The sequence below is a fragment of the Danio aesculapii genome, chromosome 6 (assembly GCF_903798145.1).
Source record: "Danio aesculapii chromosome 6, fDanAes4.1, whole genome shotgun sequence".
Taxonomy (NCBI): Eukaryota; Metazoa; Chordata; class Actinopteri; order Cypriniformes; family Danionidae; genus Danio; species Danio aesculapii.
The window spans coordinates 43,506,989-43,567,936 of NC_079440.1; the positions used below are offsets into that span (position 1 = coordinate 43,506,989).

At 33.9% G+C, this 60,948-nt stretch overlaps 3 protein-coding genes and 1 long non-coding RNA gene across 9 annotated transcripts; 2 read left to right on the top strand and 2 right to left on the bottom strand.

Moving 5' to 3' along the window:
* Positions 1-1,954: 1,954 nt before the first annotated feature.
* On the bottom strand, positions 1,955-12,917 carry srsf3a (serine and arginine rich splicing factor 3a). 5 transcript variants are annotated; one of them, XM_056460311.1, is made up of 8 exons: positions 12,686-12,840; positions 8,761-8,826; positions 6,709-6,751; positions 6,355-6,565; positions 4,894-5,046; positions 3,703-3,738; positions 2,422-2,508; positions 1,955-2,336 (listed from the first exon to the last, which is right to left on the bottom strand). In XM_056460311.1, the coding sequence occupies exons 1-8, from the start codon at positions 12,740-12,742 to the stop codon at positions 2,309-2,311; spliced, it is 681 nt and encodes a 226-aa protein (XP_056316286.1). In that variant the 5' UTR covers positions 12,743-12,840; the 3' UTR covers positions 1,955-2,308. The 5 variants fall into 5 exon arrangements, 4 of the variants coding, with proteins under 4 accessions (XP_056316286.1, XP_056316289.1, XP_056316287.1 ...); XR_008837991.1 differs by lacking the exon at positions 1,955-2,336 and adding an exon at positions 4,130-4,525 and having other exon boundaries at positions 2,454-2,508; positions 12,686-12,843; XM_056460314.1 differs by lacking the exons at positions 8,761-8,826; positions 12,686-12,840 and adding an exon at positions 12,858-12,917.
* A 6-nt stretch (positions 12,918-12,923) lies between these two features.
* On the top strand, positions 12,924-40,542 carry fkbp5 (FKBP prolyl isomerase 5). 2 transcript variants are annotated; one of them, XM_056460310.1, is made up of 11 exons: positions 12,924-13,014; positions 23,563-23,695; positions 25,302-25,446; positions 28,546-28,688; positions 31,094-31,208; positions 31,337-31,493; positions 32,219-32,309; positions 33,007-33,090; positions 34,761-34,946; positions 35,051-35,290; positions 39,444-40,542. In XM_056460310.1, exons 2-11 carry the CDS (start codon positions 23,579-23,581, stop codon positions 39,537-39,539), a joined length of 1,374 nt encoding a protein of 457 aa, XP_056316285.1. In that variant the 5' UTR covers positions 12,924-13,014; positions 23,563-23,578; the 3' UTR covers positions 39,540-40,542. The 2 variants fall into 2 exon arrangements, with proteins under 2 accessions (XP_056316285.1, XP_056316284.1); XM_056460309.1 differs by lacking the exon at positions 12,924-13,014 and adding an exon at positions 19,799-20,019.
* LOC130230974 (uncharacterized) lies at positions 20,026-22,981 on the top strand. The gene is made up of 2 exons (XR_008837992.1): positions 20,026-21,075; positions 21,161-22,981. It is a non-coding gene; the product is annotated as an uncharacterized LOC130230974 (long non-coding RNA).
* Positions 40,543-43,741: 3,199 nt separating the features above from the next.
* slc6a22.1 (solute carrier family 6 member 22, tandem duplicate 1) lies at positions 43,742-60,066 on the bottom strand. Its single transcript, XM_056460316.1, has 16 exons — positions 59,870-60,066; positions 59,632-59,738; positions 56,564-56,763; positions 56,348-56,482; positions 53,710-53,850; positions 53,541-53,628; positions 52,996-53,128; positions 52,702-52,836; positions 50,431-50,534; positions 50,051-50,175; positions 48,276-48,388; positions 47,637-47,774; positions 47,361-47,463; positions 46,898-46,998; positions 44,733-44,903; positions 43,742-44,636 (listed from the first exon to the last, which is right to left on the bottom strand). Exons 3-16 carry the CDS (start codon positions 56,757-56,759, stop codon positions 44,565-44,567), a joined length of 1,755 nt encoding a protein of 584 aa, XP_056316291.1. The 5' UTR covers positions 56,760-56,763; positions 59,632-59,738; positions 59,870-60,066; the 3' UTR covers positions 43,742-44,564.
* Positions 60,067-60,948: the final 882 nt, after the last annotated feature.

The following is a 60,948-nucleotide window of genomic DNA, read 5'->3' on the forward strand; positions in this document are numbered from 1 at the left end:
GGTTCTTCTTGGGTTTTCTGCCTGACATGGCTGTCCATATCATGAGACAAACATTTGGGATGTCATTTTTAAGCATGTTTGACATGTTTTACAAGAACATGATTAAAAAAGAAACCAGAGAGCATTAGTTATAAACCCCATGTATATGACTCATACCAAATGTCATGCATGTGCTCTCGAATCAGTCATTTGCTTGTGGTTTTCCATAATGAAAACCAGAGCACACTAACAAGAAGTTTTATATGCTAACATATTACACTGTAATAAGTTTGTGTATTATTTGTAATCTAAAAAATGCCACACACGTTTAGTCACATTTTTCATCGTCATCAATTCTCTAACCATCATTTTACTATTGTTTTTGTCACACAAACTGTTCTGGTATCCACTTATTACAATACAGCTCACAACCTAAATGAATAATTAAACACTTTTTTGTCTGTCTTCTACAGTAAAACATTGCTGCATGACTTGTAATGTTAATATTAGCAATAGGAAGACTAAAATACTATAATTGCATATCTTTGGCAAATCAGAGGGTGTAAATGTAAGACATCCCTCTTAAATGTGTTGATGCTACAAAAGTACCAGTAACTGACATTACCTTCTGCTGACCTTCTCAAGAATCCATCCAAGTTGGCAGTCTCATGGGTTTTAGCAAAGTACGGGACACGCTTCAATGCTTTTGTTTCTCTTTTGAAGGAGGCTGAGCTCATGAAGCTTCCTTTATGCTGCTACCCTCAACTTCCTGTACTGTTGACATAAATTGCATCGTAAGGCAAGTGTGAACTTTTGAGTATATATTTCTGACAACTTGCTGATCGTTCTTCCGGTGTAAACGGATCACACACAATTTTTGTAGTGTAATATTTAGACTGCAGTTTAAGTGCATGTTTTGATCATAGTTAATACTTTTAAGTACTGCTTTTATTTAAAAGCGCACAAGCATGTTGGAAATAAAGGACTGCACAGCTAGGTATTTAATGCATATTTTACAACTTCACAATCAAAAACTTATACAATTTAATGCAAAATGTGTATTTTACAATGCCCTGATCGGTTCAAGAACACAAATGAAGATTAGTTGCCATTATTAATTCATTGAAACCAATTTCTTTGTATAACTAGCACTTCTTGTGTCTTACCTCTTCTTGCTCAATGCCTCCTCAACTGTAAGCTGCTTTGGACAAAAGTGTCTGCTAAAGGACTAGCCTAAATGTAAATGTCAATCACTTTAATTTTTAAATTCATATTTGTTATTGAAGTGGAAATTATAACGTACTGGCACCAAAGACTGAATGCAACACGCAAAAAATTATGACCTGCTTAAACATGCTGCAATTCTATTATAAATAATACAACTATTATAATAATGAAGTAAACAAATTGTTCCCAAATTTTAGGTCGGTGGAAGATGAAAATGTGAGGGGCGGGCGGTCACTTGGTGATTCCCAAAAGTCAAATTCATTTTTAAACTATTAGATTTTCAATATTTTATTCATAACCTACAAAAAAAAGTTACATAAAAAAACAACATGCAAACAAAAAGCCACCAGCCTTCTGATTTTTTTTGTGACCCCTGGGGTGATTATGTTATATTAAAGATACAGCACATTGATTTTATGGCACCAGGTTAAACTTTGACATCTTTATAGCACTAACATACTTTAATAATAAATACAGGCAACTGAAAATGAAGGATGGTCTTTAAGTGGTGTTCTTCCCAATTAAATGATGAATATACTTGGCCTATTGGTATGTGTGCGCCATTATTTATTTATAACCACCTTAGAGGATAATGGGTGTTGCGAGTCACTGGCATTTATTTTGGTGGTCATGGGCTGAAAAGTTTGGAAGCCCTGAATTAAACCATAAGGTAAAGGGGAATCAAACTTTAATGCAATAACACCCAAACAGTGTGAAGTGTAGAGGAAAGAGTAACCACACAGTGAAGTCGTAAGGAACGTTTTAATGGAAGTACAAACAAAAAAGCATACAAAATCATCTTCAAATGATCACCTAGGTCAGACCATTCAAAACACTTCTCTGCCCAAAGAGCATAAAATTACATTCCAAGCATTTAGGCAGGATGAAACCATTACTACCCATTAAGCACAGATATCTTAAGTAAAAAAGGATACTCAGAACACTATGAGGGGGCATTTTAAAAAGACTTTGGGGGGCCAAAAAAAAAACAAACAAAAAAAAAAAAAAAACACCTCCATCGTTGTTTCCCATCATCCTTCCTAGTCTGTTAAAGAGCGGGCACAAACACATTTTTTCTGACAACGCTGGGCTTGAACACTTCTCACTTCCGACCATTGGATCGTGAACGACTGAAAAGAGACGAGAAAATGTTCTGTGAACAGATCTGTAAATAATTCAGCTATGCCATTACACTACTCACAAGTGGAAACCAACCTGCGTGATCCTGAGAAAGACCTTGAAGGTTTATAGTTTCTATCTCGAGACAAAGACCTCTCTCTTCTCCTCTCTCTGGAAAGGGACCTATAAAAGCCAAGTAAATACAAGTGAAAGTGTGTTAGTCATAAGATGAAACAAGAGGGCAAATTAAGAACCATAAATAAAAATAGTCAGAGAAACTGCTTATGGTGTTGACAAAACCTGTGAAGCCCAAAGTATACTTTGTTTTATTTTTAATGCATATGCAAAGGTCTGCAACGTGGTGGACAAATTTCCCCAAAATAATGTGGATAACCTGGTTTTTGCAATTGCAAATAGTTTAGTCTTGTAAATACACACAATTCTTTTCAAGTCATGTTGACCCAATCCCAATTATATTTTGTACTTCTTTCTATTGGCCCTTGAAACAGATTGTGAAGAAATCTACCCCCAAGAAATGGGACGGCACTACAACACATCATCATTAGTCATCGCGATCTCCTGCTTCATATGAGAACGACGGTGGTGACTGCTGTAGTTATTCCAGTTGCATTATTTTTTTTGGTATTTATCTTCAGGAAATCAACAACATGTTATCATAATGATAAAATGTGGCAATACGATCATAACGGTACTGTGCATTTACACAGTGGCCATATTCATCAACGTAAACTCAAGAAAACAATATTAACATATTACCAGACACTGTGAAAAGGTCATTCACAGCCACTTTTCTGACAGGGCATTCAAGTGTCAGATGTGAAAGTATGTTGCAGAACTACTATACAGGAGCTATCATTATCGATTATAGATAGCGAAATTGCGGTTTTTACTGTAGCGTTTTTTTTTTTAAACACTATTGTGGTTATGAAATGTATTAAAACATTCAGATAATTCAAAATAAAAACATAAAAATTCAGAATAATGACAAACAGTAATTTGTGCATCTCACTTCTGTGTGCAGCCATGCTGCCATAATCTGGGAAATTTTCTTACCCATTTGTTTGGAGTGTAGTCCTGAAAAATCTCAGTTTCAAGGGCTATCTAGCCCTTCCCCTTAGCCCTACGCCTTCAAGCTAAAAGAATTGGGACACCTACCCCTTCACGAGGGGTAAGAGCTAAGTGGTAGAATTGGGCCGTTAACATCCTGTATGTGTGTGAATTAATTACATTTTCAAAGGCAGTGCGTTTTTCTGTGCGTGTATGCTGACATGTCTTAAAAAAAAATAAAAAATAAAAATAATAACAAACTATATTTGGGCTCTACAAAAAAAATAAAAAAATAGACAAGCAACTCACCTGCTCCGACTACGGCTAAAGCTCCTCCTGGGAGACCTAGATGTACATTTAAGAAATACTGACAAATCAGGGGTCAATATTGTCAAATACTTTTGTCACATGCAGCGCCACGCAATGACAGAACCCATTTTCTGAACAAAAACTCGTTATTCAATCACGGTCATTAAGCCCAATATGGGCACAGCAATTTTTAAATCTATCCGAGCTGGCTCTTCTCAATCAGCCATTTATTTGCCAAGCCTTTGATCAAAAACGTTCAGTATGAATACTACTGAAACGCAGAGGGCTGTTAAAAAATTATTAATAAAGAAAAAATTCCTCTTTGAATACTGTAATACATACTACATCTCGATAAAAAGTTGTACCTCAAAACCACCAAATAAATTAAATTCAATGTCATTAAGCGGAGGAAAAGGCGTTAACTTACTAACAAGCTAGTTATGATGCAGTGAAGCTGAGTGCTGGTCAGGAGGGCGAAATTTGCGGGGAGATTTTGCCAGATGGTTGCTAGATGTTAACAGCTATACAGTAGGTGGCTGAAGATGTCAGTTAGATGAGGACTGCTGAGGGTATGTTGTCATGTAGACATTTGGGGAGGGGGCATAAGACCCGTCGATTGGTTGTAAATGTGGCGTGGTTGGTTTTGCCGATCAGGTTAACGTTGGAGGAGGTGAAGGAGCCTGAGAGAGGCATGCTCAGGAACCAATGGGCTGGTGGCCATGCTTGGATCATGTGAGCTGATTGGTGTACGCTGGTCACATGATGGTGAAAGAGGGCTAGTTGACTGACTCAGAGGTAGATGAGTAGAGGCTTGGTGATGTCTCTGAAAGGGGGGGTGGGGTGGTCAGCTTCATTATTATAAATAGAAAAATTACAGAAAAGCCAAACAATGAGAAGACTCTTTGGAAACCTGTGACTACAACTCAACTTAATGAATATTCCTGACCAAAAACTTAATGCGCTCATTAGAAGAGAACATCAGTGAGGGGAAATGAAGCATTGATTTACCAATACAAATGCTGATAACTGATTAGGGCAAATACAAATTTAGTATTTTTTTTGGAAAATTTGGCCAATTTTATGAACAAAAATTAGGGCTGTCAGGATCATTCTGCCCATAACTGAGCTTGTGGTGGAAGGGTATAATGACCAAGACATCTAGACTAATCTGAAAAAAAGAAGAAACTGTACCGGCGTCTTGCAGTTGGGCTGCGGCGTCTATAATCTTCACCACGTCTATATTCGTCACGTGGCCGGCGACTCCAAGAAGGAGGTGGTCCTCGAAACCTTGAACGTTTCTCACCATTGGACATTTCAACTCGCACCCGACAACCGCAAAGTGTTCTGAAATCAGATAAACACAGGATTATAAAAACACTTTGCATGCAGTCCAACCACTCAGTAAACAAACAAACAAGCTACACTATTGTGATGCATATAAACTGCCAATTTGGTTATTTTTGTATTTTATTTGTTAGATTTTAATACTTTACAGCGTTCCTCTTTCCAATTAAATAAAAATTATATATATATATATATATATATATATATATATATATATATATATATATATATATATATATATATATATATATATATATATATATTTTTTTTTTTTTTTTTTTTTTTTTTTTTTAAGAATTTAAATTTGTTTTGCTCAAGGGCTGTCATTTCAAAAGCCACATAACAGAAAAACATTTTAGTTAATTTATTATTGTACGGTTCTAATTTATTTTTTCAAATTTAGGTTTCATTTTTATTTTGAAGTCTAATATTATGGTTAAAAGAAATTTCAAAAAGAATGTTGAACAATTTAAATCACGAAACTTCCATTTATTAAGCATTCAATAAAAATTTTGTAAAGTCTATCAAAAATGCTAGAGGTCTTTTAAAGGGACAGTTCACCCAAAAATGTAGGTTTACTCACCCTCTGATGGATCCAAACTATGAGTTTCTATATTCTGTTGAACACTAAATAAGATATTTTTAAAAAGCTGAAAACCTGTATCCATTGACTTCCATAGTAGGAAAAACAAATAATATGCGAGTCAATTAGGCATGGGCCGATATAAAATTATGATGGTATGATAAACTTATAAAAAAATTAAAAATAAATAAATTAAAAAAAAAACACGGTATTGTGGTTACTGCTCTGAAACATATGCTCTCTTCAAATGTTTATGTAAAAAAACTTTTCCCCGTTTGAACAATTTATATTTTTTCCGAGAAACATTTTAAAATGTTTGGAGCAGTAAACATGTCAGGATAAATAATTCAAATAAATCTTTGACTTCAGCTGTTTTCACTAAATTCAAAAACACTGATCTCTTTACAATTTAAAAGAAAACTAATGTATCTTTTCTGCTAGAGAAGTTGTCCTAAATAAAGAACTAAAACAAAGAAATTTTGCATATACTGCCGGAACGATATAGCAGAAAATTTTGGAGTCAATAGTTACAGGTTTTCAGCTTCCATATTTTGTGTTCAACAGAGGAAACTCAAACAGGTTTGAAATCAGCAAAGAGTAAGTCAACAACAAAATTTCCATTTTTGTGTGAATTATCTCTTTTAGCCTCTGATTAATCAGGAAAATTTAATCAGCATGACAATGAAATTTGAAACTTTCTTGCTGAATTTAGATAAATTATATACCTTCCATCCAGCTCCCTCACAGCATCAGTTGCATCTCTGGGGTCTTCAAACTCCACAAAAGCAAAGCCGGGAGGATTTCTGGCCACCCATACGCTTCTCAGTGGACCATAATAGCCAAACGCTCTCTCTAGTTCAGTCTTATTACCACTGTTGCCCAAATTTCCAACATAGACCTTACAGTCCAGTGGGCAGTCTCGGCTTAGGGAAGGATCTATAGAAGGGGAAAACGGATCAGATCTAAAATTATTTACAATATCCTGTATTAAAGTCTTTTTATGTCCACCAACTTATCTAAAAATTATAAAATAATCACATTTAGGGTGGATGCTAAAAGAAAATGGGATAAAGCCTTACCCCCCATGTCTTCAATTCCAAACTCAACTGAACACCTAAACAGCTGCAAGGAATAAAAACATATACAATAAACACGCAATTTAAACGAAGGGTCATAGCTGTGTTACTTTTAAAACATTCATTTCGTGGAACAAATAAACATACTAAAGAGAAAGAAATTATTTCTTGAAACAATGAGAACACTAACACTAGCGTTAGCATGCAACGCTGAATTACCCAATTGAGTTATGCGAATTAAAACACTTTAGACGAACAATATGAACATTAATCGATAGTAAAAGAGTTTGAAGTACGCAAATAATTTACATTTTTTATGTTTAAATGCTCTGAATACTGGTAATGTATTACTACTGCGTGCACTACCAAGCTAACAGGCTAATTTTAGCATTTGTAGGCCTGAACGCAACAGACACGCAAAAACATCGCATCAAACCGATTTAAATGAACAAATCAGACTACATTATTATTTGTTCGTACATTATACAGCTATTCGACGTGAGTAAATAATAAGGTTTATTCAACTTACCGGTATATGATTTGTGTGTGTTAGCTAAATGCAAAACGCACCTAACGCCTCGTTGCTTTCGCGCTAATAGAGGCCACGGGTTCTCGCGAGCAAATGTAAATGCAAAGCACTTCCGGTTATCTTCGAGCAAAGCTCCGAAATACATCGGAAGTACGCCAAAATGTCTGCTTTAAAGTGTTCATACACGCCAAACAGAGCAACATGTAAAGATAACAGATAGGTTAATTGATCAAATTACAGCGTCGACGTATTATGAAAGATGAATGAGATGACGACATTACCCTACATTTTATCTGTTGAACATGTCCAGGTCCTCTCAACATTGTTTTTACGAATTTAAATATATTTATACGTATATAAAGATACATATAGCATCCAGTGATATATGCATGCAGAAATATTTCATTAATGTATGTATAAATCACTTAAAATCACCCAACGTTTTAAGTAACTCTTAAAAATAAATGAAATATACATTTACATACATACATACATACACAAATATACATACGTTTAGGTTTAGACAAAAATAGATTTTTGATTAAATTAAACTGATTCATTTAATTTATATATATGTTTTAAATCACAAATGCTATTTTCTTAATCTGTAATATATGTGTAACTTTTTGGATTAGCAAAATGGGGTCATGGGAGTGTCAGATCCATTTAAGCTAAATCTTGGGGGCAATAGTTCAGTCTTGTTTTGAATTAAGCAAACACAGGTGGAGTTATGTAACAGCCTTGTATTCAAATAAAGAGCATTACGCTGGCTGGCTTTATTTTTGTCTCACTGGGAAGGTTGGTGAGTATGCATGTATGTTCTCACGCATCTATCTGCACTCCTCTGGGGTTGTTCCATTTATTTTGACTGCTGTTTTCTTGGGCAACTTCTAAACAAATGAGCATCCCTAGGAGAAAGTAATATGTATTTCCTCATTCTTATGATCCGTGTGTATTTCCATGCAAGACAATGTGAATTTGTGAGTTACCACACACAGCACAGAATGTTTTTTTCCGCCCAGATTAGTACTGCACATTCTGTTCTGTTTTGCTTCCTGATGACTGGTTAGCCTCCCATGAACCCGCCCTCTCACTCTCCATAAAAGCAACATATACATTAGCACTGAAGCACACACACTCTGTGGTTTGAATGGCTTTGTCTAAATGGTGATAAGCTACTTAGAGTCACGTACACACAATGAAATGACACAGATGCTAAATTACAGGGATTTAATGTAAAGTCAATTTTAATACACACAAGGTCAAACATTTTACAGTTAGAATACATTTCTATACATTTGTAGAAACCATTTATTTTGGAAAAAAAAGTATTTACAGTTTTTTTGGGGGGGACAAGAAAAAAGTCAGTTAAAGTATCATATAACTGGTCTAGTCTGAAATGTGGTTGGTGACATAAAATGTATATATCAGGCTTTTGTAAATGTTCTTTTAAGATTATTGCAAAATACCATTGGCTTACAGTGATAGGCGGTCACATTTTAGACTGAATTATGCAACTGTACTACCTGATAGATTACCGGAAGGTGTTCTGAGATGTCACACCTGTACTGTATATGTGACAGCCGTAGGCTCTATAAAAAAGAACAAATGATAATAATAATAATCTGAAGTCATTACTTGTCAAGCCAGTCACATGACTTTGGGATGCTTTTCATCAGTAGTATTGCTGTCATGCATTCATGGAATACTCAGATGACCTAATACATTAAAATCAGCTGTGACAAATATGCAAGTGCAAAATAACTTTATTTTTGAACTTACAGTGGGTAAAATAAGTATTGAAAACATTACCATTTGTTTAAAAATATATATTTCTAAAGGCACTGTTGACTTGAAATTTTCAACCAAAGTAATCCATACTGCATGGAAAAGCATGCTAAAAAGGCATGGAAAGCCCAGACAGCATCTGAAATCTCTCAGTAGTTAAAAAAAAATCCTGTCCGTCGTCATCCTAAATTAAAATGACCTGTTTGAGTCCCAACACCTACGTACCAGGATGATGGGGATGAAACCAGGGTGGATATTTCAGCAAGGCAATGACACAGCCAAGGAAACTCTCAAATTGGTTTCGGAAAATAAAATAAAGCAGATAGAATGGCCCACACAATCACCTGACTTAAATCCAATAGAAATTAAGGACTAAAAATCTGAGTAAATAGACAAGACCCACAGAACAATCAAGATTTGTAGACTCTGTTGAAGTCAGGGGAAAAAATCTCAATGCATGCAACAATTCTCCATACAAAAGGCACCTTAAGTTGTCATTACCAAAAATGCCTTTTGTACAAAGTATTAACTACATTTTAGTAATTCAGTCTCCTTGTGTCTCCTTTAGAAATAGTTACCAGGAAAAAACATGTGTTCAATACCTACCCGAAGTATGTCAAAAAATGAAGTATGTTAAAAAAGTATGTCCCAAAGTATGCCAAAAAACTTTTGCTCTACAGTATTTTAAAGTAAACAGAAGACATTTCATTTCTTTTCAGAGTATAATTCGAATTGTGATTTATGGAAAGGAGTGTCCACCCACTTTTCCCAGTAGTGCTGGTTCCAAAGGTATTTTAGGAAACAAGTACTGTCTCAGGTGTGTCTCAAAAATCCTAAAAATTGATATTAAATCATTTCAATTGGCCTCTGGTGGCAAGCTGCTGTACAGACCATAAACACCATCCTCTCCATGCAGAAAAATGGGATTAGCGAATTGCACATAAAATAAACATTTCCCTAGTACTGATGTGCGTACAAGTATTCATTTTCTAAAATGTGTCACAATTGTGTGATTATGATTGACTGTCGACTACGAAACTTCTGTGGAAGTTTGAGATGGATTTTCATTCCATGGCTAGAGTTTATGATTATTAGGTCTACAGCACACATTCTGGCTCAAAATTACATCATCGACATCATTCAAAAGATAACACTGGCCATATCTGCTTCACATTTCTACAGCTGAAGGATGTAGAGGGCTTTACTAATAACATTTTAAACAAAATGGATACTTGTATCACTCACTTTCCTTCGGCTTCATCCCTGTTTTATCAGGGGTCGCCACAGCAGGTTAAACTGCCTTAAACTACACTCACTGGCCACTTTTTTAGGTACACCTGTCCAACTGCTCGTTAACGCAAATTTCTAATCAGCCAATATTATGGCAGCAACTCGATGCATTTAGGCATATAGACATGGTCAAGACGATCTGCTGCAGTTCAAACCGAGCATCAGAATGGGGAAGAAAGGTGATTTAAGTGACTTTGAATGTTGCATGGTTGTTGGTGCTTGACGGGCTGAGTATTTCAGAAACTGCTGATCTACTGGGATTTTCATGCTCAACCATCTCTAGGGTTTACAGAGAATGGTCTGAAAAAGAGAAAATATCCTGTGAGTTCTGTGGGCTCAAATGCCTTATTGATGCCAGATTAGAGGAGAATGGCCAGACTGGTACCAGCTGATAGAAAGGCAACAGATAATGTAATCAGTGGCAAATAATCACTCATTACAACCGAAGTATGCAGAAGAGCTTCTCTGAATGCACAACACGTCCAACCTTAAGGCAGATGGGCTACAGCAGCAGAAGACCACACAGGGTGCCACTCCTGTCAGCTACAGCTAGAACAGTAAACTGAAGCTACAATTCACACAGGCTCACAAAAATTGGACAATAGAAGATTGGAAAAACGTTGCCTGGTCTGATGAGTCTCGATTTCTGCTGTAACATTTGGATGGTGGGGTCAGAATTTGTCGTCAACCACATAAAAGCATGGCTCCATCCTGCCTTGTATCAACGGTTCAAGCTGGTGGTGGTGGTGTAATGGTGTGGAGGATATTTTCCTGGCACACTTTGGGCCCATTAGTACCGACTGAGCATTTTGTCAACACCACAGCCTACCTGAGCAGTTCTGAAGGCAAAAGGGGGTCCAACCCAGTACTAGTAATGTGTATCCAATAAAGTGGCTGGTGAGTGTATATTATTACAGGAAAAAAAGAACAATCTGAGATTCAGAAATGACTGTGGATGTGTCATCCTTTTTTATTACAGTTTATGTACTCTTTTGTAATATGGACTTAGGCATGAGCCTGATAACCGGTTTTAAGGTTTACCACAATTTGGAGATGTCAAGGTTTTAAAAGCCGCTAAAATTTTCTGTTATACCGTTCCTAAGGTATATGTAGTTTTTTTTTTTTTTTTTGTAATTTTAAAATGTGCTTTTGAAACTAATGAAGTGAGCAGAAGTCAGGGATTTATTTTATTTATATAGCCTGACATGTTTATTTTTCCAAAATATTATAAATGTTTTCTAAAATAAAATGTATTTTGTTCAAAGGGGAAAGGGTGTTTTTTTTTAATCAGACATTTAAAAAATAACTTATTTTAGAGCAGTAATCACAATGCTGTGATACTGTGATATTTTTATCCAAGGTTATCATACCATAAGAAACTTATATCGGCCCATGCCTATATGAACAGAATGTTTTACTCATCTACTAATGTATATCTCACTTGATAAATCTGTTTTTTAAAAACCATGATGTGTGCTGCCATTATTTTTATTTTATTGGGAGTATTTTTCCCATAGATATAAAATGTTTTCATTAGCGCATTATGAGCCACGAAAGAAGCCAACACTCAAGAAGTGTAACAACTTGAAAACGAAATTCAGACAAAAAGATAAAAGTACAAGTTTAAGTATTTAACACATTTTCATAATAAATATATTAAATACAAATATTTATCAAAATGTATTTTCTTTGAGGTCATATAAGAATGACAATAAAGTAATCCAAAAAGCAATTTACTTGCTGTGATTGATTGGTGGTATTTTCTATACAGCATCATGCAAAGGATTTATTTCAACACAAATTTCCCTATTAAGCATAATTGTTTAATGTGAATAGTCTGACAAAAAACATTGATTAACAACCTTGGAACTTAAGACAGAGCTGTATTTTAGGCTTCTTCATAAATTTGTAAAAATAAATAAATAAATAAAATAAATCACAATGCAGAAAGTTTTACTTGTTGCACTCTATTCTCCACTACATTTACATTTGCAGGGTACCAACAGCTTGATCTCTCTTTAGGATATGTTTTTCACCAGGAATTTAGCAACTGATTTGTATGGGCTACATAATTTATTTATATGCATTATATCGGCATATAAAGATTTATATCTTTATAAGACGTTGTTACACTATGGAGAAAATGAACAGAAAAATGAACACTTCCAACTTGAACTCTAGTCATCACGGCTAACAATAACAGAATGCAAGAAATAAAACCACATAAACTGTACAATGTATAGAACCAGTTAAAGAAAAAGCGTGCATAACAAAACAATAGCTAAAACTTTTTACTTTCTTACCACTCGAAACACAACACATGAAATACATTTGGATCTTCCCAGAAAACAAAGGTAGTAACAAACTTATTACCTCTCGCATTTTCATATGTGAGAAGGTCCGTTCGGGTGAATAAACACACGGACGCATGCCATGTTAATTCCACTTCCCAGACGTTTGTATTAAATGTACCCAAGCTTCAGTCTAAAAACAGACGACGCGTGTGCGAAAGAGCAGGTTTGTCAAGTTCAGTACCACTTCTTACCTCCGCTGCGCCGATGAGTCAGTCAACAGAGCCTCTCCACCGCACGTGCCATTCTGAACTAGAACATTGAGTTCTTGACGCGGGGACCTATTGATCTGAGAAACCAGTGGGAAAAAGGAATATTCTCTTGACTCTAGCCAAAAATATCGACATTAAGGTGATGCTCATATAATCATTCCTTATTGCATGCAGTTCCTCTCATTAGTTCCATCCCCAATACCCCAATAACTTACCATACAAGAAAATTTGTTGGGTCATTTGATCTTTTGTCATTGTGGACTCATTAATGGACTCTGTTTACACTGTTAATTTTATTTTAAATACTACAGACATGTCATCTATAGGTGTACATTGTCATATAGTCTATGTGTAATTTAGATTATCATCATATGAATTGATTGAACAAATGTGCATTGAGATTTTTTTTTAAGATCTCTTCTTGATTATACAGATTCTTCATATTCTATTTAGGCTAAGCATCTGTTATTGGTTATCATAATGTATTGTTATTTAATGTGTAATATCAGCAGGGGCTATAAATGGTGGAATTAGGGAAATGATGGATACTCTGACAAACATTTGCTCAGTTAAAAGTTATATTTTGGTATGTAATGCATTTTATCCTTGTTTAATTGAAAGCCTAATTATATATTTACAGGGATCATATGGGTGCTGCAATCCTTGAAAACGCTTTCAAGGTTTGGAAAGTTGTTAAATTTTTGATAAAGCACTTGAAACTGCTTGAAAATGTAATTGTGTTGCTTTTGTAATAGTTTACCTTACTAAATAAGTAAAATTTTTTAACTGTAAATAAAATAGCGTTTAAATTAAATAAAAAAAACGAAATCATTTTGGGCTTGGGCAAACATGCCAACAAAATGAATAAATAAAAAAAAGTCAATATATGATTGATATATGCTAAAGTTACTCTTACCAGTACATTATAAATATATAAAAGAAGAAGTGATCATACAAATGTATGTAATTTTTGCTTAAATGTTTTTTTACTGAGTGGAGGATGAGTCAATATACTGTTCAGTGGTTAATAAGCCAAAAGTCACAGATCTTGATCAAAACCTTGTTTTAAAAATAGTGCATTGTATAATTAAAAAGGTATATATTTACTCAACTAGAATACTCTCAGTATAATCCTTCAACTTGTTAACTTTTCATGACTAAATAAGTAACAATACAAACTGTAATTGTTTATAGTTTGAAAATAATTCACATTTACATTGACTTACACACTGGTTCATGATCTGAAAAAATTGAGATTTATAAATTTACTAAATGTTAATTTGAAAAACTATAGCTTTTTTTTTTCTATAAATGAAATCACCAATAGGTTTTATTATTTTTATGTCAAAAAGCATCCCAAAATCAGAAGATGAGAGAATGCAAACAGGTCAAACAAGTACGCACGATGTGTCCCTACTTGGACCTTGTTGGCAGTTTGACATATTGGTCTGAATCCTCATCCTTGAATGCCCTCAACATGTTTGCGTGTGCCATCCGTACTGAGCATTTTCACATTATAAGCTCTATCACAGATCCCTGCTGCTAAGATACCAAGCTGAGGCAGCATTTTACTCTACTCTTTTTTTTTTCATGCTTCAATGTACTGCCTCGATAATCCTGGAAAAGCCACAGGCCTGTTGACCTTACAGATCTGTGATCTTTAATTCAACATTTTGAACCCATTTGCTTTTTTTTCAAATAATTTTTTTTTTTTTACAAATAAATGAGCTGTCTCCAGATGAACATATATACCAGATAACAGCTCAGAATCTTTTATAACTTGAACCTCTTACACAAAGCACATCTGTTATGTCACTCACATTATGTTCCTGGATTAACTATCCATCTGAAATTATTTGTAAAAATCAGGCTTAAAAAGGGAAATCAATCCCCTCAAACGTAGGCAATCCCGTATGCCACCTATTGTGTTCCTGCTGACACCTCTTGTTGCTGTGGTGAATGAGCCGGGAACATTTTGTTACAGTTTCAGCCTGGAGAGGCTTTTGAGGCAGGTAACATGTTGCCATTGCTGATGTTATTCAGTGTTTGGCAAGGTAACTTGATAGACTGGATTTGATCAGAGGATGATCACGATGTACACTGCTTTCATGTAGACATTGTAAACATATGAGATTATTTATAATTATTTATTGAAAACGTTGCTTAGCTTTAAAGATCAATTGGAGATTAAACAAACTTTCAAATTAGGCAATATTCGCCCCATTCCAGGGAGAATGTACAGTCAATAAAGTCCATTTTAATTGGATCTGTGTTGTCTATGGCAAATACCTAAATTGAACCAATTACTTCAGTTAACCACAATTCTAAAACTGTTACAAATAACAACAGCATGTTTAAAGTTGTACATCAATTATCCACTTAACCAATTAGCACATTACAGGGTAATGCTGCGGTCACAGTAGAGTTTGTGAATGCAAAATTGTATCATATGGCCTTGTGAAAAAGGGCGGGTTTAAACAAGATGATTAAACATAAAAAAAATTGAGCGATTGCTCCATATTTTAAAATTTCTGTACAGCGAGGTCATGTTTTGATCTTCGGTTGGTCTCATGCAGTTACATGATGCGATTTCGCAGGTCAGAGTTCACCAAGCTTAGACTTTCGAATAGACCCTTTTCACAATGACGTCACTTCACTTCCCCCTATTGGCAACGCAGTGTACTTTTAGTTCCGGTTTACCTTTGAATGAATGGGAGACTTCTCTGGAAAATTTACAAATAAAAATATTAACATTACACGATTTGATTTAAAACTATTATTGGGGATGTGTCAAAATGTTTCTCTTTCAATACTAAACTGCTTTCTGACTTTGAAAATGATTCTTTAAGTTAGGCTTTAAGCTATTGTTTATCAAGGAAAGCGTTTGTTTGCATACCTTTTCACTTATTAATTAAGTTTATTTCCTCAATAATGGATTTATTTTTACTTTAATGCTGCTCTGAATATAAATGTATATTATCTGTTATATGTAAATGTTCCAGCATTAGTACAATTCTTTATCAAATCTTCTTATATTAAGTATGTCTATAAATGCAATCAGTTTATTATTTACTGATCTAATAATGTTTGTTCAGTTTCTCCATTCGACTGAATTAATTATGTCCTACTGGATTTATTTTGATATTGGTACTACCTTTTAATTAATAATGCTACAAATAAATTCATAATCTAATAATACTGAATTAAAATGCAGTCTTGGCGTTATTTTTACAATTGTAAATTTTTATGATTTTGTTTGATTATTAAGAGTCACGTACAGCATTGCTATTCTACTTCATTTAATTTGAATATTAAATAGACATAAATGTTTTATGTTTATGAATGAAATACCTATATAGAAAAAATGTCAAAGAACTGAGCAGTAGAATGTGAATAATATAAATGTGTTTGTGAATTAGCTGTCCACTGTAAACAACCACAGTTAAACACCCATAGTTTTATTTATTGCTTATTCTCCGGGACACAAAAAACCTGAAATCATTATTTGACAAATACTGACAAGTCCATACCAACTTCATCTGCTGTAAAGACAGCAACACAAAGCAATAGACTCTGTTTAAACTCCCTTTTTCTTGGTTTAAGCAGAAATCTGGATGATCTGCAAGTTTTTTTAGATATCAGATGTCTCACCTTGGATGCAGAAAACAGCCGTAGCCACAGTCTAACCGTTTCTGTAGTAAATATATAGCTGACTGGGTGAGTTCTCTATGGGGATTTCTGTGTAGGCGGAAGTAACGATACACTGCCTGGAGTGAAACCGGAAACCATGTGACGTCATGTGAAAAGGGTCTATGCAGCAAACGACAAAACTCGTACTACGAGTCGCACAAGCTTGGGTTTCCGGTTTGTCGCATTTGCATGAGTAGTCACTGGGGCGAAATGTGCAGTCTGACCGCGGTTTTAGCTGTAAAAAATATATTGATTAATTAACAGTAGCTCATGATTTATGGATGTTTTCTAATGATACAATTTTAAATTGCATCATAGGACCTTGATCATTTCTCCAACCAATTCTGACATTGAAAAAAATAACTCTGCAGCTCACAAAAGTGACATTTCGTCACCTTAGAACTATAAGGTTCTATCTGACATTTTTGTCAAAATTGAGTTATTGACATATTCTTATTAAATGACAACTTATTTACATTATGGGATGTTTTTTTAATAAGTTATTTACATTTTAAGACTTTTTATTTAAAAAATAAATGTTACACACATACTGTTTGCTATATGGAATGCAAAAACTTTGTAGCTCAAATTTCTCAAAACCATTCAGAATTTAGATAGAAACTTATAATTCCAAGGTGACTTTTATAGGCCTTTTTCAGTAGTTTGAAACAATTTATTGTATAATATTTAATACATATATAACAGAAAAAGTACTGAAAGATCAACAAATTGTCTTGATTAATCAGACAGTATAAATTAATAGATTGATTGAAACCTCAAATTACAAAACTGCAAAAATGTGTATCTATCTATCTATCTATCTATCTATCTATCTATCTATCTATCTATCTATCTATCTATCTATCTATCTATCTATCTATCTATCTATCTATCTATCTATCTATGTCTGTCTGTCTGTCTGTCTGTCTGTCTGTCTGTCTGTCTATCTATCTATCTATATATATATATATATACACGCACGCACGCACGCACGCGCGCGCACGCACGCACGCACGCACGCACGCACGCACGCACGCACGCACGCACGCACGCACGCACACACACACACACACACACACACACACGCACACACGCACACACACACACACGTATATATATATATATATATATATATATATATATATATATATATATATATATATATATATATATATATATATATATATATATACACACAAAGTTGAAGTCAGAATTATTAGCCCCCCTGTTTTTTTTTTTTTGCCAAATTCTGTTTAATGGAGAGAAGATTTTTTTTCAACATATTTCTAAACATAATAGTTTTAATAACTCATTTTTAATAACTGATTTATTCTATCTTTGCCATGATGACGGTAAATAATATTTTGCTATATATTTTTCAAGACACTTCTATGCAGCTTAAAGTGACATTCAAAGACTTAACTAGGTTAATTAGGTCACTAGGCAGGTTAGGGTAATTAGGCAATTAATACATATAACAATGGTTTGTTCTGTAGACTATTGAAAAAATATATAGCTTGAAGGGGCTAATAATTTTTACTTAAATTTTCATTTAAAATGGTTTTTAAAATTTTTAAAACTGCCTTTATTTTAGCCAAAACAAAACAAAACAAATAAGACTTTCTTCAGAAAAAATGTAAAAGGGGAGGGGGGGTATATATATACTTCAACTGTATATATATATATATATATATATATATATATATATATATATATATATATATATATATATATATATATATATATATGCGATTTTATATGTGATTTTTTTGACAGATGTTGCGATTGTGATTTGATTTATGCTTTAATTCAAGCTTCAAGCTAATTTTAATTTAATTCAAGCTGCAACTCAATAATCTGTAAGCCATGGCAACAATTCTATGACAGCTCTTAAAAATGACCTGGTTTTGTTCGGTGTCTGTGACTTTGAAACCAAAATATTGCCATATTACAAATGCTGTTTTCCTTTGATATTAATTCATCTATTAATGCTTCTGAAGTAGCAGATGCCATGATCCCACTTGTCAGCGCTTTGCTGTTTGTTTTTTCTTTAATGTGGGCGTAGTTTAGTTGTGCAATTCTGATTGGGCAGAATGAAAGCATGCCCTCTCAATTGGCTAGTTATAAAGTCCAGGTCAGATCTCACGATTTCGACAAGATTTTCTTTACGTAGGTTGTCGTGGGGGGTTGTAAATGACAAATGGACGTCGTGACACAAGATTCAATCGTTTCTTCTCGTGTAATGTGGCATAGTTCATGACAACCGATACCATGTCTTACGACACCATCGCAGAAAGTCTAACATGAATAATTTTCTGAAGCGTAGCGGACTGGTTTTGAAGCACTTCAGATGTTATTCGTTACTCTTGTTTACATAAATACATCTATATTTTATATTAACTAATTGCAACGTTTCAAATTGAGATTGCGATTCGATTTTGATTAATCGCACTGCCCAACGGTACAGACAAAATGTACCGTTAATTAATTATCTGTTTATTATTTGTTACAAAATTTGTAACAAATATATCGAAGTGAAATTTAAAGATTTATTGTGAAAATCTACAACATGCATTAAACAAATTAGTGTACTTTCATATAAAAACTATGCTTTACCATATGAATATACAGGTTCCTTTACAAACTACAGTAAAAAAAGCTTCTGCACGTTTTATAACTTATTAAAATAATAATAGGCTAATAATAATAACAATAATGTTGAATTATCATATCGCTACACCGGCTCTATTCGATTTCTTTGCTCAATATGTTGCTTTAGTTCTAGGCTTGGTATAGTGTCATCCCGATGGTGTTGTGTGCAATCTGTTCTTGCTTTCTGTTTCATCACCTGCATCCTCATCAGAACTGTAAAATATAAACAGCCTACCATCCACCACCCAAATCGTCTTCGTATATATTTTTTCTACTTATTTTTTTACTTCCACATTTTTTCTCGATGCAATCTAGTCGTGTTGTTCTTTCCGCGTATCGCTGTGCTCTGTGTGGTTGTACACGCTGTTCCTAACTTGAGCTGTTCAGTCAGCACACAACGGGTTACGGGTCAGGGTGTCTACTAGGACACTGTGTTCTCATCAGCGCGAGCTACAGTACAGCCGGAACATTGTGTTACTTTGTGGACAGTTTCCAAGGCCTGCCCTTAATTTTACTCCACACCGCCCTCCCCCAGCGTTTACTCCTCCTCCTTTAGTCTCATTTCATTTTCCCCGTCCAAATGTCTCGTAGAGGCGTATCGTGTTGATGATTATTGGTGTGGAGAAGTGTAAAATACTGCCGGTAGAACATCTAGTACTCTCGCGGTGCTGAGAGGGCGGGCTCATTCCCCTTTAAGCCGCTACGCACAGGTTGTATTCGCCGGTGAGACTAAACAGAAGTTGTATACGGACGGATAAATGGTCAAACACATGAGAGGAAACAACAACAAAAGGAATATATTGTAAGTCTGTGTTTTATGCTTGTTATCGATCGCGAAATCTGTGTTTTGGCTATACTTAAAATAGGTACTGTTTGAAAATATTATTTACTGATGATGCTGTGCTTCATGTTTTTAAAAATCAAGTAAGATGTCTATTAGCCTTCACTGCTTGTGTCATTTAACTAATTGTCATGAATATTCTATGAAATTGATTGGACATTTGAATAATATTTGGGATTCTATCTGAATTAAAATGAATGAATTAATATTAATGTTGGAAATTAAACTGTACCTGCAGTTTAATTTGCATATTGCTCAGTGTTTCATAACCTGTGGTTGCTTGATGTATTGGGGACTGTAGGAAACTGAGAGGACGTGAAGTCCTCTTTTCAGTTTGATGCTGGAGAACATATTTAATTCCTATTCTTTTATATTGACTTTTAATGATATATATTTTATATTCATTGTATACTTGGCATTGTTTACTCTTTTACACACTCTCAACAAAGATAAGAGACTGATGTTGTACTGATGGTGTAAAGCCGAGACATGTGCTTATGTGTTTCCTGCCTTTTACTCTTTAATTTGAGATGTGCTGAGGAGTCAGATGCTCTTGTATTTTTATAAATGGTGTCATTTCGTGACCTCAACTAACTGATATCACTGACCAAATTCGGTCTGAACTTGGTTACACTGACCTGCGTCTTCAAGCATATTTTCACACAATCTGTTTATATTGTAACTCATAATTGAATGAAAATGTCAAGTGTATTCTTGAATCTTTTATGAGCTCGGAAAATACATTTCCTTTAGAATCTGCTCAAATCGAGGACGACAGCTTGACATTTAAAATAATTTCCTCTATTGTCAATCTCTTATCTGGATATCAGGTTTAGACGCATCCTAACAGTGCCTACGCAGGTCACACCCTTGATTACAGGGTCAGAGATGTTTTTAGGAGTTGCTAAACCCATCATTGTCTACGGATAACTCAATTTCGATGTTCAGGACAGTTTGTTTGTCATCGATACGGACAAGAGACTGGTTGTCTGACAAGGCGATTAACTGGGAATCCCTGTGAGTACATGTTGTGTTTGACTGCGGACGGTATGTTCAAGGATGGAATGAGTCAACCATCTCTGAACGCTCATCTTTGTTACAGGAATGCCTGTTGCAATCTCACCACACTGCGGACATTTGAGACGGAGCCCCAATTGGGCTTCGAAAAGTCACACCATCTTTTAATGAGTCGATCATTAGAGTGAAGGACTTTGGGTCAGTTGGCTGGTAAAGCATAAAGAGATAACTTACACTTTTAAAATAAAGCTTCCAAAAGAGATGCAATAGAGGAACCTTTTTTGGTTCCCCAAACAGACTTTCAAAAAGTATCATCATTTCTTTGTGTAAAGATGATTTAAATTATGTAAATAACACTTTTCCACTGTAAAGTAACTTTTTATGTACCCAGCAAGCATTTTTTTTGTTTTTAAAGATAATAGATGTCTAATAGACGTCTAAACATAGTTGTCTTGGCTAAAACAAGGCTAAATTTGGGCTGTCACTGAAAATCTAATAGAGGTTTAAGAATAGGCCAAAACTAGACTAGTCATCAAATAAACAGTAATGAATGGCTACACATATAAAGTCTGTCTAATCTGTCTATTTGACGACTAGTCTAGTTTTGGTCTATTCTTATGTCTATTAGATTTTCACTGACAGCCCAAGTTTAGCCCTGTTTTAGCCAAGCTGGCTAGATTTAGATGTCTATTAATCCCAAAATTTTTGCTGGGTAGTGGAAATGTTAAAAGTTCATCACAGAATCACACCCTAATGGTATTGATGATAATACAGAAGCTTTATTTTTAAGTCCAGACATTGACAAACAGACAGTGACAGATTGTTTGGTGGGAAAAAGACAGAATAATTGACATCTAAGTGGACTGTGTGCATTAAATAAAATAAAGTGAAAATTGAAAGCTCTTTAATTAATAATTCACCCAAAAAATTCACAACAATTGTCATCAATTACTCTCCCTCCTTGTTCCAAACCTTCTGCTCAACACAAAAGATGAAAGTCAAAAAAAAAAAAGATTACCATTATCTGTCTTGTTACCAAGATGTTACTTCTTTTGTGTTGTACAGAAATAAATTCTTACAGATTTGTAAATGATAGAATGTACATTTTTGGGGAAACTGTTCCTTTAAGCTATAAATGCACATAATAGCAGCACTTTTACAGAATTGTACATTATTTTAATGTCTAATGGTTGATTTCCGAGGAAGATCTATTAGAGGAACTCATAACATCTGATTCCAGGAAAGCTTTTAAAAGCAACGTGGGTTTGGTTGACGGATGTACTTAACCCAGGTCATCATTTAGTTACATTTCAAATAGAAAATATAAGATCAGTTTTTTCTTTGCCTGTTTTGTACAGTTAAAAGTTTTCAAATATCAAGTTTGTCAGTTAATTCTGCATCAATAAAAATTAAAATATATCTTAAATACCATTTTATGTAATTGTATTTGTGACTCACCTTCTTCAGTGTGAGTTTTCAGATGAAATCATGTTCCAAGAACGAAACGTTTCCACTGCAGTGGTGTTAGAGTCAGGACTGTAGCAGACGTTTTTTCTTTGCAAATGACTTTTCTGTGAGTCAATTAGCCTGAGTTGTTAATTGTCACACCAAAGCTTACAGTAAATCCTAAACTCATATGCGGTGAGATGACTATTTGTATGAATTAATATATAACACTTCCAGTGCTAAAAAAGTTATATATACATTGATCAAATTAGTAGTCTGCATTCAGATAAAATCTCAGAAACTCATAAATCTGCACTCAGAAACAATTGACATCCATCACTGCTGTTATCTTTATTTAGGTATGTGCTTCTCCGTCTGTTCTAATGTATTAATAAGGGCTTTCTTTGAACCTTACATGCTTCCTGTAAACCGCTGTATACGTGCGTGTGTGTGTGCGTGTGGATAAAAGTGAAGGTCTTTTGAGAGCCTTGAGTCATTGTCGTATCTCAGCGCCTAAAGTAAAGTGGACCGGACTGAATGTACCCTTCTCTATTCTATTTTGTTCCCCTATCTTTTTACTAGATTTACTGACATAAATCTCACAAGACATCCTTCTGTAGAATCTGAATTTGTGCCAGGAACTCGGAATAAAAGGAACACAGTGTTCCGCCGCGCACGTTCACATGCTTATAGTGTACACTCAAATGAAATACCTCAAAACGTATGTGTGTGTGTGTCATTCACGGACAACTGATAACTGACAGATCTTCTAGGAATGCATACACAATTTGATTTGCATGTACATTTAAGCTAGTCTTTTTGTGAGAATAATAATATTTTTTTAATCAAGGTTTAATGTATAAGGGCAAACAAGCCAGCATAACAACACACAAAAAAGGATTAGAAAATAATTCTGTATGAAAATAGGTTTCAAGCATATATCACAGTTTGACTGGAAACATTTGAATTTGTCTAAAGATAGCAGTGCCTTATTATATTTGTCTAAGATAAAGCGGAAATATTGTATGCTTATTTTTTTAGGGGAACAAGGGCATGTATGAGTGGTGAGATGTCATCATTAGAGGATATCTTTTCCACGAACCAGTGCCCGACTGCTGTCTTTACCTCCCGAGGCAGTGCTGTCACTCCAAACGGTGACAGTGGAGTATGCAAGGTAATCCAGTCATTAGTAACACTATATCACAACAATTTTGACATGTTTCCCAGTGTCATGAATGACACAGCGGTGTCTAAAAGTCTGCATTTACACTCTTCTCCTCTTTAATATCGCATTGTTTCTTGAAATAAAACAATATGATGTGTTATAAGATTAGCCAGAAATATTTGGAATGTTTTCGGGAATATGCCAAAAGAACACTGCGCTCCTTAAATATTAAGTCTTTAACTCTTGTTTGGAGAAAGAGTCCAACACACCAAACAAATTCAAAGTTCAAGGTAAATTGAAAACATCTATTAAATCGCCACATGACTTTTCTCTTTTTTTTAATCATTTAAAATGAAGTCCCATGTTTTCACTGTGGCCTTTTAGAGCTCACTGCATCAAAAAAGTGTAAAGATAGTTTTCACTTATCTAGATGCTGCATTTCACAAAGAAATTACATGTAACACACTGAATTAAACATGTTTTGAAATAGTATAACAGGCCCGTAGCCAGCCTGGTAAAATGGGTGGTTCTTTTTTCTTCAAAAGTGGATCTTTTTGCAGTTATACGTCTCATAATTAAATTTAAAAATGAGATTTAAATACTGCATTTTAGTGACATTTAGGCAATATTTTTTGCTGAATTAGCTTGTCGGATGGTCATCAAAACTGCACTTTTTATATACCCAAAATATTTCCTAAAGATTTATATTAAAGAAATATGAATAATACTTACTTTTAAAATACATATTTATTAAATGATAAATCATTAGAAAAAAATAGGAATCTATTGAAGTTTTAAATTAAAAACTGTAATCATTTGTATTGTATTGTAGACTATCTATTATGCAAATTACTGGCCAGCACATTCAACTTTCCTTATTCAGAATTTGGTCATTTGAATATAAAATAATTAAAACATAATAATAATAATAATAATAATAATAACGTAGAGCTTCACAACTTTTCTAGCCTCTTAACTATCAAAAAGTACATTTGAAAATTCCTGAATGACAACAATAGCCAAAATAGTATTCAAATCAATTTCAATATGGACCGCTTTTGGTGCTTCACATCTTTCTATTGCTTTTTTTTGTTAAAAGTTAACTGTAAAATGTTTTCTCTGTTTAATAGCAATACAATAGTGAAAGCTGACTTCTCTTACGTCAGATTGTAAAATGAAAATATTTGTTAGCATTGACCAAAACTGATTAGCTGAAGTCACGCCGAAGCAACAGCCAAAAGAGGATTCTGCTTGGTCTTAAAGCTTTTTTCAAAGAGTTATTTTCACTATTTATAATGGCATAGCAGTCAAAGTAGGACAAATGAGCTCATGTATGGGACAAATTGTAGACCTTTGTAAGTGAGGAACAGTGGGTATGTTGAAAGATTCACTTTTTTCATATTGGTTAATTTATTTTGCATCCACATATTCATATGCACATGTCTATATTCGAGAAGCGCAGTGCTAGGGCAAAGCAGACTGTTGAGAGTTAGTGAAAACCTGATTTGAATTTGCGATTTTGTTTCTGATTCAGAATGATATGGAGTCAATTTAAAATCAATCCAGGGATTGTGTAAGGAAGAACTGCTAACGTTTGTCCCGTGCTTCTCTAAAGATTGTGAAACGGCATGGTGTGGAGGGGGAAAAGCCGATGATTGGGGACAGGGTGTTCGTCCACTACACCGGCAGACTCCTCAGTGGAAAGAAGTTTGACTCCAGTCTAGACCGCAAGGAGCCTTTTGTTTTCAATGTGGGAAAAGGTAATAGATTCCATAGATTTATCTCTCATTTACCAATTTAAAATGTTATTATTGAAACCATTTTGCAGGAGAGACGTCCAGTGTGACGAATGCATAAGCAGACAAATGATTCTGTGTGCTATGTTGTTATACACATTTTTCTGATTCATTTATCATTATACGGCCAACTGCGTGGTGTGTTGTTATTTGGCTCAACTTTGTGGACGTTGGTTTCACATATTTGGTTTTGATGGATTTGCTAAACCTTACTTTAATCTGCCAACTCAAATACCCGGTGTAGAAATAAACGGAACGGAAATGAGCAAACCCTAATAAAATTAGACAGTCATCATGTTAACTCTCTTGTGGTTAAATGCTATCTGGCTAAATGGTATCTGGCAATACCACAGTAATGGTTTTTTGAGTAAAGCAACATGCATCATATTTTTCATGTGCTTATTAACATCCTACGCAAGACTCCTTTCTTCACCACATGAGAGAAATGCTGCTAAATATCAACAATAAAGAACATTAAACTAAAAAAACAACAACACTTAGAGTCAATATTTAGCCAGTGCAAAGCATGCTTGAAAATGGAATTCTGTGTTAAAATTCAGCATTTCAGTTTTTTTTATTTTGCATTCAAATCAAATAAAGTTAACATTGTTTGCTAGCTTATTTAGTAAGCAAACAAATTAAAAATCTAATTATTCCTTGAGAATAAAACTAAGTGTTTATATTTCACTGACAGGTCTGTGATTCATTAGTTCTCTATCAAAAGTGTCTGTTAAATAGAGCTGTCATGGAAGCTGCCAATTTAATTTTGTATTTCACACTTTGGTGCATGGCTGAAATACCAGTTTAATGACATTTGTGGTTGAACTCAAAAGTGGAGTAATTGCTAGTGTTGTTTAGATCTGCGGCAACTCCCTTATTATCCACTGCGTCATTCTCAACAGACAATTTGAGTTTAATCACAAAGGGTACAACAAATTATTAGCTATAAAGTGGAGCCACAAACAGATTTTAAAAGGCTGTGCTATTACACACACATTGTAAAAAATGCATGGCTCCACAAAATTCCTTCATGTTGTCCCAACACAAAATAATTATGTTAACTTAATCGTTTTACAAATTTAAGTGGATCGAACATTAAACAATTAAGTTGTCCAATAATTGACGCACAAATTGTGTTGTTTCAACTCATTTTAAATAAGTAGTTTGAACAAGCATCAAAATCTTTTTTTTGCGTACACATACATATGCAATAAAATGTAGAAATCCCGTTAAAAACAGTAATTAAATATGGCAAGAACACAACTACCAAAATGACCAACACTTTACATTTAAAATAAAAACAGAAGATGTAAAACTACTAATAAAAGCTAGTACATCGAACACTTTAGTGTTTGCATCAAATTAAATTTACAAGTGCTACTTTTATGTACTTAGAAAACTTATTAAATACAATTACAGAGTGTACCTTTAAAGTTTTAAAACAATTTTATGAAATAAAACTTGTGACCTGTAGCTACTTATTTAAATAGATGATCATATTAAATCCTGCTTGTTATATTTTATAAGATTAAAAACGTTTGGTCACAAGTGGGTTAAATCTAGTGTTTTGAAGGATAGTAAAACAATTATGACAATGTCAAAGCTTCAAAGCATTAAAATGTCAAAATAACAGGAATTATTAGCATTTTAAGGCTACATTCTGATCTTTTAATTTGTTATCAGATGATTTTTGTTGCATATATGCCTGGCAAGATTAGTTAAATAAACTATAGTTAGAGTGAGTGTTTTCAGTATATGCTATTAATGTACAGTGCTCAGCATAATAAATTACATCCCATTTTGAAAATGAATATTTTTATCCATTTCACAGTGAATATAGGCAATGTATTTTGGTGCATTGAAACAAAACAGATTTATTAAACAGAAATATTTATTAAAATAATATTTTAGTCATCAAACATATTTAGAAATTGAAAGATAACACAATTAAATTCAAGCAAAAAATGACAAACTAGAAAATTTCAACAAAAAATTTCAATTTTGTTTTTGTTTCTCTTGATTTTTCCTTTTTTAAAAATTGTATTTAATAGCTTTCTATAACAAATAAATTCAACCACAAATGTCATTAAACTGGTATTTCAGCATGCACCACAGTGTGAAACAAACTAGTAAGTCATTTTGTTTGATAAGCTCCAGATTATTTATTATTATAATATTACAAATATAGTATTGTATTACTTCCTATTAAAAGTATGAATTTAAAAATAGATTTGTGAGGGGTGTACTTATATATGCAGAGCACTATGTGATATTTCAATAATTTTTGCACAGAAAAATGACATTTACACTAGAAACATTTGACTGTATTACACTTTTCTTGTTTAAATGCTTGAAAATCCTATTTCACAACCCACAACAGTTATGTATTTCTTTATGTCTTTTACTTTTTTATTTTATTTAGAAATAAAGGACAGAAGGGGAAGAAAAAAAACAAAAACAAAGAACAAAGCAGTTGTCATTTGGGTTACAAAAACAAGCCACAATACATTTGAAGCACATTGTCACATTATCATTGTTTACAATGACATACTCAGTCTATTTTTGCCAATACTTGTTGCACTTTTTTTGAATCAAAGCTTAGTTTAAAAGCAGTCTCTCCATACAGTGTATTTCCTTTACAATTCCTATCCATTGAGCCCTTCTTGGAGGATCAACCTGAAACCATTAAAGTTTAACTTACCAAAAAGTTTAATTAAGTATTCTTCAATAGTTGGAACAATTTCTGGCATTTTCCCAGAGTATAATATAATAAATGAGTAGTCCATTTCCCCTCCAGTTTTCAGTCGCTACTTCTTACCAGAAGGGCTGAATGTTTGAGCCCAGAAAATGTGAAAGTGGTTAGCTATTGAGATTGCTCATTGTCTCCAACAAGAGCCCAAACCTTCAACACCTGTACGCAACACAAACACTTTAAACAGCTATTTATTTCCAATATATTCACATTTATCTTTTTAAGGTTTGATTTTTGCTACATTTACAGTATGGGACAGTATGTGATTGAGAGACTGAACTCATAAAGAGCTGTCTGGTTTATTCACACAGGTCAAGTTATCAAGGCGTGGGACATCTGTGTGTGTTCCATGCAGAAAGGAGAGGTGTGTTTGATGCTCTGCAAGCCTGAATATGCATACGGTTCTGCTGGCAGCCCCCCAAAAGTCCCTCCCAATTCCACACTCGTGTTCGAGGTGAGAACATCGCACTCATAATTAACCAATGTGTTCACAGAGAAATAGTGAAAATAGCTTAAGAGTGTGTGCAGAAATTATATAACTGGTGTTTGAATGCATTGATAATTTTGAGTCTGTGGATATTTTGAATTAAAAAAAAAAAAAACAACTCAAGAAATATTTTCATTCTTATTAACTTAGAATTTACAGATTATTTTGATGTTTTAAAACATATAACTGTAAAAACTAGGGCTGGACGATTTGGCCTAAAATCAAAATTTCGATTAATAGAACATTTTAACTCAATTACGATTAATGAACGATTCTTGATTAATTAATTATTGATTTTATTTTATTTTTATTTTTTGTCCTCATAGTTCACTGATAAGTTTTGTACAGTAAATACGTTCACAAATTACAAGTGAGAGATTTTTGAATGAAGGGAGCATTACTTGATTTTTAAGTAATTGAAGGAAACACACACTACCTACTATCTAGGATTATTTATTGAACATCAACGTTGAACAACTGAAATAAAAACACACATTGCCTAAAACTAACAGTCACTTTTTTTCACAAATAACTTGCACTTTTGGAAACAAAATTAATATATACTTTTTATGTTTTCAAAAGCTAATCTCTTCTAAATAAAATACACCTGTATATCCTGTATATAATATTTTAAGCACTGCATTTCTTGAATCTTCTGTGAACAAATATTTTCATGTAAATAATCATTTTATTGCAATGGAAAATATGCTGTCTCAAGGCGTCTCTGGCTCAGCTTCCAATCATAGTCAATGTAGTGCAAACGTGCGACCTGTAATTACATTTTAAGGAAGGCTGTGCCGGACCATACATGCATTTGATGCAGAAGTATAAATCAGCCTTAAGAGAGTGGGGTCACACGACTCCACACACAGTAGGTTAAGTAATTAAAAAAATTGACCTGGAAAAGTTAGATCGATTATAGGTTCTGAATGTCGATTTCACTTTTTGATTAATCATCACCCAACCCTAGTAAAAACAAAACTCAATTTGAGATTTTGGGCTTTTTGGTTTTTCAGAAAGAGTATTTTTGCCATTTAAATTTAAAGAAAACATCCAAAATGAACCTAAAATTGTTTCTTTTGCGCCATTTGATTAGATGTTGTTTGTAGATTTTAATTAAAAACATTTTTTCCTTCAAATGAGTTTTTCCTCCTGTACTGAGCTATAAATCTCCACCTTAGCAGCGCTTAACGCTCCAAACTTTACAGTATCTAGATTTGTTCATACATAATTTGCCTGATCGACGCGGTGGCGCATTGGGTAGCACGATTGCCTCACAACAAGAAGGTCGCTGGTTCGAGCTTTGGCTCGGTCAGTTGGCATTTCTGTGTGGAGTTTGCATGTTCTCTCCCTGTGTTCTCGTGGGTTTCCTCCAGGTGTTCTGGCTTCCCCCACAAGACCAAAGACATGTGGTATAGGTGAATTGGGTAAGCTAAATTGTCCACAGTGTATGTGTGTGAATTAAAGTGTGTATGGATGTTTTCCAGTGTTGGGTTGCAGCTAGAAGGGCATCCGCTGTGTAAAAAACAAACAAACAAATTCTGGTTGTTTGCAGTATTTATATTTATTATTTATTATAATTAATAATAATTATTAATTATAATTATTTAATATTTATGGAGTGAAAAAACCTTATTAAAAAACTCCCCTTGGTAAAAATATATATATATATATTTGAGTCCTTATATAGTAAAAAAAATGTACTTAATCTCATCCAATGTTCAGATTTCTGTGCTAGAAATGTATGCAAACTAGCATTTATTTAATGATAAAATTGTCTTAATTTGCATTTTAAAATATAGCTAGAAAATAAAAATTATTCTTGTTACTTGTAATGCAATGCAATGTAATATAATAGCCAGTTGGCATTTCTTTGTGGAGTTTACATGTTCTCCATGTGTTCGTGTGGGATTCCTCCGGGTGCTCCAGTTTCCCCCACAGTTAAAAGACATGCAGTATAGGTGTAAACTAAATTGCTCAACGTGTATGAGTCTGTATGTGAATCTGAGAGTGTATGGGTGTTTCCCTGTGCTGGGATGTGGCTGGAAGGGCATCCGCTGTGGAAAACATATGCCGGAATAGTTGGTAGTTAATTCCTCTGTGGTAACTCCTGATAAATAAGGGACAAAGCCGAAGGAAAATAAATAAATGAATAATATAATCAATCAACTGGGGAATTATGGTCATAACTATTAACTTTTTTACCCTATTCACCTGTATTGTCTCGCCTTAATCCAAATTGATCCCATTGGACATAAAATACCTTTTCTTACTGTTGTAAAAACAATGTTCTTTATCTATAAAACCGAAAGCGTCATTTGCCATAAGCTTGTTACGTTTAAAATGACAAATGTTTCAATTTTCCCTATCAGATCGAGCTCCTGAGCTTCCGAGGGGAGGAGCTTACAGAAGATGGTGGGATCGTAAGGAGAATAAAGGTCAAAGGTGAAGGCTACAGCAATCCAAATGAAGGCGCCACTGTCCACGGTAAGCCGGACGATTCTGAATGTTCCCGATGTGTTTGTTATTCCTAGATAATGCATACATGACCTCTGGCCATTCTGGATGCAATGTTCATTTGGATCACAATGCTGTTTGGTTTGTGTGTGCGTCAGTGCACTTGGAGGGCTGGTGCGGAGGTCGGCTGTTTGATTCGCGGGATGTCACCTTTGCGGTGGGAGAATCGGAGGACGTGGGTGTTCCTTTAGGAGTGGACAGAGCCATGGAAAAACTCCAAAAGGGGGAATGCTGTTTATTATACCTAAAGCCCAAGTAAGACTTCCTTTATAAAGGATATGCCAGCCTAAAGTTAAAATCTGCTATTGATTTATCAGTCCAAGTTTGATTGTTTTTTTCATCAGTAGAGCAGTAAGAGCTGTAGGGAAGATTTTGTAGCTAAAACCGTGGTACTTGGTGATTCATGAAATGCAAGTCTATGGCTAATGGCACTTTGAATGTCAAAAAACAAACAAAAAAAACATACAGGCAACAGAAAAATAATACCTGTAGATCTTGGAAATACGTTGAAGTGCTTTGATATGAAATTATTGTTCGGTGTGAAAAACTGACTTGCATTAAATCAAGCAGCAAGCAGGAAAAACAGCTGATTTTCCCAGAGATGAGTTGCAGCTGTAAGGGCATCCACTGCGTAAAACATGTGCTGGATAAGTTGGCGGTTCATTCCGCTGTGGCAACCCCAGATTAATAAAGGGACTAAGCCGACAAGAAAATTAATATAATATAATATAATATAATATAATATAATATAATATAATATAATATAATATAATATAATATAATATAATATAATATAATATAATATAATATAATATAATATACACAGACTCATGTAACCAGTATGAAAATATTTACATGCCCAAGGGTTAGGATTAGGGTTCTATCTGCATATAACCAGGCTATTAATGAGTAACCAACTATAACTCTGCTCATTTAATAATATGACGTACTTTCTTACCCAGTCTGTGTTCTGCTTCCAGATATGCCTTTGGCAAAGAGGGCAGAAAAGAACACGACATCGGATCAAATGCAGAACTACTATATGAAGTGACACTGAAAGACTTTGAAAAGGTGAGTTGTTCATTCCTTCATATCATTTAGTTCAACAATAAGCTGATAAAGCTTCTTAATCAAAAGCTGAAAACAATGAAGTTCCTTATATTAATTGCAATAATTACAAATCTTTTAATTGGTGGCACAGAGATTGAGTAAGTGCATTATTCAAATACCGTTAAAATGCATGTTTTGATGTATTACAGTGTGCTTTCATTTGCGCATAACATTGCAGTGGAGATATTTCAGTTTACAAGTTTGCCGTTGTTTTTAGCTGACATGTGCTTTTTTTCATAGTGTTGAGAGTGTGTGGTGATGGTTGCCAGATTGCAAAGATAAAAAATAAACACAGGACAGAAAATGTGTTCTTTCAAGAAAATAGAATGTTTGTGAAACAGGAATTTACGCTTTGAACATCTGGTAACCACAAACATTAAAGCACTAGCACTAGGTCTACAATGTTTTCCTATCTTTTAATTGAAGAAAATATTTTGCTACAGTTTTAGTTTAGAATTACGTTATTAATAAGTATAATTGTATGCATTTTATATAGCCTCGGGTATTTGCATTTGTTATAAAATATAATCCATATTTATTTTTACATTGATTAAAAAAGATCCCAGAATACGGTTAAAGTGCGCCCTCTAATGGCCGTAGAGAGAAATGACAGAAACCCTAGAAAGCTTACACTGACAATTCCTCCTGTTTCCCCCAGGCCAAAGAAACATGGGAAATGGATCTCAAAGAGAAACTGGAACGTGCTGTTTTAGTCAAACAAAAAGGGACACAGTATTTCAAGGTTTGTCTACACTTTTATCTTGGCGTTTTGTCTGGTGTACAGTCACTTTCCTAGTTGCATTTTTTAATTGTAGACATGCATTCTCCATTTTTTTGTTTTAACATTTAATACTACTGCAAAAAAAAAAAAAAAAAACACAATGTATAAAGGTATAATGTTTATAAATCCAGAGAAACCAAGCTAAATAAATAAATAAATATACAAATTAGATTTTTAACCCAGTTAATTTAACTACATATTGTACATTGAAACAAACAATAATAAATAAATAAATAAATAAATAAATAAATAAATGAATAAATAAATAGATTTTTTAAACTCAATTTAACTACATATTGTTGATTGTTATACATAATATAAATAAGATTTTTTAACTCGGTTAATATATATAAGTAAATGAATGAATGAATAAATAAACACAATTCAACTACATATTGTACAGTGTAATAAATAAATAAAACATTTTACTCAATTAATTCAACTACATATTGTGCATTGTAATAAATAAACCAATAAATAAGTTTTTTAAACTCAGTTAATATAAATAAATGAATGAATGAATAAATGAATAAATAAACACAATTTAACTCAATTCAACTACATATTGTACAGTGTAATAAATAAATAAAAAAATTTTTTACTCAATTAATTCAACTACATATTGTGCATTGTTATAAATAAACAAATAAACAAATAAATAAGATTTTTAAACTCAGTTAATATAAATAAATGAATAAATGAATAAATAAACACAATTTAACTCAATTAAACTACATATTGTACAGTGTAATAAATAAATAAATAAATAAATAAATAAATATTTTTAAACTCAATAAATTAAACTGCATATTGCACATTGGTTTAAATAAATACATAAAGTTGAAGTCAGAATTATTAGCCCCCCTTTGAATTTTCTTTTCTTTTTAAAAATATTTTTCCAAATGATGTTTAACAGAGCAAGGAAATTTTCACAGTATGTCTGATAATATTTTTTCTTCTGAAGAAAGTCTTATTGGTTTTATTTCGGCTAGAATAAAAGCAGTTTAATTTTTTTTTAAATCCATTTTAAGGTCAAAATTATTAGCCCCTTTAAGCTATCTTTTTTTTTTCAAAGGTCTATAGAACAAACCATTGTTATCCAATAACATGCCTAATTACCCTAACCTGCCTAGTTAACCTAATTAACCTAGTTAAGCCTTTAAATGTCACTTTAAGCTGTATAGAAGTCTCTTGAAAAATATCTAGTTAAATATTATTTATTGTCATCATGACAAAGATGAAATAATCAGTTAAAAGAAATGAGTTATTAAAACTATTATGTTTAGAAATGTGTTGAAAAAATCTCTCCGTTAAACAGAAATTGGGAAAAAAAAATAAACAGTGGGGCTAATAATTCAGGGGGGCTAATAATGATGACTTCAACTGTACATACTGTTCATAATGCAAGTGTGTATGGGTGTTTACCAGTAGCGACCCCTGATTAATAAAGGGACGAAGCCAAAAAGAAAATGAATGAATGAACATACATACATACTATTTTTAACTCTATTACTACACATAGAACAATGTACAATTTCAATCAAGTATGTAGTATTTCCACAGTCATCTTTTGTTCTTGTTTGGATGGCAGCAGCCAGTAAATTGACATTTTGTTTATACTGTCCACTCAGGCAGGACGGTACAACTATGCTGTAATTCAGTACCAGCGGATCGTAAACTGGTTGGAGATGGAGTGCGGCAATGGAAAGGAGCAGCTTCAAGCCATCCAGGCTCTTCTCTTAGTGGCGCATCTGAATCTGGCCCTGTGTTACCTACGGCTGCGCGAATACTCTCAAACAGTGGAGAACTGCAACAAGGTGGATAGCCAGATAGCAAACCAAAGAAAATATCATCTACTTAATGACTCTTAAAAAAAGAGCCTTTTTTTTTTCTTACGATCTCACACTGGTTTTGTTACAAGGTTATGGAGCTGGACCCCGAAAATGAGAAAGCTCTGTATCGGCGAGGCGAAGCGCGTCTGTTACGCAACGAGTTCAGCCTGGCACTGATGGACTTCAAGCAAGTTTTGCAAGTCAACTCCTTTAACCGCGCAGCCCGCAGCCAAATCCTCATCTGCCAGCACAAGATTCGTGAGCACCATGAGCGGGACAAGAAAATCTATGCAAACATGTTCCAGAGGTTTGCTGAACACGATGCTAAGGTACCATCACTCTGACCACATGGAAATGTTCCTTCATGGCACTAATGTACACTTGAAGTCAGAATTATTAGCCCCCTTGAATTATTAGCCTCTCTTTTTATTTTATTCCCCAATTTCTGTTTAACGGAGAGATTTTTTCAAAACATTTCTAAACATAATAGTTTTAATAACTCATTTCTATTAACTGATTATTTCATCTTTGCCATGATGACAGTAAATAATATTTGACTAGATATTTTTCAAGACACTTCTATACAGCTTAATGTGACATTTAAAGGCTTAACTAGGTTAATTAGGTTAACTAGGCAGGTGAGGGTAATTAGGCAAGTTATTATATAACGATGGTTTGTTCTGTAGATAACTGAAAAAAACAATTAGCTTAAAGGGGCTAATAATTTTGACCTTAAAATGGCTTTTTTAAAAATTAGAAACTGTTTTTATTCTAGCCGAAATAAAACAAATAAGACTTTCTCCAGAAGAAAAAATATTATCAGAGATACTGTGAAAATGTCGTTGCTCTGTTAAACATCATTTGGGAACTATTTAAAAAAGGAAAAAAAAAATCAAAAGGGGGCTAATAATTCTGACCTCAACTGTAGTAGTTTCAGGAATGCAGCTTTACTATATTTGCATCTACATCAGTAAATGGCAGCAACCAGTTTTAAAAGGATAGTTTATCCAAAAAGGAAATATCTATCGTAATTTATTTACTTCCTCTTTACTTGTTCCAAAACACACAAATTAAATTAAAAATCCTTAATCAAAAAGAAATTTAACCAAACCGTAACAAGATACGATTAAAAACATAATCCCTGATGCCCCTGCACTCTCTCTCTCTCTCCCCAAAATATAACTGAGAATTAATAAGAAAATATTATTTATTTACAGAAAAATAAGGAGCAAAATAACAATGGCAGGGGTTGAGCCTAAATAAATGACAACAAACCAAGCTAACTAAATTAGAGAAAACTTCCCTGGAAAACAAATAAGAAAATAAAACACAGAAAACTTACCTCCCTACTAACAACACTGGAGAAACCGAAAAGAACAAACCGAAGGCATCAAACATCCCTACCATGCTCCAAGCCAGACGGGGAGACAGAAAACCGGGTTTTTCTGGTTAGAATCTGGTTAGAATGCACAACTTCACATTGGCATCTCACAAAACGCCAACAGGAGCCATCAGCAACAATCACTCGTTTTCATCGTTCAAGTATCAACATCTCCACAAAGAGAGAGAGCAGGGAGCTGATGAATCCATGTTCTTTGGTGTTTTAAATACGGCTGCGCCAATCCAAGCGCCAATCACGATCCGCCATGATCTTAGAATAATTCAGAAGAGAGAGAGCGAGAGAGAGAGAGCGAGAGAAAGAAAAACAGCACACACACACTACAACAACTATTTGTAAGTTATGCTTTTCTTTTTCAGTTGAACACAAAAGAAGATTTTTTGAAGAATGTGTAAAACAGATCATTGACTTCCACTGTGAAGTTCTTTTTACTGCTCTGAATGTCAATGGCTAGCATTTGCAAACATTCTTCAAAATATCTTATTTTGTGTTTAACTGAAAAATGAAAAATGAAACAGAACAAAAAACATTTGGTAAAGTATTTATTTTTATTTTTTAAATCATTCATTATCCCTTTAATCTAAACTGACTAGTAAAAGTCAAAATAGCTGCTGCTTTACATTTAGCTTAGTCACAAATGGAAAAAAAAGGTCAGATTCTTGGTTAATCAGTTGGGAGAATTGTAAACAGTGTAAAATTTCAGTAATTGTTGTGGCATTTTTCAGTTGAACTCAAAAGAAGATATTTTGAAGAATGTAAAAAATGGGTAGCCATTGACTTCCACTGTGTAGTTCTTTTTGCTACTCTAAATGTAATTGGCTAGCGTTTACAAACATTCTTCAAGATATCTTATTTTGTGTTAAACAGAACAAAAAAAAATGGATAAACTGTTTTATTTAAAATTTTTGGGATCATTTATTATCCATTTAATCTAAACTGACCACTAAAAGTAAAACCAGCTGCTGCTTTCGTTTAGCTTAGACACAAATGATAAAAGGTCAGATTCGTTGGGAGAATTGTAAACAAAGTAAGATTTTAGTATTTGCTGTGGCATTTTTCAGTTGAACACAAAAGAAGATACTTTGAAGATTGTGAAAAATTGGTTGCCATTGTCTTTCATAGTCTTTTTTTATACTCTGAAAGTCAATATATGAAAATATCTTTTTCAAAATAGAAACAGACAAAGGGATTGGAATCAATTGAGAGTAGTAAATTGTGAGGTTTTATTTTCCTTTTTGGCATAACTACCCTTTTAATCTAAACTGACTTTTAAAAATAAGAATAGCTGCTGCTTTAACTTTAACTGAGACACAAATTGGAAAAAAAAGTTGGTTAATCAGTTTGGAGAATTAGAAATACTAAACAGATTTCAGTTTTTGTTGTGGCATTTACACATCAGTAACCAGCAGATGTCCTCAGCAAGCTAAATATGTAACTTGTCTAAACTGTGGCTTTAGCTAGTGTTTGTTTAGCTATTCCAGTTTATGTGAAGGAAAACACAAAGATAATTGTTTCCACTGCGGATTTAAAGGAGGCAAAGCAACATTGTTTTGTGATGTTTTATGCTAGGCTGTTTGCTATCATGATTTCATCTTCTTTAATAGTATAACATTTTATTCAGATTGCATGACCAGACATTTACTTTTTTTTAAAGCATCTTTAAAATTGATTTAATTTATCACACATAAGAAGAACCCACGTATGGTTAAATTAAAATGCTTGAACTTCTAATAGCAATTTTTAAAAAGGGACCTTGTTGAAAGAAAAAAAAAACAGGACAAGTTAATTGGTTTTGATGTTGGTTTGCAGGCATTGAAAGGGATGGTTCACCCTAAAATGAAAATTCAAAAGTTCTAAACCTTTTAGATTTTTTTTCCTCTTCTGCTGAACACTAAAAAAAAGATATTCTGAAGAAAGCTGAAAACCTGTACCTATTGAATTCCTCAGTTAGAAAAACAAATACAATGGAAGTCAATGGTTAAGAGTGAGTAAATGATGACAGAAGCCGAAATAAAACAAATAAGACTTTCTCCAGAAGAAAAAATATTATAGGAAATACTGTGAAAAATTCCTTGCTCTTTCAAACATAATTTGGGAAATATTTGAATAAGAAAAAAATTAAATTCCCAGGAGGACAAATAATTTTGACTTCAACTGTATATGTGAATAAAAGCCAAAATTAAACTTGATCAACATATAAAGAGATCACATCTAATCAGAGGACTTGCATTATTTTATATAATTTGTTGAATGTTTTTTTTAAAGCATCAGATTTTTGTATGAATCAACTTTCAGTGAAGGGAAAATATGTGTTTCTATGATAAACTTAACACTTTAAAGGGCACCTATTTTACCCCTTTTTCAAGATTTAAGATAAGTCTTTTGTGTCACCAGAATGTGTCTGCAAAGTTTCAGCTCAAAACACCCATCAGATTATTTATTATACCTTTTAAGAATATTGGACTTTCTGCTTTGAACACACTGTAGCTGGTTTTGTGGCCTGGATACAACAGGATACAAGTTAATATCCACTGCTGTATGGATATCCGTTATGCTAATGTACAAAATAAACCCGATTTAACATCCACAAACCGGGATTAATGTGTCTGCTTTTATATTTGTACTAACATGCGGCTGTGATGATAAAGACGGTAAAATCGCTGTAATTCATTATATTAAAACATTTTCAACTTGTAAAACTCATTCTTGATCATATTTGATGATGACTGATGATCACAGAGAGCTGAACAGATCTTTTAACCCCAGTTGCTTTGCGCACGTCCTGTCTTGTTATGATTAAATGTTAATAAGGGGCTGTCAAACAATTTAGTTGGCGCAGAAACTGCACTCCTACATCACGTTGCAGTGGGCCTCAAAATGGGAGGGATTTAGATCCTATTTTAATGTCAGGAAATGTAAAAAAAAGACTTATTGTGTTTATATCACCCCAATATGACTGTGGACATACTATACCTACACACAGTTCTGTCCAAACAGCTTAAAAAAGATGATTTTCATCATAAGTGCCCTTTAAATAAGTAGAAAGTATGTTTAAAACACCTCTTCATCTCTTTTTTTTCCAGGTGTGCCGATTGAAACGCAAAAAAGAAGAGAGCGTGATTTCAGATCAGAATAAGCAGGGACTAAAGAGAGCTCGACTCAGTCAGGACGGCTCCTAAAACTCATCTGACTCTGGAGGCGCGAGACTGGGGGAATGGCTGGCCCGTTCTCGACTTGAGTCATGACAGGGGGACATGGGTAGAGGCATGGACGTGCCCTCCTTTTTACACCCTGACCTCATCATCTCTCAGACAAATGCTGGGAAAGATCCTAATAAAGGTTCATGGACACGGAGGAGCTGCAAACCTTAAAGACATTCCTACCAACAACAGAAAAACCAAAGCGCACAATTCTGTGACCACCCGTAAAAGCTCTATGCTGCACGCTTCAGCTCTCCGACTGGCATTCATCCGCTGCATTAATCAATGGCGAAAGCGAAAGGTTTAATGTTATATGGCATAACAGACTTGAATACAGCTGTGTACCCTTACCATGTACTGTACAGTATTCAGTCTCCACTTTGTGCAAATTAGGAGTTCAAGTTTGGGTCGTGTACTGAAGGCTTGACGTTTTATTATTATTATTTTTTTGTATCATACTTTTTGTTTAAGCGATATTTAGATGACCATAGTGAATAGCTGGACCTAAAAGTGCAATCGTCCCTTTGGGGAAAAAACAAAAACTATTTGCGAATCTCCCAGCTGTGTTTATCATGGAGTCGCAGCAGGCCCACGTTCACAAACACACTGCTTTTTATTCATTTGATACTTTTGAGAGACTTGTGCATGCTTCTTTACTGCAAACCTGGGATCGGTTAGTTTCAACCTGCAAACCCTGGTAGATTTACTTGACTGAAGTTCTATATATTTTTTCCATTTCAGTGCAAATGCTTTTTAGACAGATCTTTTGATGAGATAGGAATATTTCAACTGTTCTTTTCAGACCCGCTTGTTCGTTTGATCAAATACTAACTAGTGTTGTTTGCATGTTTTCAGTATGTTTCCCATGTTTTAGACAGTTTTAATAATAATAATAATAATAAAAAACTGTTTGGTAACTTTTTCTGTTTACAGTTTGATGCATTACAGCAGGCCTGTCAATAAATATATATATATATATAAACTATTCGGTGTTGTGTATGTCATTGTACTCGGTGTAGTGAATTAACACACTTGCAGATACAGTTGAAGTCAGATTAATCCTCCTGAATTATTAGCTCCCTGTATATTTTTCCTAACACATTTTTATAATAGTTTGTTCTGTCGACAATTGAAAATATCGCTTAAGCGGGCTAATCATTTTGACATTAAAATGTTTTTTAAATAATTTAAAACCGCTTTCATTCTAGCCAAAATAAAACCAATAAGACTTTCTCCGGAAGAAAAAATATTATCAGACATACTTAGAATTTTTTTTGCTCTGCTAAACATCATATGGGAAATATTTGAAAAAAAAAAAATTCACAGGAGTGCAAATAATTCTGACTTCAACTGTATATACACAGTCAGAAGTTGATGAGTTTGAATGAACAATGCCTTTTACAAATGTGTGTTGCAATCCAAAAAGACAGTGAAGTTGTTCAAATAAATCCCTTTTTTTAGAACGTGAAAATATTAAGACCATGTTTTCAACTAATAATAAGTAATGCTTTGTGAGCTGGAAATCAGTGTGTTAGTACAGAATGATGTTTGAAGGATCATAGGACACTGAAGACAGGTTATGATGCTGAAAATTCAGCTGTGCCGTTAAAATGGCCTCTGTGCACAGCTAGTGTTTTTCAGCCAATGATAAACTTCCGGTGAAAGCTTAATGTGACTATTTTCAATTACTTAAGGTTGCTTTTACAGCATCAATGTTGTAATGTAATTAACATATAATCAGTTAAATAGACTAAGCATCCATTTAGTTGTTAAAGTGTAAACGAGACGTGTAACCGCTAGCGCCATCTGAATCAGCAGGCGAGCGCAGAAACCCTATTGAAAATACTGGGGTCAATTAAACTGTCATATTTTAAAGAAATAGCAGGGGGAAATGGAATTTAATGCAGTGCTTATTGTCTGGTCTGAGACCCACTTCATATCTGATATCTATCCGGCAGTGAAGATTACAGAGTTTTAAAGAAATCAGACCTTGAATGTGGCAATTTTGTAATGGAAAGACTGACTGAAATTAATAGTCTGTGTGCATATACTTCACTTTTAATGAACTACAATGTTATTTTTATTCATTCATTTTCCTTCAGCTTTATACATCAGGGGTCGTCACAGTGGAATGAATCGCCAATTTATCCAGCATATGTTTTTTGACACATGCAGCGGATGCCCTTCTAGCTGAAACACCCATGCACTGTCATTCACACACATACACTATGGACAATTTAGCTTACCCAGTTCACCTATAGCACGTCTTTGGATTTTGGAAAACCGGAACGCCACGCGAACGCAGGGAGAACATGCAAACTCCACACAGAAACGGCAACTGACCCAGCTGGAACTCGAATCAGCGACCTTTATGCTGTGAGGCGACAGTGCTAACCACTGAGCCACTGTGTCACCCCCAATGTTATTTTGACTTATTTTTTAATCAAAAAATAATAAAAAATAGTAAAAATAATTAGACCCACAGAGAATCTGCACGCGCAGATTTTTAGCCCATCATTGAGTCGGTTTATTTTCTTGTGTAAAAGTTTGTAAATGTATATTTATTCAGATAATATTATTATGATTTTCCCAGTGATAAGTTTGGAAGGGCATCCGCTGCATAAAACATATGCTGGATAAGTTGATGGTTCATTCCGCTGTGGCGACCCCTGATGAAAAAAGGGACTAAGCCGAAAAGAAAATGAATATTATTATGATACAATAATATTAATATTAAAATGTTCATATAATTTAGTTACAATATAGTTTGTAAAGTAATATGTTCTGTCTTTTAGTAGATCTATTATTATCTGAGAGACTGTTTACCAATTAGGAGGATCTAATTAGATTTGCATTTTAAACATTAAAGTAAAAAAAGATATTGTTTTGGTTTTCATATGTTAAGATTTTAGTTACGATATTTCCAAAATCATTCCGCATAAATCCACAGATGTTATACAAATTTCTCAGCAGAAATAGCAAAAAATCAGTCAGCAGATTCTGTCTGGCTCTACTTATCAGTCAGTCCACATGTCAGTAGATTCTATTAACTGTAATCAAATCTATATAATAAATCTGGATGCACAAATGACACAGGCAATAAGTACAAATGGTGGCCTTACAGAAACATTTCATATACTGCATTATATTCTATAGCACACAAGTACTGTAATGACGAGTAATGAAACTATTTTTATTTCTGGAGCAGCACAATACACATAAAATGAAGCATTAAAATAATTTTGTTTTAGAAAAATGTGTTTTACAAAACAAAACTAGAGGGAAGTGAGATAAAAGTTGCTCAATATGGATAATATGAAGGACAAAAACTCAAAATCATATATATATGATTTTATATGCAAATACTTTGAATTCAAAACATGAGCCCAATTTAAGTAAACGGTATTAAAAATTCACTTCCGCAAACAGTAATAAAAATTCCTGTTTATTTAATCATTTCTACATTTCATTAGTCCCTCTCCCTCTCTCTCTCTCTCTCTCTCTCTCTCTCTCTCTCTCTCTCTCTCTCTCTCTCTCTCTCTCTCTCTCTATATATATATATAGTTACAAAATCGGTACAGGCTTAATTCTCAAATAAATCTCTTTTGTAATTGGCCCACTTTACTAACCACATCACAAGAAATCCTTCCCCTCTCTGTTCCCGGGAACAGTTTTTGGCAGAGCAAATATTCTGCTGCTTTCATCCTCTGCCAAACAAATAATACTTGGGTGGCTTTTTTGGCCACAAAGTGTATTTGCAAATAGAGGTCATTAGCCTTTAACCCAGTTGTACACTATAAAGAAAAAGGTCATTGCATTTTCTTTGTTGAAAATGTTAAAAGCACACTATCATGCCTTATTCCAAGATTTAGTTTTTAACCTTGACATAAATGGAACCACCTACACTTATAATTCAAAGTGAGCATTAAAAAAAGCAATATTAAAACGTAGAGTTTTCATTTTCTGTCATATTAGCAACACTGCTAATCAACTACAATGTTTAACATGTAAATCACATGAAGACAAAACAGCATTGAAGTCACAGTCGGTCACGCCTGATGACAATGAGTGTCTAATGTCATCGTCTAGCAATTTTAATCCAAGAAATCCTGCCTTCACCTTTCACCTAGTTGTCTAATATTTGCTCAGAAGCTCCAGAAACACCAGACTCCAGCCAGCAATCATTTTCAGTCATTTGATTCAAACAGCATTTATTAAAACCGTTCTAAATCATGTACATAAACCTAAGTGACCTACAGAATTAAATTACACCTTCTACTAAAGAATAAACACTGTACAACTACGCATATTTAGGTAACAAAATAGAAATCTATTTCTCGAGAAAACGCAGAGCAAATACTGTCAAATTTGTAATACAATAAGGCCAACATAATTCACTTTCTGTAATAGAGTTGTTTTTCATCAAATCTGCATGATTGACCATTAAAAATGTAAGGAAATCCTACTATTATGAAATACTATTAAATTCCAACATTAATTGGCATCAAAGACTTCTTATTGAAGTGATTCACTCTGGTTAAACCATTACAAACCATCTCTGTGACAGAAAACAACACATTTTCCACTCACACACCAATTGTAAAGAACATTGGTCCATCTAAAATTGTGCTGGTCCTCATGATAATCGTTTTCCCCTTCACTATCTTCTTCCAAAGAACTGTTATCTTGACAGTTTATGATATAGCAAGTCAGTGCCACTATCACATTTAATGATGACGTCCAGCTGAGTTTTCCTTCAAACACAGTTATCTGTAGACGATGTGCTTATGCTCATGTCCAGATTAAGGCGATCAACATTTAAATGCTTGTAACTTAGGAACTTAAAATCAAACATTAAAAAAAACATGTACAGTTTGTGTTGGCTTCTTGAGGTCTCATGAATATCTCCAAAAACAATATTGATATCAGAAGTTGTCCTAAATACAGCCCAAGGATGATTTGTTTTCTTATCAGTCATGGGACGCGCTGTACTTTTGCTTGTGGTCACAGGGTTTCTTTTTGTCTTTCGCATGTCAAAGGTAGATCACTTGCTGGAGTGCAAAGGACACGTAGTCTCTAAAAAAAGTTGAAAGGCATACAGTTGGAAAAGATTAACCGATTGCTTTGAACGTGGCTTCTAAATGTAATTTGGGGTTAAATGTATGGGTTTACCTGTTTTAGTGTGCCAGGAGTGACGAGGATGGCATAGATCATCCATATGGGAACCAATAATGTTGAGGAGAGGGTGAACCACCAGCCAGCAGCGTAACCCCACCATGGGTATTCAAATGTGTTGTTGAACTTTAGAGGAGTGAATTTGACTAAAGAGAAGACAAATGTGCCCTAAAGAAGCAAAGATATTTACTGGATTACTAGTATTAGTAATGTTACCTATTACTATTATAAAGATAAAACGACTCCACTTTTTACTCCGCATAGATTTACTATTTTAAACCCATTCAACCAATTTATGGGTCTGGTGGGAGCACTTTTAGCTTATCTTAGCATAATTCATTGAATCGGATTAGACCATTAGCATTTCACTCAAAATTTATATTAGATTTGACTCTTATGTAGTTATATAATGTACTAAGACTGGCAGAAATTGAAAAGTTGCTATTTTCCAGGCTGATATGTCTATAATAATCAACTTGAAAATAGTTCCCAGCTAGATAATGTCACTGTGGAATAGTTCCTAGGCATATTGGCCTAGAAAAATTGCAACTTTAAATTTTTCGTCACCCTCAGTGTAACTACAGAAGAGTCAAACTTTAAATAGGAAAATTATCTAAATTATTTTTTGAAAATTTTGAGCGAGATGCTAATAGTCTAATCCAATTAAATGATTTATGCTAAGCTAAGATAAAAGTGCTCCTGCCAGACCTGGAGATTGGGTGAATTGATTAAAAAAATGGTAAAACTCAACTGTTTAAATATAAGGGACTTGTAAAATTAGCCTATTTCTAAAAAAAAAAAAAATTATAATAATAATAATAAGCGTAGTGCTTCTATTTATGCTAAGCTAAGATTAAAGTGCTAAGGCCAGACCTGGAAATCGGTTGAATGGATTCAAAAATGGTGAAACTCAACTGCTTAAGTCTAGGGGACTTGTAAAATGAGCCTATTTCTAAAAAAAAAATAGTAGTGTTTCTTCATTATTGCCAATGAAACATTTTTGATGTAATGTTGTTTTGATGACTTTTTGACCCTGAAATAGTTAACCCTCAGGTATTCCAAACAATCCTGGTAATCTCATGAACAACCTAACCAGGGTTAACAATTAATCTTAGTTTTTTATATTGCTGACTTTCACTCTGTACAATCCATAATCCTGGCTTAACCTAGTTATAATTTGCTTTATTGGCATGTTAGTGGCATTAATAGTTTCTATTGCCCATTTTTATGCCCATTTTGGATACCACGTCAATAAAATCACTGTCTGGAAATGCAGAGAGGTTTATAAATACTAGAAATTAGCATAAAATGATAATCGGATTGAATGACTGCATACATTTTTTATGTGATAAGATGAAATGCACATATATCATGATGGATTTTGTCTCAACAGATGATGCAACTGAACTATTCAGCACATCAATTTATTAACCCCATGTAATAAGCAATTCTAACTCAATATCTAAAATAAAAGTACATTAAAACGCTGCTTTCTGTATAGTTCTGCTCAAAATAAAAATCTCATCATTGATCCATCGTTGACTTATTTCAAAGTAGCTTGAGTTTTTTTTTTATTATTCTTTTATACACAAAAAGAGATACCAGTAAACAAACTATGAAAGCCAGTCAGTCAGTTGTCACAGTTTTTACTGTTTTGTACCAACGTTCTTTAATTTATTTTCTTTTGTGTTCAACAGAATATTAAAAAAAAAAACCTCAAACTAGTTAGGAAATGTCATAGGGTATAAACAATGACACAATTTCCATTTTTAGGTGAACTATCCCTTTAAATGCAGTCTAAATATGCAATTTGCAATGTAAAATGTGCTACCCAAATGAAACTGAATGAATAACACAGAAATACTTGGACTAAGGTGCAGTCAAGCTGTCTGAATTTTCACAATGTGAAATCCAGTCATTCCAAGCAATTTACTCAATCACAAATTTAGCAAAAAATGTCACCAAGCAGGTTTTGCTTGTGTTTGCTATGCAGATCTGATGCGTTGACCATCCGAAAATCTGCTCGGTTTGAAATGGACTTCTCAGCACTACTGGCAATTGGCTTTTTGCTCACAATGCATTGCTGAAAATTATCAAATGTGACCACACATTAACATGTTTACTTAGTTTAACTTCCTTGAATCGAAGTAAAGTGCACTTACTATACACACAATAGGAGTGATATACTTCCAACAGTACTTCATCAAGGTCAGCGGATGATAACCGATCATGTCTACGATGTTTTCATACAGTCGATCAGCGCCTGAAAAACGCAGAATCAGAAGAGATTATACTAAAAACAAGATCCATTTTAAAGACTGCTCACTATAAACAGAACACAGGAGTGGTGTGGTGGCTAACAACACAAAAGTTACAGGTTCAAATACATGTAATGCTAACACCACAAATGCCCTTGAAGATTCATTTATTCATTCATTCATTCATTCTATCTAAAATTTATATTTTTAATACTTCAATACTTGTTTATTAATTATAAGCACACTAATTCATGAAAAGTTGACTAAATAGTAGACAAAAACTATAATCTGGCATTTGCTCAGCAATGCAAGGTCAAATATGTGTACTTTCTGCGTTTTAATGAACAGATTTAGTATTATTACTCACCATAAAACCAGCCAATACATATTGACTGTGCAATCGCAAACAGCAGGAGGGTCATTCCACTGCAGGAATAGTAGTCAAACAACTGGAAGACATACAGGCCGCCCTATTCAACCAATGCAAAAAACAATTATCACCACTTAAATGACAGATTTTGTTTTTTATGATGGAGTTATTTAGATAGCATGAGTGAGATATGAATAAATACCCCAGGTTTAAAATAACACTTAATTTAAAAAGATTAAAAACAAAAATTATTATCATTTTGAGCATAATCACCTCTGTTACCATCAGAAGGCCAATGAGGAAACATGCTATACAGATGAGGAGGAGGAAGAGTTTACGACGGTGTCCTTGGAGGAAGAAATTGGGATTCATGTCTGTTATGGCTGTCATGAGAGACTCCAAACCTACAAACTGAAACAGAATGCGGTGGAGTTTTAGTGTTTAATGCACAAACAAGTGTCTTTAACAAGGTTATATAGACTAAACAGCAAAAGTCAGTCCAAGACACTCGAAAAATGTGGAAAAAAAATATTAAAGTGCCTTTATTCACATGGCTATTCACATGGCTTCATCAGTGTAAGGCAGATCTTTACCAAAACGCATAGGTTTTTTAAGGATTAGCCATGTGAATAAAGGCTTTTTAATATTTTTTTCCACATTTTTCGAGTGCTTTGGATTGATTTTTGTTGTTTATTCTGATTAATTCCTTACACAAAGAGCAGCGACACATTAGCTACCCCCGAGCACTTTTTGTTTGATTAAGAATCAACAGACGTTTTTTTAATACATGCTAAAACTGATAATGGATAATATTTGCTATAATGTCTTAATATTTGTACTATATAAAATATCTGCTGTCAAAAAGCCTTATCAGGGTGGTAGTAGTGTATTTGAGAAATGGTTTGCTCTCACCTCACTGTCAAGGCCAAGCAATATTATCATGAGGAAGAAACAAATGGACCACAGCTGAGACATGGGCATCATTGCTACAGCTCGTGGATACGCAATGAAAGCCAAACCTGGGCCTGACAAAACAAGAAATGAAATTTAATTGAAAAAAAAAAAAAGTATATATAGAGTTGAAGTCGAAATGATTCGCCCTCCTGTGAATTTGTTTTCCTTTTTCAAATATTTCCCAAAATATGTTTAACAGAGCAAGGAATTTTTCACAGTATTTCCTATAATATTTTTTTCTTCTGGAGAAAATCTGATTTGTTTTCTTTTTGCTAGAATAAAAGCAGTTTTTCATTTTTAAAACCATTTTAAGGCAATATTATTAGCTCCCTTAAGTAATATTGTTTTTTGATTGTCTACAGAACAAACCATTATTATACAATAACTTGGCTAATTACCTTAACTTGCCTAGTTAAGGCTTTGAATTCAAACTTTTTTGCTGAATACCGAAATCTAGTAAAACATTATCTACTGTCATCATGGCAGAGATTAAATAAATCAATTATTAGAAATTCTTATTATTTTTTATCCCCTCAAAATAAAATAAATATAGTGTATGAATTATTAACAAACATATCCTCAGAGAGAAAAAATATAAATAAATAATAAAGAAAAACTTTTATTAAAAAAACAATAATTCAGCAAGATTTCAATAAAAGTTAAAAAAAGAAAAAGAAATAAAATAAAAAAGTATTTCCTCTATTCAGTTATTTACAGTGTATTAGAGCTGATATCAACTGAACAGGGTAAGCCTTTGATATAGTCTAAAACAGGATTCCAGGTCTTGTAAAAAGATTTGAGAGATGCTGCAAGTAAACATCTTAACTTGCATCTGCAGCTAAAGATTTCTCGGATCCACATGTCATGTGATGGAGGAACTATCCGTTTCCATTTGATTAGAATGGCTTGTCTAGCTAAAGAAAAAAAAAGTAGAAAAAGCAATAACCTGGCAACATGCAAGTCAAGTCAACTCTCTCTGAAATACCAAAAATGTCAAGAGCTTAGGGTCTAGATTTATGTAAATAGCTTCATTAAGTCTATCAAAAACCCAGGACCAGAAATTTGTCAATCGAGGGCAACTCCAGAACATATGGACATGGTTAGCAGGAGACGGCTTACAGCGATGACAGGCATCACCTCTATCAAATTTTTGCTAATTTGGCATTAGTTTAAATGAGCTCTCTGGAGCACCTTACATTGCACAAATTAGTTAATAAAACTATTATTTTTGGAAATGTGTTGAAAAATCTTTTTGTTAAACAGAAATTGGGGAAAATAATAATATTATTGTGAATTCAACTGTTGGGTTGCAGCTGGAAGGGCATACGCTGCGTAAAACATATGCTGGATAGGTTGGCGGTTCATTCCGCTGTGGCGACCCCAGATAAAAAAGGGACTAAGCCGAAAAGAAAATAAATGAATGACTTCAACTGTATATATTTTCTACACAATGTTCAATATATCACAATTTCCCCATTATTTACTCAATCTCATGTCAATTTAAACCCAAAAGAACAATAATTAAGCTACTTTTGATTAAATTTAAGAGGTTTTGTTTCATTAAAAGCCTGTTAACACACAATCTTGCTTCACGGTGTTCATAAAAAGAACAAAATCCATTCATATGAGATCTGAATGATTTAATATATTACCATATAAACAGAAATATGGACAATTCTAATATATATATATATATTAATAATTAAAAAACAAGTGATCTGTTATTAAATTACCTGACTCTGCTACCACTGAGATATCCACTCCCTGTTCCAAGGCCATGAAGCCCAAAACTGAAAAGATGGCAAATCCAGCCACAAAGCTGGTTCCACTGTTCAGCAAGCACAGATACACACAGTCTCTGCAAGAGGAACACAGCATGCTGTCAAAGCCCATCAAAGTAATCAGAATGAAGCATTGACTGTAAGTCCGACAGATATTTAAGAAGGATAATTCCCCACTCACTATAATTAGAAATGGCAAACAAATCATGATTCACCAAAACGTATGCACTAGAATTGATGAAAACATGTGCAAAATGCACAAACGCTGAACTCTTGTAACACTGGGATGAAGTTTAGAACAAATTCTTGTGTGCATGCATGGGTTTACTCACTTATAACAGTTGTTATTGTACTTATTGTAGCTTCCCAAAGCTGTAAGGCACCCAACGCAAAGAGCGTAGGAGTAAAAGATTTGTGTTCCTGCATCCATCCACACCTAACAAAGGCAAGAGAAAGTTCACAATTACTGAACAATCGATTAGATATTTAGCAATACATGGCATGTTAAGAATCTGCTCTTATTCATAGATAAATATATACAAGTTAAAGGGATAGTTCACCCAAAAACAAAAAATGTACTCGCTGTTTGCTGAATTCTAAGTTGTTCCAAACCTTTATGAGTTTCTGAACACTAAAGATGTTTAAAAGAATGTTGAAAACCTGTAACCGTTGGTGTCCATAGTAGGAGAAACAAATGCTATGCAGGTCAATAATTACAGTTTTCCAGCTTTCTCCAAAATATCTTCCTTTGTGATCAACAGAAGAAAGACACAGATCAGGAACAAGTAAAGGGTGAATAAAATATGACACTTTTGGGTGAACTATCCATTGAACAAGACAGAAATCTGATATATCGCCATGTGAACAAATATATAAATTTATAGGTAACATATTTCAACATACACTCACCGGTCACTTTATTAGGTACACCTTACTAGTATCGGGTTGGACCCCCTTTTGCATAAGAACTGCCTTAGTAATTTGTGGCATAGATTCAACAAGGTACTGGAAATATTCCTCAGAGATTTTGGTCCATATTAAGATGATAGCATCATGAGTTGCTGCAGATTTGTCGGCTGCACATCCATGATGCAAATCTCCCATTCCACCACTTCCCAAAGGTGCTCTACTGGATTGAGATCTGGTGGTTGTGGAGGCCATTGGAGTACAGTGAACTCATTGTCATGTTAAAGAAACCAGTCTGAGATGATCCGTACTTTATGGTTGACACGATGCTCAATTGGTACTAATGGCCCAAAGCGTGATAAGAAAATATCCCCCACACCATTACACCACCACCAGCAGCTTGAACTGTTGATAAAGACAGGATGGATCCATGCTTTCATGTTGTTGACACCAAATTCTAACCCAACCATTCGAATGTGGCAGCAGAAATCGAGACTCATCAGACAAGGCAACGTTTTATCTTCTATTGTCCAATTCTGATGAGCCTGTGCGAATTGTAACCTCAGTTTCCTGTTTTTAGCAGTGTGGTCTTATGCTGCTGTAGCCCATCTGCCTCAAGGTTCGACGTCTTGCGTTCAGAGATGCTCTTCTGCATATCTCGATTGTAATGAGTGGTTATTTGAGTTACTGTTGCCTTTCTATCAGCTCAAACCAGTCTGGCCATTCTCCTCTAACTTCTGACATCAAAAAGGCTTTTGCACCCACAGAACTGCCGCTCACTAGATATTTTCTCTTTTTTGGACCATTCTCTGTAATTCCTAAAGATGGTTGTGAGTAAAAATCCCAGTAGATCAGTTTCTAAAATACTCAGACCAGCCCATCTGGCACCAACAACCATGCCATGTTCAAAGTCACTTAAATCACCTTTCTTCCCCATTCTGATGCTCGGTTTGATGGTCTTGACCATGTCTACATGCCTAAATGCAATTAGTTGCTGCCATGTGGTTGGCTGATAAGAAATTTGTGTTAACGAGCCTGTTGGACAGGTGTCCCTAATAAAGTGGCCAGTGAGTGTATGTGCATATTTGTAATTCTAATGGTTGAAAAAAAATTATATGTAAATAGCCATTTATGCAATAATTCAAAATAAGATAAATAAATAAATAAATAAATAAATAAATAAATAAATAAATAAATAAATAAATAAATGTATGCATGCATGCATGTGAAATCCAAAGACGACCTTGTAGGTCATATGTGATTTGTATACATTGCCATAGATCAGCTTTCTATATGCAAAGTTTCAGAATGACACGGCTTCTTTCTTTTATTTAAAGACTTGAAGACCTTGACTATGCAAACAAGACAGAACTTTACAGGGTTTTTTTCAGGTGCAAAAAATTTTCACCAATTTAAGTTTTTTTTATTCTTTAAATGAAAATGTCCAATACTAAAGTTGGAAAATAAGAATGTTACAAAGATCAAACGAGTGGCATTGGGTTGGAATTAAGATCTCAACATTGCTGCTGTCATGAAAGGGGAAATTTAGATAAAATACATTTAAAATACATTTAATTCTAGCCCACTGATGACTAGTGAGTGTCATTGTTTTAAACAAAAGTAGACCTACTGACCAAAGAATTGTGCAGTTTGTTAGAAAATACTTAATGTAATCCTGTACTAGTGGATTTGTTTACCTGTGGATCAGCAAGGCGCGCTGGGTTTGGATAGAGGTAAAAAGTGATGCCATCAATGGCTCCAGGCAACGTAAGACCTCGAATCAGAAGCACCATCAGCATAACATATGGAAATGTAGCAGTGAAATACACAACCTGAAAGATAAAGACAAACGGCACTGAAATATTGTGTGCTAAATCTTAAACATGGCAAAGTATGTCAACAGCATAAACTGGACTACATCAATATGCATGACAAACAGACCCAGTGAGATCTAAGGCAAAGCAAATATCTTTTTTTTTGTTAGTTCTCACCTTGCCTGTGGACTTCACTCCTTTCCACACACAGAAATAACATATGACCCAGGCCAACAAGAGACAAAGAGCCAGCTCCCATCTCACGCTGCCCAGCTCATTTACACTTCCAGTTATATTCAATACTCGCCTCCTGCAAAACTATTCTCATAAATACATATCCATATTCATGTAATAAATGTAATTTTTCACTCGTTCACAATTATCAAACTTTAGTTAACACTTTAACTGCTGCTTATGCGGGGTTATAGATTTACAAATGTATTACAGGAATTTATTACATGCAGGTATTTTTATATTTGTCTACAATGTAAAAGATGTAATGTACACAATAAGTACATTCAATCAAATTATTCATTTCAATGCTGGCACGCAATAGTGTATTGTAAGGGGGGACCTTAATTTATTTCATCCTTTTTATCTTAAATATCCCTCATACTGCCAGGTTTTCAATCAGCATTTAATTCAAAGATGCCAAATATATAATAATATATTGCAATACGATACAATTTTAATATAATATGTTGAGTATTTTACAAACTCACTCCCAAAATTCTTTAACAGGTGATGATGCATTAGCCATAAAGCTCAGGTTTTTTGCCCCTTCCATTCGGTCAAACTCGACACAGTTCTCTATAAAATTAAAGGAAAATAAGTTTTAGTGAAAGAGATCTATTTAAAAAGTTTAATAAAAACTACTTTGATAAAACTTACCTGAATTCCACCAATTCCTGCAACTCGCCCATGGTAGTTCCCCACTAAAAGAAGAGAACAGATAGAAGAAAGCCCAGGCCAAAATGATGATGTAGTAGGCACTGGAATACAAGACGACCACCTGACTGCCATAACCCAATCCTAAAGGACAGCAAGCCAAAACAATTAGGCCTCTTTCAGCTGTTACTGTAGCTGACAGTATCTAAACAGGGTCCAATTCAATTTATCTATTGCCACATCAGCAACTTATGGCTATTTCGTGGCAAAATGGATATACATAAAAAATTACATGATAAAAACAAATTCGTATTGCAATATAAAAGTTACTTAGACAACTATAGAGTATATAAATAAATAAAATTCACACTCGTTTAATTCAAAGTTCATTGATTTAATTGGTTATGTCATATAGGTTAATATAAATATTAAATGATAATCGTTAATACTGAATAATTATGAGTTTACATACAGTCGAGATCAAATGAGTAAATTTAAAAGATTTCATAGTATTCTGAAGCAGTTTTAAAAAAGTTAAATGGACACTGACAACAATTAGAGATTACGTTCAGATTCCTTAACTATACATACAATCCCTATTTAATTGGAAGTAGACTTTCCAGTTTGAGCTATTTGAAAGTGACTAAAACTCTCAGACAGCAGGTTTTCCAGATGAAGACCAAAAGAACGACCTTTTAAGCCATAGCAAGATAATTTAGTAATTCCAAATCTGTAAATATTGTACATTTACAGTGTCACAAACTCATTTAGTTATGCAAGAAAGGCTAATAATGGTGGAAAATCTCAATGAACAATGAGTTTAACACTACAACTGGAATTACTCACAGTTCAGCCTTGAATAGGGTAAGAATCTTGACATACAGGTCTTAATATTTAAGAGAGTTTGGACTGAAAGCCTTATAGACCAAACCTCTCATCAACAGGAGGAATCAAAAGACTATACTTTGCTGAGGAATATGTTGTGTGGACCGAAAAACTGTTTCATTTATTTGTGTCTGACTGGAAACATTCTGCTCATCATCAATCTGGGAAAAGAAAGACTGAATCCAAAGTGTGTGCAGAAGTCAGTAAAGGTGGAATGTGAGTTGGTGTAGCCAGAGTTTGCATCTTATTCAGATGCATGACAGAGTGAATGCAAATGTTTTTCGACGTCTGGTTCTTTTCCTGCGTTCATTTCCCCATCAGCAATTTTCATAAAGTCAAAAAAATTCAAATAAAAAAAGAGAGTTTCTAGAAGTTAAAATCAGTGGGAAAAAATTAATGGCAGCCCAGAGTCCTGACCTAAACCTGATTGAGTTTTTTTTTTTTTAATATAATGCTAAGCCTCCACTACAGTCAGCTAAACTGTGGAAGAGACTGAATAAGAGCAGATAAAGATCACTGCACAGCACTGAGAGATAAGTGAAGACCTGTAGTCACAGATGAGCGGAAGTCACCCAAAACACTTCATACTCAATTTTGACTTTCAGAACTTTTGTTGTAATCTTTCAGTTTTACGATCATTGCTTTTCTTTATTTTTTGTCACAGTTTTCTATAAAATAACAGATTTTAGTTAATTGCCTTGTTCTACGAGAATGCTATAGACACACTATACCTTCACAGAATCATCAAACAGATTATTAACGAGTGACTTACTTTGGTATGTGGGAAAGATTTCGGTAAGTAAAAGGCAATTGTGCAAACAGCTTTTCAATCTTATTCAAGTGAACAGGAAATGCATGTTTCTGTTGTATTTTGGTGGTTGAACTTTGAATAAGTACCAGTAATCCCTGCTTTGTGGATTATTATTTCAATTGAATATGTGGAAACCTAATCTTTTGACCATACACTCTCAGAAAATAAAGGTACCTTTTCAAAAGGCACACTTTTGTACCTAACAGATTCACAATTGTAACTTAAAGGTACATATTAATACCTAAAAAGTACAAATGTCTCATAGTACCTTAAGGGTAAAAAAAGTAAACCTGTTAGGTGCAAAAGTGTACCTTTTGACCTTTCTAAGAGTGAACAAGTATTTTACACATTTTTTCCTTACAATTTTGGTTAAATAACCTTTAAACCTTTTATTAACCTTAACCTTTTATTATTCACAATAACATTCTTATTATTTTTATCTTACAATAATAACAACAACAACAATCCCACAATTGTTATCTTATTTACAAGTATTACTTTTAATATATTATTTTAATATATAATAAATATTTAGAAATAACTGCACATTTCACAAAAACCAACGTTTTTTTTTTTTAAACTGCTAAAAACAGTGAAATTCATACATTAGGGGTGTTTTTCATCTTCACGTGAATCTTTTCCTCAAGGCATGACATGAGGCTTTGTGAAAGCAAAAGCAAAACTTTTTTTTGAGTTATATCAGTTCTGTACATAAGGCGATCCTGACTCATCAGCTAACAAATCTGCTGATATTTAATTCAAACACACTCACATGATAGTTCAACTTTTGTTTCAAAATCTGCACAAACAGGAAGCTTCTCACATTACAGGCCACTATTGTTCGCTATTCCAATATACACAGTTTACAATTACAACTAAAGGGCAAACATACTTACAAAACTATGGTTGACATCTAACAATATTTACTGTACATTGCTAACTCACCTTCAAACAGTGGGCAGATCTTCCTCCAGCAGGTGACGGACCCCTGGCTGGTGTACTGACCCAACGCAGTTTCCATTAGAAAGAGAGGAATGCCACAGGCAAACAAAAAGACCACATATGGAATAAAAAACACTCCTAAAAAAGAAAAATTATCACTGTTTTTAGATTGTTCTGTTTAGTAAATTGAATTTCCTATGCAGTTATACTCATACAAACCTCCTCCATTCTTATAACACAGATATGGAAATCTCCACACATTTCCAAGCCCAATGATCTGGCCAGCGACGGCTAAGATAAATTCCACTTTGCTGGACCACTGACCCCTTATTTGGGGTTTAAGGACCGTTTCATTACTTTGTGAATCTGAATAAGCCAGTTTAAACTGCAAATCTGGATCATGCTGCATTTCCATGTCACTGCGAAATAAGCAAACATCTGTCAAAAAATTTATTCCAGAGAGACACAAACAAAGTTGAGAACAGAGTGGCGACTGAAACATGTAAAGGTCAAAAACAGCAATGAGTCTTTGTTCTGCGCTCTCTGTTTGTTCCAGCTCTTGCACTGACACAGAGGCTTTCAAATGATGTTGAACGCTGGAATACTGTAAGTGTCCAGTTTTGCAAAGCAATGTGTGGTTGAGATCACACCTGTGGCTGTTGACAATTCCCTAGTGTAATACAAATGGAAAGTAGAGTCAAATTTACTAAACAACCTTATGGAGTTTGAATTGCTGAAAAGATAACCAATGCAATTCTTTTGGTACTCAATTTTCCTCATAAATGTTATTTAAATTGCATTTGTGATTGTTTAACTATGTGAAAATACTAGTTTTATCAGTTACTTTAGAAGTAACTTTTTTAACACACTTTATATCTATTTTAATAGCAAATAACCAATGGCCTAGACATGTAACCCTGAACATCTATAAAATAAAAGGCTGCAGTTTAGATATCTAATCTAAAAGAACATTTTGTTGGATGAATAAAAGCAAAAAGAGAATCTCGAGGGCAATGAGGACATGCTTTGTGCGCAACTTCTCACAGCTGAAATAATCTTGCGCCCCAAAACAGGAGAAACTGCAGGGTGCTTTAGTCGCATTCCCTTCCTGCCCTCATTTCGTGTGCTGTGACCCTTAAAATATGTGAAGTTAACAGTTTATTAATGATTCCATGAATCCCTGAGGATTAGTGAAGGTACTCCGAGGGTTCTGTGACAAAGATATTTAAAACAGATAGATTTTGAAGACATTATTACTTATTAACTAACTTTTTAATACTTTTTTAATAATCATCTGTTAAGCTAAAATAACATAGCATATTTGGTAAACGGTTGTAATTAAAGTTTCTTTATTACTGTCAGAAAGAAAAGGTTGGAAAAATGGAAATATAACTGCAGTTAAGAACAGTCCTGATAGAGCCTGTGATAAACACAGTTGGTTTATCATTTAAACTTCAATGCGTGAAGTATTGCTATAAATAAGTATTTAAATGTACGTTGACAAATCAGCGTTTCTACAAAAGTGAGTACTTATTTGATTGACCACCAATCTAGAGTATTTTGTGGTTTAAAAATGCATCAAATACTATATTCAACTAAATAGCTGAAATTATCTACATGAACAGCAAGTACTTTGTCTGTATCAGACAGTTCAGATGCAAAAACCTTTAAATGTCTTCTGAAATGTTCTCCTAAAATGAAATTGTTTCTCAACCTCCTATGTTTATGTTCAGTTATTTCACTTGAAAGGCAATGAAAAGAACTTATCCGTCAATATATATATATATATGTGTGTGTGTGTGTGTGTGTGTGTGTGTAAAATTACTGAGCCAACAAGAGAAAAATTCTAATTTTACTAGAAAATATCAAATAGTTTTTAGAGGTTTTTTCATCTAAACTCTTCATATATATATAAGTAGTCATTCTAATTAAAAAAATAAGTCAAATTAAAATAATATTCACGTTTGTCAGTGTTTATGGTTTTTTCTCCTTTTAAAAGGGTAACACTATACAATACAGTTCATTAATTAATATTACTTATAGTGTTCAATAATAATGAGAAATATATTAATTAGTTTATTAATTTTTCTTAATGTTATTTAATAAACACAGGTGTTCAAAACTCATGCTAACTCAGTTCCATTAAATAAAATGTATTATTATATTCTTAAATTCAAAATATGTTTAGGAATTAATGCTTAGTTTTAGTAGTAGTAGTAATAATAATAATAATAATAATAATAATAATAATAATAATAATGTTTACAAATGGAACCATTTTGAAAAGTGTTACCAAAATTAACCTTAAATTTAAATCAAATTTACCTAATCAGCCATTAGCATGTGACAAAACACCCCTTAAGACACTGTCAATATCATTATTACGTCATTAGTTAAAATAAAAAATAAACAAAAACCTTTTCACATACAAAGCACTATAATTTAAGGAATGATTATTGCTAAGAGTGTCATTCTAAAACTGTGGAAATCAGATTCTGTTCCTCAATTTAAGACTTGGTTAATTTATCTCACTCAAATATTGCACATGGAAAGAGTCGGTTATGGAGTTATTGATAATCTTGATAAGTTTTACAATATATGGCAACCATTTCTTGATCACCTGGATCAATATAACAATGCAGATTCTGAGCAGCAGTGTAATGCTTAATATGCTCACTACCCCAAGTGACTTCCTCTTTGGATTTTCATTGAAAGCGTTTGTAAACCCTAATTGTTTATTAATAATAACTTTATTTTTTTATTTACTTTTATTTATTTATTTTTTCTATTTTAATTACTATTATTACCATTTTTTTCTTTGTATTATCATGCTTACTTCATATTTTTGTTATGTGTTTGGTAATTATTGAAAAATGTAAAACTAATATATATATAAAAAAACCTTTTCACAAAAAGTCAAATGCATCAACAATTATACGTCATTGTTTGCATTAATACAATACAAAAAAACTAAATTAATATATTTACATCAGGATCTAAATTAAATTATATATATATCGTTATTTTAAAAAATCTAACGAAAATCTTATATACTATATATTTACTTATATACATACATACTATCTTCTTTTGTCTGACATCATTCGTTGCCCTGGCAATATATTTATTTTCTTGTGTCAGGTGGCACGCTAAGTAGGTTATCTAGGTGAAATTCATGCTCAATCATAACCATAAACAGCACTTGCAACAGCCCTGACGCACTGTTTATAGTCACCGCCGCTCAGACGGTCCCTGATGATCTGAATACAGAGAAGACGGAAACTCACCCAGTTATTGCGCTTTTGTTCGTGCCCTTTGGCCTACATTCAGCAGCAGAACACTTGCGCTGTTCAAACCCACGCTGAGGAGACGCCGGGTGCCAAGCGAAATACCTCTAAAAACAAAAGGCATACAGAAAACTCTTCACCTACGCAGATGATTTCAGCGCTCAACTGACCCTCTTCGGTCCATTTAAACGGCACTGGAAACAATACAAACAGATTACAAAGGCTGCAGAGCAGTTACCTGATGAAGGCGACCGGTTAAAAGTTCAGGAAGTCAACTTGGCCGTGAAGTAACTCTTAAATCAGCGTGGGTCGGTGGTTATAATACTGTGACTGAAGTGAAGCCCACCCCTCTCATTCTCTCCACCTCTCTCGCAAGGGAAAACGAGCCCTACAGAACCGACAGCGTAGAATAGCGCGTGTGTGTGTGTGTGTGTGTGTCAGTGAGTGAGTGAGTGTATGTCAAGTTAAGGCGGAGCTTAACTCAGCAGATTGTAGAGCAATAAATGACAACATGTTTCTAAATACGTTCATCTATGTCGTTTTTATTGCCAAATTGCAACAACATATCTGTATCGATAAATCAAGGTCTTTATGAAGAGTAAACAAGCTCGAAATCGTGTTTTACAGTGAAGATGACTATAAAATATTCAGTCAGCAATTTATCATTAATCTATATCACATTAGCACGACTGTGATTCGCTTGTAAATATATTTGTGTATTATTTTCTACTATTGAAAAAAATTGACGAAGCAAAGCATCCAACTTCCTATCACCAGGCAACGCCGTCATCCACCTGGTCTGGAACAGGGTGTAAAAACGGAATGGACTGAAAAAAGTTTGAAGCGTTCTTATATTCTGTTTTAAATCCACTCCGGGTTTTCAGTTTACCTCCAGGCGCCCTAGGAGACTATGGAAAGCCATTTTAACATTCAATATGTCTAGTTTACTTTCAGGAACTGATGTTTATAAAGTGTTTAATCCTACAAAGTTTTTAATCCTCAAAATAAATCATTGAAAGAGCTAAATACAAGACAAAACAAACAATACAATACACATTACACATCTCTGAAATTCATCACAAGCAAATAAACTGACAGCCCATGCACTCCCATTCACACACACACACATACGCATGCACGCACACACACACAATTTAGCCTATCCAATTCATGCAGGACATCAGGAATACTCCCCTACTCTTTATCAGATATTTAATGACCACAGAGAGTCAGTTTAATGTTTCATTTGAAAGACTGTGCTCTCTGACAGTATGATGTCTCTTTCACTATACTGGGGCATTAGGACCCACACAGACC

Coding starts and splice junctions, on each gene's coding strand:
- fkbp5 (XM_056460309.1), top strand. CDS start 19,976: ATGGTCAAACACATGAGAGGAAACAACAACAAAAGGAATATATT. Junction 23,696..25,301: donor GTGACAGTGGAGTATGCAAG/GTAATCCAGTCA, acceptor GCTTCTCTAAAG/ATTGTGAAACGGCATGGTGT. Junction 34,947..35,050: donor CAGTGGAGAACTGCAACAAG/GTGGATAGCCAG, acceptor TTTTGTTACAAG/GTTATGGAGCTGGACCCCGA.
- slc6a22.1 (XM_056460316.1), bottom strand. CDS start 56,759: ATGGAAATGCAGCATGATCCAGATTTGCAGTTTAAACTGGCTTATTCA. Junction 48,389..50,050: donor CTCAGTGGTAGCAGAGTCAG/GTAATTTAATAA, acceptor TTGTTTTGTCAG/GCCCAGGTTTGGCTTTCATT. Junction 44,637..44,732: donor CTCCTGGCACACTAAAACAG/GTAAACCCATAC, acceptor AACTTTTTTTAG/AGACTACGTGTCCTTTGCAC.
- srsf3a (XM_056460311.1), bottom strand. CDS start 12,742: ATGCGTCCGTGTGTTTATTCACCCGAACGGACCTTCTCACATATGAAA. Junction 8,827..12,685: donor CACATATGAAAATGCGAGAG/GTAATAAGTTTG, acceptor TCTTTTTTATAG/AGCCTACGGCTGTCACATAT. Junction 5,047..6,354: donor GTGAGGGAGCTGGATGGAAG/GTATATAATTTA, acceptor ATCTGATTTCAG/AACACTTTGCGGTTGTCGGG.